Source organism: Erigeron canadensis, chromosome 3 (assembly GCF_010389155.1).
Source record: "Erigeron canadensis isolate Cc75 chromosome 3, C_canadensis_v1, whole genome shotgun sequence".
In the NCBI taxonomy this organism is placed as follows: Eukaryota; Viridiplantae; Streptophyta; class Magnoliopsida; order Asterales; family Asteraceae; genus Erigeron; species Erigeron canadensis.
The window spans coordinates 32,833,804-32,905,358 of record NC_057763.1 but is presented as its reverse complement, the minus strand read 5'-3'; the positions used below and the strand labels follow the sequence as shown (position 1 = coordinate 32,905,358).

The 71,555-nt window shown below is 32.4% G+C and overlaps 6 protein-coding genes across 8 annotated transcripts; 3 read left to right on the top strand and 3 right to left on the bottom strand.

Annotated features, from left to right (window-relative positions):
* Window positions 1–24,904: 24,904 nt before the first annotated feature.
* Window positions 24,905–29,853, top strand: LOC122591019 (transcription factor GTE4-like). 2 transcript variants are annotated; one of them, XM_043763205.1, is made up of 6 exons: window positions 24,905–25,028; window positions 25,390–27,304; window positions 27,397–27,442; window positions 27,530–27,643; window positions 27,741–27,802; window positions 29,241–29,853. In XM_043763205.1, the coding sequence occupies exons 2-5, from the start codon at window positions 25,520–25,522 to the stop codon at window positions 27,785–27,787; spliced, it is 1,992 nt and encodes a 663-aa protein (XP_043619140.1). In that variant the 5' UTR covers window positions 24,905–25,028; window positions 25,390–25,519; the 3' UTR covers window positions 27,788–27,802; window positions 29,241–29,853. The 2 variants fall into 2 exon arrangements, with proteins under 2 accessions (XP_043619140.1, XP_043619141.1); XM_043763206.1 differs by lacking the exon at window positions 24,905–25,028 and having other exon boundaries at window positions 25,121–27,304.
* Window positions 29,854–31,884: 2,031 nt separating this feature from the next.
* LOC122594487 (multiple organellar RNA editing factor 8, chloroplastic/mitochondrial) lies at window positions 31,885–34,667 on the bottom strand. Its single transcript, XM_043766934.1, has 4 exons — window positions 34,267–34,667; window positions 33,559–33,656; window positions 33,412–33,477; window positions 31,885–33,045 (listed from the first exon to the last, which is right to left on the bottom strand). Exons 1-4 carry the CDS (start codon window positions 34,611–34,613, stop codon window positions 32,225–32,227), a joined length of 1,332 nt encoding a protein of 443 aa, XP_043622869.1. The 5' UTR covers window positions 34,614–34,667; the 3' UTR covers window positions 31,885–32,224.
* Window positions 34,668–35,487: 820 nt separating this feature from the next.
* LOC122594489 (cold-responsive protein kinase 1-like) lies at window positions 35,488–39,548 on the bottom strand. Its single transcript, XM_043766935.1, has 8 exons — window positions 39,376–39,548; window positions 38,884–38,983; window positions 38,707–38,742; window positions 38,374–38,489; window positions 38,068–38,278; window positions 37,415–37,652; window positions 36,611–36,761; window positions 35,488–35,947 (listed from the first exon to the last, which is right to left on the bottom strand). The coding sequence occupies exons 2-8, from the start codon at window positions 38,930–38,932 to the stop codon at window positions 35,585–35,587; spliced, it is 1,164 nt and encodes a 387-aa protein (XP_043622870.1). The 5' UTR covers window positions 38,933–38,983; window positions 39,376–39,548; the 3' UTR covers window positions 35,488–35,584.
* A 6,904-nt stretch (window positions 39,549–46,452) lies between these two features.
* LOC122594332 (increased DNA methylation 1-like) lies at window positions 46,453–53,626 on the top strand. Its single transcript, XM_043766808.1, has 9 exons — window positions 46,453–46,688; window positions 47,809–49,509; window positions 51,265–51,385; window positions 51,563–51,645; window positions 51,726–51,970; window positions 52,090–52,176; window positions 52,286–52,385; window positions 52,520–52,724; window positions 53,000–53,626. The coding sequence occupies exons 2-9, from the start codon at window positions 47,947–47,949 to the stop codon at window positions 53,209–53,211; spliced, it is 2,616 nt and encodes an 871-aa protein (XP_043622743.1). The 5' UTR covers window positions 46,453–46,688; window positions 47,809–47,946; the 3' UTR covers window positions 53,212–53,626.
* Window positions 53,627–53,738: 112 nt separating this feature from the next.
* Window positions 53,739–56,569, top strand: LOC122593859 (probable beta-1,3-galactosyltransferase 14). Of its 2 annotated transcripts, XM_043766309.1 has the most exons (7): window positions 53,739–54,236; window positions 54,702–54,854; window positions 54,943–55,025; window positions 55,149–55,239; window positions 55,360–55,473; window positions 55,574–55,717; window positions 56,139–56,569. In XM_043766309.1, exons 1-7 carry the CDS (start codon window positions 53,869–53,871, stop codon window positions 56,146–56,148), a joined length of 963 nt encoding a protein of 320 aa, XP_043622244.1. In that variant the 5' UTR covers window positions 53,739–53,868; the 3' UTR covers window positions 56,149–56,569. The 2 variants fall into 2 exon arrangements, with proteins under 2 accessions (XP_043622244.1, XP_043622243.1); XM_043766308.1 differs by having other exon boundaries at window positions 55,574–56,569.
* Window positions 56,570–57,162: 593 nt separating this feature from the next.
* Window positions 57,163–61,100, bottom strand: LOC122591288 (uncharacterized protein At2g24330-like). Its single transcript, XM_043763529.1, has 6 exons — window positions 60,971–61,100; window positions 60,567–60,821; window positions 58,891–59,035; window positions 58,619–58,728; window positions 58,137–58,539; window positions 57,163–57,875 (listed from the first exon to the last, which is right to left on the bottom strand). Exons 2-6 carry the CDS (start codon window positions 60,819–60,821, stop codon window positions 57,598–57,600), a joined length of 1,191 nt encoding a protein of 396 aa, XP_043619464.1. The 5' UTR covers window positions 60,971–61,100; the 3' UTR covers window positions 57,163–57,597.
* Between the last annotated feature and the right edge of the window lie 10,455 nt (window positions 61,101–71,555).

Genomic DNA, 71,555 nt, shown 5'->3' with positions numbered 1-71,555 from the left:
TTCAAGATGTGGAAAAGGGTAGTTTTGGTTTAGAGTAGAACACTTGAACTTAGAGAATTTGTATACAAATAATATAATATTCAACTTCCACTTCATCAAAGTGGCTTAATTTGAATTGTATTGTTGGTTGTTACATTTAAAAAAGAAAAAATAAACTTAGGTTGGGCTATATAAGCACAAAGATTTTAGTTATCACCACTCATTATCATAAGTCATAGTACATTTAGCTATAGCAAAAGAAATGGCATCTCCCCTTAGGATTTGGTTTTTCCTAGGTCTTGTTCTGCTTTCCGTAAGAGTTTCAGAAACACGCATTCTTATTAGTTTGCCGTCCAAAATGGAAAATAGAGGGACGTTGATCGAGAAGGCACATGAAATACTAAAGGTAAGTACTCAAGAACATGATATGGCAGAACTCAGTAGGCGTTATAACACGGATCGCATGAGCCCTGGTGGCCCTGACCCTAAACATCATTAGCATTCTCATATTCTGGTGACTAGAAGAGAAATTTAAGATATATTTGTCTTAGTAATCGGTACAATGCATAAATTGACTAAGCCAGAAGTTAATATTTTCTTAAATTTTAGTTCCTTCTGCTCTAGTTTGCCAATGATGTTATTTTGACTGCGGTTGAGATTGTAAGTGACCAGGTTATACGAGTATTAATAGTAAAGAAAAATTATGTTTTTTTTTCCTGGGACTCTGCTTGTTTTTAGAAGTATGTTGTAAAGTTGGGTCATTTTTATTAAAAGTATATGCACAAATATTTTAGTATGACTTCAACTTACTTCTGCTTTTGTTTTAGTGGTGGTCCATGACTATGTCTATAAGCCTATAAATGAGGCAATTGGCTTTTTATAATGATATGGACATGATGCATTTGTTATAAACAGCCAGTGCTTAAAATAAGGTATTTGAATTTGGAATCTAAGATCATTAGATCCACGACCTAAAGGTTGGCATGCGTATGTTTAGTCAAATACCACGACTCGATCTTTCTTTAAAGTCTAGAACACAAGGCGTAAGAGTTGTCGAACTATCTAATTATAGACTTTAGAAATGTATGCAGTATGCCTAACACATTTGAAGTATCAGTGACAACTGTCCAAGGCCCATAGCAAATCGTGGAAAGTTTGTTTTGAACATGGTTTGTTTACAATTTAGGGTTTGGATGTGACATAGTTGAGACGATATCCACTTCCAGACCTTGATCAAGTATCTAACTTGTGTGACTCACTTATAGTAGTAAACATTTTCGCAGACAATGGTCTTATCACTTGCCTACTGTCTTGTACCATAATTTACTATTCTAAAAGATAAGATAGTTGTTCTTAAAGCATCTCCATGTTCATTTGATGTGAATCATTAGTGGAATGAAAGAAATATTGGAGGAATATGATTGTGTTACGTTTTTTTATCGCCCTATCTTTGTTTCTTTTTTTGCCCTCAGTTTTCAATCTTTCCTTTAAGTGTGTATCTATCGTTAATTAAGTTACCATTATAAATGACAAATAGGTTCTACTCGTATTATTTAGTATTTATACAACTATAGGCTTACAGCCATGGACTACCTCTAATTTTCGATCCTATGTTGAACGGATTAGTATATTGGAATGTAAACAACTTTATACGAATTGTCATAGTATTTTTCGAACTTCAATCATGTGTATTGTATGTAATGAACTTTCAAATCTTGTGCATTATATGTATTCGCGTATATGTGGCAACTATATAGGTTGCCACTTGTAAGTTTTTTATTGGTCGGATACATAAAATGTACAAAATTTAAAATTTCATTACATTCAATACACATGATTAAAGTTTGATACAAACTATGAATTCGTGTAAAGTTGATTGCATTTTGAAATATTAATCCATTGCCGAAAATACCAACTACCAGAAACCTTGTATATACATAAATAAGTTTAAATATTAATTAGTTTGTGGTGCATAAAGGTTTGATCGATCAATGGAACTTTTGACCTATAAAATCATTTAATACCCCTTCTAATGACCTAAAAGTGTATTAAGTTAATTAATAACAGTATTTGGACGTTACGCTTGTTTTGTCTTTTTATATCCTTAGTTTATTTATATTTAAGCCCTTCAAATAGACATTTAGTTATCACTCTCCTTTATATATACTAGCATGATACCCGCACGTTGCGGAGGAATTTTATAACCACCTTTTTAAATGAATACATTGGTTAAGAGTGTCAAAAAAAAAGATTATAAGATGATATCGATTGTTTGAAAACTATATGGTATTTTAGTGTTGTAGTGTGTAGAAAGATATTTTGGGAACCATAAATATGCTGAAAAGGGCATTTTGAGAACAAAAAATATGTTTAATCTCTTAATCCAATTCTCTTTATAAGGAATTAAATATATATATATATATATATATTATTTTAGGTAAAATGATTTGTATTGCAGACTTTACCTAAGTTTATCTACTGCCACATTAAAAAAAAGTTACAGATTAAACCTTTGAATTTGATACATACATACCCCTGAATTTTACATAATCTCTTACTTTACCTAAGATAGATACGACATGTTTTACCTAATATTTCCCTTTTATTTTATACCAGCTTTGGGGAACTGGCTCTCCACCGACTGGTCCCGTGAAGATCCACATGAGTCACAGTAAATTACGTAATATTATGATCAAAAGTATACAAACCCCAATCCACCCTAATCACACTCATACACCTTCATTTTTATGTTACATATATTCCATCGACACCATTGGGCTACTTTGTATAATGTTTGTCATGCTTAAGCTAAAGAATATACAGTCTTTGAAATTGATGTGATGATGCAAACATGCAGTATTCGTGCTAAAATCTGAATATATAGACAATGATTGTGGCTAGTGTAGCGTTATTAATTTTCGGTTATTCTTATTTATACTTTTGATGTGCAATATTCACTTCAAGCGGTGGATCAACAAGTTTACGAAACGAGTGCTAGAAAAATACTCGTTGAAATACAATAGAACTAAGGGCTTAATGGAACGAGTGCTATGCGGGGCCCGAGGGAGTTTACTTCAAACTCTCGAGTTCGAGTCTTGGTAGGTTCTTCTCGACGGTATTTCCAATAAAGGAGGTGATATGGTGAGAAATGTTATTTAAGATCCGTTTAGTGCGGGACCTTTTCATTGTGCAATCAGCACATATTATACACGTTTGAAGTAAAATCCACTTGGTAAACAAAAATTATATATATTCACTAAAAAATAAGTTGAGTGGTGACTGGTGACTACCCTAATGGGAGGGTGGCTCCGCTGACTTCAAGAAAATGAGTTTTTTGTGTTGATGCATTGGTAGCCAAAGGTAGAATTATCTTTTCCGTGGTATTAAAAAAATACAAAATTAATTTGACTTTCAATGTCAAAAATGTTTTAAGTATCATTTATAGTTTTAAAAAAAAAAAAAAAAATTTCTTTCTTTCTTTTAAGCTTTAAAACTTATCAATACTATATTATACAAAACAAAAAAGTTTTGTTGGAATTTTAAGTTTCAATATTTCATTAAAATCTCGCCATCGTCGCCACCGCCATCAATCTCCGCCGCCGCCGCCACTCGCCACCATCACCCGTCACCGCTGCCATTACATCACAACCACAACCGCCGCAACACACGGGTATCATTTTCGTTTTATTATATTTGTGACTTAAAAGTTAATTAACTATTTGACAATTTTTTACTTTATAAACTTAATAATAATGTGTCTTCTTCGATAAATATAAGAACATATAATGGCATCAAACATCTGAAAAGTACATGTCTCTCCATAAGTTGACAATGACAATATTTTTCATGAAGTCATAGCCTGAAAGTTGAATCCGGATGAAGAAAAGTTGGAACTAAATTTGTCACACGAGCTTAATGCTTTCTTCCTTATCCAACACTTGTCAACCAAACTCGTCTAGTCCCCCACCAATCACTCCAGAGTACCCCAACATCATTCGGCTTTATGTTCATATTATCATATATTTGAGATCCTTTTTTGAAAGGTTTGAGTAATTTGTCACAAAAACAAAAAAAACAAAAAACAAAAAGGTAAAAATATATCCATCTCACATTAGTATGAAGCGATAAAAGGGTAGTAATTAAGGAGTTTATAGCCCATACTAAAAGATGAGAAGTTAAGATTAACCATCAAACCGGTTAAGCGTAATATATGTTTGTGTAGATCGGATGGGTTTTGATTTAGGGTTAAGTTTTTAGACGATTCCTCGAAAGTAGTTAATTTGACGCCATTTAAGGTTGCGTGATTATATATTCGGCAGATTGATCGTGCCATATTGAATGAGGATGACCTCTCCTTATATAGGAGAGGTTTTCTTAAGGTGGAAATTAGGGTTTTAATCTTCTCTTAGGGTTTCGACAAATCTAGAATTATATTTATCCGATTTAGTTATAGTTATCTTTAATTAAGGTCGGCTATATGTTTATTAATTGTAAATATCTTCTTTTTTTTATCTTTGGAAAAGATTTAAGTTTATCTTTTAATCATTTAACCACCTCCCGACTTAAATCCTGCACTCCTACGTGTGTTAAAATCGGGGGATACATTATAGGATCTCATCAAAAACTTTCATCGTAGTAATCTTTTTTTAAGACGATTAAACAAATTAATCCACACATATTAACTAAGTGTTACAAATGGTATCGAGACAATAACTTATAGAGCAGTAGTGAGTTGGAATTCATCTTCCCGTATGAGTGTGTAGAAGCCAAGACGTATGACAACTTATAAATATGCTATTTATAACACAATGACCACCTCCATGGTTCTGTATCGTATCCCAATATCGACCATTATCAGATTTTGTTTGTGAACAAACTTATTTCAATATCCCAAAAGTATAGATTCAATCTCAATTTAATCTATCTCTAAATTCAATCTAAATTAAATCAACAATTAACCTTGAAATCAATTCAAAATCCCCACTGCTATTCAGGTGGATTCACACAACTAAGTTATTGTGTGTTCTATTAAAAAGATTGAAAAATACAAATCTAAATTCGAGAGATATTATACAGAATAGATGATCGAGAGAGAATAACAAAAAAGAGGGGAAACGGGTTATGAAATCCTAAAAGTGTTTGTAATGGTGTTTGTGTGGCTTCCACCTTGGTGTCATCAAGGTGGTCCATTACAAGAGTTGGTGTGGTTGTGATGTGGAAGCCTCAAGGTGGGTGTGTCCACCTTGGGAAGAGTTGAGTGGTGGTGGTGTGGTTAATTTTTTACTGTTTTCTTTTGTTTTTGATTGGTTATTCTAATATTATGGGGTATAATTTTTTGGGTTATTGTTATGAAAGTTGTGTGGTTGTAGTGGAGTGATGATGTGGCACCATCACCTTGGTGTGGTAACACTACCATTACTAATGCTCTAAGCGTTCATAACGTTCTATTTATATAAAGAACTATAGTGGAATTACAAAACTAGTCCCTTTACTTTGCAGTTTCCAGAAATGACATCTTTAGTTCCTTTAAACATCCAGATGCTTATCAAAGGTCCTTTCTTCAATAAGCACAAGCTATAACCTCTTTTAAGTATCAACAAGCTTAATCCATAAGCTAACCTGCACATTTCTAATCATGCAATAAGCAAATGAAAGAAATAAGAAAGAACAAGTTTTAGAGCTTGCTTTTTAACAGTTTGATTGGATAGCCGAATTGAGTGAAGATCGTCTTGCGACCACATAGGACAAGACTCGGACCCTGGGAAACACAAAAGTTAAACTTATATAATTACACCTGTGTATATATTTTCTTTGAAAGAGCACGTCATCGCGCAAACTAGATTACCTATCCTAATGTTATGTCATCTAGATAAATGACCTTTACTTATCATGTACATTTGAATGTGATGTGTGATGATGTTGTTTTTTGTGTCTTCGAACTAGAGTTTGAATTTTGATTTTCTAACAACTTTTAGTAATCTTCAACCGTTCAAGATAAGCTCAACATGGTAAATGGAACTGAAAAAGCTTGTCGAACTGATGCGGGTTGACTGTCTATTTGCATATTATGTTTGGTGTTTAACCACCTTATCTTATATCTCAATAATTTCCTTTCCAACCATCCCATCATGGCCCATTTAATCTAGGATGTTACTATTGGATATTCGGATAAATAATTTATAAAGAAAAAAGAGAGTATCGTGTACACCTAATGCCGCCTTTTACGAATATTTAAGTCTTAATATCTTGAAAGTGTATACGAAGATTAAGATATAGACAGACTTATCCCGCCACAACATTATAAAAAGGAGGTTACTTTCGAGGTTAATGCTATGACATGGAAGATGAAGACCGAAGACCTACATCATATGACACATGAGTTAGTAAAAACGAGTTTGTAAACTGTTAATCATTCTTACATTTTTCTATATAGTGTTAATTAATGCATTAAGTTATAAATTGTTATTAAATTATATAATACTAATTAATTTAAATACGTTATCAATGAACTTCATTTTTGATAAAAATATGGCTAACTATTTACTAGTATAAATATAAATTTGTCATTAATATTAAATATATATTATATGACATAATGCTAATTTGTACGATTAAATAAAAAGATTAATATAATGGCATCTACAGTGCTAGGTTGAAGAAAATATTTTTTTTAAAGAAAAAGTTTTGTAATGGTTGTTGTAATTGGAGTGAATAGAGTTGTTCCAAAAAAGAATGGGAGCGAATAGTTTTTTTTTATGAATATGTAACAATTCTCAACCTTTTCATTAAAAAATTTTTTTTTGTATCTAGTGATAAAAGAAACCTTTAAAAAAACTTTCCATTAGAATAGATGAACTAGTAATTAGATATCAAATTATAAAGCTTTTAATTTTATTTTTTTTCATTATAGATGCTCCAAGTTAGAGCCTTATTAAGCCTTCGACTCCATGTTCTTCTCTTTTAGCCTTTAATGTATTCATTTGTAATTTATGATTTGATTAAATGGTTAACACTTTTGTCTTTAAAGATAAAGGTTAATAGCCTCTGAAAAGTAGCAAATACTGGCCACTGGGCTATTACCCAGTGGTTGGATACGAAATACATAACTAATATTAAAACACTAGAACTCCGGGCTTCTCCTTAGCAACTCCCACTTCGTCATGTGATGAAATGGTCCCACACACATTGCTTTATACTCAGCCAACGCACTTTGGATTCTTGTCTCGTTAGGAAGATTGTTCAAACGGGTGAAAATTACGTTGAATGAGTGAATAAAGGCGCACATACGACACCATTTAGCGACAACGGTGTTTTCATTACGATAAACGGTCAGTTGGTTTTCCATGTTCAAAAACATATTAGTAACTTTTGTCCAAAATGTTATTTGTCTTTGGTAATTATCTACAAATTAATAATGACAAAAAAAATGAATTAGTGGTTAATAAAACATTAGTAAACAATGATACAAGAATTTGTTGTTAACAAAATATACTGCGATTTGGATCTTTCGTTACCTCGATCCAAGCTTTAGTTAAACTAACTTTTTCTGACTTTGTCCAAACCATGTTTTACAAATTTTTGTGTGTGTTTTTAAAATTGTTTTGTAAAAATGAAAGTATGTAGAAGTGTGAATTGTTTATGAAATATAGTGGTATATATAGATGGGAAAGAAAATTTTAAAAAATTATTTTTTTTATAAAAAGATCTGTTATTCAAACGGCCAACATCAAAAGTCATGTTGGGATTTCATTAACCGAATAACATACCCGACCCGGTTTAGTGACCAAATCAAAATTTAATTTACAAAACAAAACAAAGTAAGTAGCGGAAGCGTATTAATGAACCATTAGTATCTTATTAAAAGTGTGGTATCATTTTAGGAAAACTATTTAATAAATCAAACGTCCGTCTCGGAATCTCCATGCAATGCAATATAAGTAACTTAAAGTAAATACAAGAAAAACTAACCACGTTGCGATAGACGAGCTCCTCCATGACGTAGAAGATTCCGGACACAAGATTCCAAAGTAGAAACCCTTCGTAAGTGCGTACACGAACAATGTCTTAACCAAGGATCTTCTAGACACCTTTAAGCTTACGATCGCAACCGAACGAATCCCCGGAAGAAACCTAAGGTCGAATTTGACCTTCTTTAGGACAACGAAGTCGAATTCTAAAACCCTTGTGGGGTTTCTTGAATTTTGACCCAACCAAACACAAAAGGTGAAAAACCTTTTATTGAAACTAATTTAGGGTTTAACTAAAACCCTATATAATTAAATCTAAAACAATTTGGGATTTTGGTTTCTTTGGTTTGTGAATTTCGACACACACACAAAAGAGGAAGAGGATTTTGACTTTTGTATGTGTTTTTGGGATTTTCAAGAATGCATAAATTAATTAGGGATTCAAGGGGTTTATATAGGCATAATTTCCTAATAAGATTAAGAAACTAAAAAGTAAAAACCCTCTTTCCCCTCCCCTAAATCACGTCCAAGACCTCCAAGGAAGGTCCTAGAACCGACCTTGGACTCTTGTGGGACGGGTTGGGCTTTTCTTATTCAAATAATCAACTATTAATTAATTATGGATCATTAACTAATTAATTATCTAATCCGTTAACCCATTTAATTAATTAAACTACTTTTAGTTAATATATTTATTTGTCAACCAATTAAAGTAAACTTCAATTGATTACTATAAATAATATTAGTCGGTTAATCCACTTATCGTTAATTAACTCGCGTTAATTTATAAATGGATAATTTAATTAAATGTTTGTTTAATTAAATGCGTAAATGATCAAATATCATTTCGTAGCTTTATGGTTAAACATTATAGATGTTCTATTGTGCATGACCCTACGGGATCAAAGAATCCGAAGACAGTCGGTTAGTTGGGTCTACGAAAGTTCACACAATTTCAACAAGTCACGCCGGACAAACACAAACGAAGCAAATTAACCGTGGAGGTCGCTTGGAACTTGGATCTCCCCGGGGGATGGGGGGAGGGGGTGTAGGCGGCGAAAAATGGTAGATCGCCCAATCCCCTACCCTACTCCTCTCAGCCTAAGATACTATAAAAAAAAAAAAAAAGAAGCGTATGGTATGTTTTTCTAAGGAGAATTTAATCTTTTCGAAATTCGGTCTTTAACCAAATAAAAAAAATCCGATTATTGCTCACTAAATTCCAATTTATATGTAAGTACATTACATGTTATCTACCAATAAACTAAAACAGGATTGACATGTTCTTGAAACGACACATGGCGTAATCCTTGATCGACATGTGTCATCCTAATTTATTCATTTTGTTAAATTAGCTTTTTTTAGTTGTATATAAATTCAATTTCCTTATGAGACTTAGAATTAAACTCTAACTCTTGGCTTATTAATACAAAAGATATTATAACCTTATTTGATTGATCGTTTTTCCATTAATAAATTATTACTATTTCTTTATCAATTCTTCAACCTCATAATACTTATATTAACTATAATAAGTTATTAACGTGAAGACTTCAAAATTTTGAGTTTACGATCCGAAATCACAAGACTATTGTCATCATCCACTATGCTTACAAGTTCCGATTTTGATGTGGTTCTAAAAACTCATGGTAAAATCAAAACTATAATTGAATATATATTATATTTATCAATATTGTTTATTTTTTACGATGTACGGGTATTAGGACTAGTTATTCATAAAAATTGAATGACTAAATATACAAACATATATCTATGGGAGCACATATTAGTACCACTATTTTTTATTAGTGTACCACATTGTACAACTGTTATAACAGACAGTACAAATATATAATGCGTAAATGATAGATTAATAAAGAGTTGTGGTACTGTTATCAATTCCCTATATCTATACCTCATCATCATCATTAATACCCACTACCGCCCGATTACAATCCAATGATACGACGTCATCTCGGAATCCATTTGTAGATTAGATTAGAAGATGACTAGTAAAAAATAAGTAAATAAATATAAGATGCGTGTTAGAAAACCCTCGCCGCTTTATTTTCCTTATATCATCATCATGTTTCTATTGTCATCGCCACCTTCATTCTACACAATCCAATTTTTTTTTAGTAGGTGTGAGAGTGTTGAATGAAAGGACACGGCATCTACTCTTAATTTGGGGGTTTGCCGAAGGGGGAAAAAGGGACTGAAACTCCGGATTTATAAAAAGCAACGACCAACAAGAATTTTCATATCATCTTATTCATAAATCCACATCATTCTTATCAAATCGTTATGTTAAAATAAGTTTATCTACCATATATAGGGTACAAATGTACCAGCTGTGTACAAATTTTTCAAAAATGACACAAGATTATAGAAAAGTTTATGATAAAACCGTGTAAAAAATGAATATGAAAAAACTACATTATCATTTCAACCCTTTAACTTTAATTTACGATACGTTATAATATACTAGACGAATACCCGTGCAATGCGGCGGCGTGTCGGTGGCGACTTGTAGTGGCAACGACGGCGAGTAAAACAGATCATTTATATAAAATAATTCATGTAATTTAAGGAGTTAATAAAGATTAGTTAGTAAATAAAATATGCTAAATTCCTTGCATGGCCCCACCACTGCTCAAATTCTCACGTTCTATGGAGAATGGCCCACCAGAACGTCGCCAAGAGCGGCTGAGAACGGCTCAGTGACGTTAGAATTCTGAGAACATGATTGAGAACGTGCGAGAATGTAAGGCGAGATTTTGGAGGTGTTAATAAGAATGCAAGAACACAAGAATTTGAGTCAAGAATTCCATTGTTGATACAGGCCTAAATGTTTTAAGAGATTAAAGATTCCAAAAATAGACTACCTCGTTTGTTTTATAAGTAGTTATAGATTATAGATTATAGATTTAAATGGTATCTTAAATTTGAACTTTTAAGTCTACAAATTTTATTTGTGTCACCGTATAATTTTCAAATCTATAAACCATATATGACTTAAATATTTAAGGTTAAACAATCATACATATGATACATTCATCAATATAAAACAAATTAACATTAATTGATTTTTTGTTTATTATTTTTAAAATCGTTAATTGGATTATTAATCTATATTTATACTATCTACCAATATATATATAACAAGGTCCTAAATTCTTTTATGGAGAAACAAGGACCGTTAGATGAGTTCCAACTTTTGATTACAACCCTAAGATCTAAATAATAGTACTATTACCAAATTTAATATTAAGTAAACACAACATTACTCCATCTAATTTAAATAATTTACACTTTTTTATTTTCCATCACTAATTTATACTTTCCACCATTAATATTCAATCACTAATATTAAGAAAACATAATATTAGTCCTTGTATTTTAAATAATTATATATTGTATATTTAATTTAATAAAGTATATATATACGTAGGAAGCCACAGATTGATCGGTCAGTGTAATGTGTAAACATAATAAACTAATATATATATAGAGAGAGAGATGGGGGACAACCTCATACTCATTTTTCCCATATATATATATATATATATATATATATTCATGCATGTATGAGTTCATATTGTAACTGTACTATTAAGTTATCAAATTGTTTACAGTTATATTATATACATTAAAGTCTTTTAGATTATCTGATTATTATTTAACCAATATAGATAACTATTAATTTATTAATTAAAGAAAAAACATGTCATTCACTATATATATTAGATACTAGATTAAACTCGTACGTTGTACGAGATAATTGAAAACATAAATATAAAAACAATAATTGATAGTTACATTATTATTAATAGTTATGGTAATATAAAGAACTGTCAGATTACAACTGATAGAAACAATTAAATTATATTTTATGAATATATGATATACGCCAAGTATATATAAAAGCAAGACTAATGAAACATAAATATTTATAAATCATAAAAATCTTTCTCATGATATATAATTATTAAATATAATATAATAAATACTTTTCAAAAAAATTAATAAACATAATATAATAAATAATCTTATTTGATAAAAGATAACTATCAGTGAATTAATAAAAAAAAGTAGTATCATGTATATAATCTTTGTACCTATATAGAAAATGGTAAATTAAATATTAATGATTAGGATTATAATTAATGATTATGATCAAAATTGATGATAAAAATCATACATGGCAACATAGATATAACATAGGGTAGATCGATGAGAATCCTTTGATCCCGTGTACTGAATTGGTACCTACGAAACCTCAATGTTGAGTTTTTTTTGCATCGATGATTAACTATACTTATCAGTCTTATCAATGGCAAGAATTGAATATGCGTCCCTCAAGATAACAGACTCTCAATGATGTCATGGTGGCCAACCCACCTAAATGAGATGGTTTGAAATTTAATCATTATAGTAAATAAAGTGTTTTGTTTATATTTACTTTTATATCGTCACTATACAAATATATAACAACCATATTATAAAACCAACTACACTAAAGAGCAATTTTGAATATTACTATCTTCACCAGTATTAGATTTATTTAACATTACATTGTCATTATACAAAAATTTATATATCTTACTAGCCATATTTGATGCAAATAAAACTTTAAATAACAATACAATTGTATATTAACATGTTTTATCTATAATTAATAATTATGTTATTCTTAAAATTTATTATGTTTATCTCGTGTATTTACATTGTCTCGCATAATATGCGGGAAAATATAAATTTAACTTTTATATATACAAAAATACAATTTTCTTAAATAATTATTAACCAATTGAGATATTTTATTTCACTTAATCAACATTTGCTTATGTTGTAGATCCTATCAAATTGAAAAACTTATTACTTGACACTTTTTAATAAGTTATTTATTATATGTTTTTCTTAATAAATTTAAATGTTGAAATTTAGGGTCTCTTATAAGATTATATTATGAACTTTCAAATCTTGATTATTGTATTATAATTTGCTTTTACATAAGTGATGTTAATTAAAGTAAATATTAAAAGTTTAAGATTTTAATTTCCTAAATATTTTAGTTTTTTAAATTTCTTACATAAACCCAATATTTGTTTCAAATATTATTAATATTAATAACAAAATTCAACCATGATTTTACAAAAATACTTTGAAAAATTCTAAAAATAACTATAAGTACATAATTCGAAACTCTTAATATATTAATGTAAAATTAATTTTAAAAATTCAAAAGGTTAACTATAAACACAAAAAGTAAACTTTCAAAAGGTGAACAACTGGCAAGATCTTAAACCTTTGGGAAATCCATCAGGGTATAAATTACACTTTCGAAATTTGTAGGAGTGGATAATTAAGAGGGTTTTCGATATTACTGGGTTTCATCCCAAACATACGTAGTTCAAATGCTAACTACTTTTGTTTTGTTAAATTTTATTTATATGTGTATTTATATAAACATTAAACTACGTGAAAATTATAAAAAATGACTAATATAGTTACACTAATTAAAGAGAAGTCAAATCCATATAGAGTTCTTATTTATATTCCGCTAAACAAATCTATTTATATTGAATTTCAAACTATCACTTGATACAATAATTTGAAGTGTTACTAATTGTTTATACAAACATACATTAACTTTGATCGTAAATGCGATAGTTTTCAATGAAAATTTGCTTATATGCATATTAACTCATTACAACAAAATACTAATTAATTTACATCTTTGGCATCATGATACTAATTAATCTATTTTCAACATCTTTTTTTTTTGTAGTTGTCAATGTATGATATTGTGAAACGATAACTTGTTACTAATTAAATACGTTATCTCGCGTATTACGCGAGACAATAATCTAGTTCTATATAAAACAATAATCTAAAATATTAAAGTGTCGAATTTAAAAACTACAATTAATTACTCATTTGACTTAATAATCATGTATATGGTAAGTTCATTAGTATACAACAAATTAATCAACATTAACTGATTTATTTTTTCTAACATGTCCACAAGAAGTATAAAATACAAAAATCTTAATCATAAAATGATAAGTTATAATTCATTAATGTCTATTAAATATATTTATTTTTACTTATAAAAACTTTTAGTTCATATATATAATTCTTCTAAACAAGTGCCTTGGTGGCACATATTAGAAAAACCCATCCATATAACAATTATTATTATTATTATTATATATAAATAAATCTTTAATAAAAAATCAACTTTATAGCATAATACTCATATAATCTATTTTCTTACACACCTATCACGGACATCGGTTCGTCATCCTAATCTAGTAGTCGTGTATATCCTTATTAATTACATAACTTTAAATTAAATGTCCCGGGGCTTTAGTGGTAATCAGGAAATGGGATAAAGCTCTTGGATGTGTATACATTATGGGTTCGAGTCTTGCAAGCAGGGAGTTTTCGAATTATTTGGATTTTCTCCTAAAAGTATTTGGGGATGATCAATTGCGTGACTACCATTGATTACAAAATGTGGTGTTGCGAGTGATTCGAATTTTATATTTCAACAAAATAATACTCCGTAATTATAATAACTTTAAACGCATTAGATTTTCTTATTAATTGCGGACACTATTATATGGCATTCACATAAATTAAAGTAGAGATAAACTTGATATTAAAGTCTCACTCCCCAACTTTTTTGTTTTGGGTCCCTTACGATCGATCCTATATATACACCACGTACTCTTTAAATTAGCTTGTCCAACCATTCTCTCTTCTCTCTATATATATTAGACCAAATGGCTAGTGTTCAAAAATTCATCATTTGTATGCTAGTCATTAAGCTCGTTTGTCTACCAGATTATTCACAAGGCACCCGTTTGTTAAATAATAATAGTGGGGTTAATCCTGTGGATTTTAAAATCAGAAAAGATTTACTCAACATGTTGAACAAACATGGCTTTGACAAGGCGACATTGCAATATTATTGGAGGAGGGGGATGTCGCAAGACATTCCTGCCAGAGTTGCCCCTGGAGGTCCCGATCCTCACCATCATATCTGATCGACGATATATATATGATCGATGACGTATCACACCGGCCTAGCTAGTTTGGTTATCTTAATTACATATATACTATTTATTTACTGAAAAACGTATGTGACATTGTGTTTGTTTTTTTCTTTGCAATATTTATCACCATTAATTTGTTACAATCATTTTTATTCTTGATTATTATCGTCTTTACTTTCTTTTTCTTTTTTTTTCCTTTTTTCACGTGATTGTGATATATATATTTCGTCATATTTTTTCATTAGTATAGACTATTGACTATAGAGTCTTGACTGGACTTCTAGACATCAACTTAGTTAAAATGCAAAAACAATGCCCAAATTAAATGTAGCTTGAATATTAAAACAAGTGACGAAAAATATACAAAGTCGCCAAACAAATTTACATTGGCCACGATCAAGATGATCTGAAACATATAGATGTGTCAAATGTTTTATCACGAACATGCGAGGTTGGGAGCCTTATAATAATTAAATGCACGCCACATGTTGTTTCAGCCACCAAACCTATGACAATGGAGTCTAAGGTAACACATATACGATCACTAACATCGTGATGTTGTCATGGGCGCAAGCGCCCAACTATATCCACTAGAAAGTGTTGGGAAAAAGTGCATTTTTCCACCACTTTGAACATAAATAAATATATGGTCAAGTGATATATATCGAAAACCGTTTAGTGGGTTTTGTAGTCTCTGGCCAAGGCTACACAACGAACTAAGATGCGTCCAAATTGGATTAAAGATGAATGAGATATCGAGTCTCAAAGTAGTGTGTTTGGTGCATAAGTTGGAGTTAGAAAACCTTGTCCCACATTGGTGTGAGATATAAACTTTCACTAGTTTATAAGTGGAAGTTTCTAAGCTATATCAAGATCTTATGTTGTGTTTTACTCTGGCTCCTACCCTGGGCCAAAATTCTCTAAACCAATGCGTGTATGTCCGACCTGCAGACATGAATGCAGCCCCAAAAATTAGGGCCCGCGTGAGGCTCCTTTTTGCTGTGATCCGAGATAAACCCGACCCGGGTTTTGACCCATTTAAGAAAGATTTAGGATAAGCTTTTGGCATACTTCTAACTCTGAAACTTATATCATATTGTAAGATCTAGGATAAGCTTTTGGCATGCTTCTAACATTATAGCTGCTTTATGGTCAGTTTTAATTAGTTTCTTTATGATATCAGTTACCGCTTTGTGTATATAAGGATGTCATGGACTTGTGAAAAATACACAACAACACACAATTTCGTAGCACATACACACTGCTCTAACTTTGCATATTCGTTCTCGTAGCAACATCCATCCCTGTGTTCTGTTCTTCTTTCAGGCAAGTGATTAACGTTCGGCAGTACGCTGCTATAACCGGTGTACCCTGGGAACAGACGACGAATCTGTTTAAGGGAATTGTGTCAAACACAAGCCCGGTTCTTCTTTATTGTTATCACGTTTATTTTGTCTTGCCAGTTTGCTTTTTTATTTAGTTCTTCCATTCTGTTGTTCATTTTATTGTTTCATATTTTCGTTCATGTTGTAATTTTTTAAAGGAATTACTTATATTATTATATTGTATTTCGAACAGAAAGGGTGCAGTTTAATCAACATAATAAAAATAATCTTTTAATTATGATTGTAAAAATGTTAATAACAGCTTTTATTTTTGATATACAATACATAAATTTTTATGTACGTTAATTATAGCTTGATTATATGTAATATTTTTCCTTTTTTTAATATTGTACTTGTGTTTAAAAATTGTATCAATTACGACACATTTGTTTATTAACTGCATATATTTTATTTTTGGTATGTGTTTATCAATAACATATATTTAATGTCATGTCATTCCAAAAAATAAATAGCCATTCATTTTATTTTATTTTTTCATATATTTAATGTTTTAAGGTGAGTTAGCCTGAGGTATCTTCTAAATCCACTATGTGGGCTCCGGAGATGAGTTTTTTCACAAGATTTCGGATTCGAGTCTTGAGTTTCTCATCTCAGGGTATTTTCCATGACGAGGGATTGGAAGTCCAACAAATCGCAAGTTAAAACTGCTTCTAACACGTTTGAATCGAAACTAATTTTTACAAGGAAAACGAAAATCTGCAAAGCAACATATGAAAGCTTGCAAGTAATGTTACTCCAACCACTTCATGTAATCCTGATTTTTAATCCTAAGTTATTTTTTTCTCCAGAAATGTCTATCTATCTTTTGAACCCTATGTGATAGTGGAATTAAATAGTTCCTTACCCTTATACGGTGATGTATTCTTTGATTTCAGTACACGATTGACCATTAGAATATACTTAACGAGTTTCAATTTAAATGTGGTTGATTAATAGGGGAATGGTATTTCTTTTAAAAAATTAATAAAATTAAAACGTATGTTTTGTTTTTTTCATAATTAATTTTTTGTTTTTGTTTTTTATAAGATTGGATTTAACAAAATCATTAATTAAGTAATTATGTTCTATTTTTTTATTTTTTTTACTTTTATTTTTTTAACTATAAATTGAGATAAGTGACATGTCAGTTCAAATACTACCTAACTTTAAATCCAGAAAATAATCATCTGAGAAAACCTCTATTTCCAATCTTCAAATCATGAAGAACTAGATTTAAATTGTGTAATCATGACGCGTGTGGGTCGTGCTATCGCACCCTTAGTCTTCAAGAGTGTATTCAGGTTTTGATCTCTAACATATTATCCGCTTGGATGTCACTGTAAGGGTTTGAACTATTAATCTACTAACATGTAGTTCTTAAAATAAATAAATAAGTAAATAATAATAATAATAATAATAATAATAATAATAATAATAATAATAATAAGATCATAAAGAGCTTTTATAGCGAAATGCACAACTTTCGGAGAGTAAATTTAGCTCTAATTGAAATTAGTATATTATTATGGATTTTGATCCTTTAAAGTTGATCCAATCATCCAACTTTATAAGTAAAGTTGATTCAAGGGTCAAAATTTAAACATCAAATTTCAATCCCGACCATGGATTTAATCCAATGTCTAAAGTTGATTCAAACACTTTAAAGGATCAAAATCCATAATAATATACTAATTTCAATTTGAGCTAAATTCACTCTCCAAAAGTTGTGCATTTCGCTATAAAAGCTCTTTATGATCCTATTATTATTATTATTATTATTATTATTATTATTATTATTATTATTTATTTTAAGATCGACAAGTTGATTCAACTTTACTTACCTATAAGGAGCTTTCGACTAGGGCATTTAACTATTGTGATTTGTCAATTTAATTTTAGAGCAACTACCTTTATTCAATAAAGCTTTTCTAATGTGTGACTAATTGACTATGTCAGGAACAATTAAATAAACCAAAATTGTCTAAACTTGTAAGCATCATTAATTAATTACTCTTCAAAGTTACTGTTTCTAGGATGAAAAACTTTTAATTTTAAGAAATATTGGCTTCAATTTTATTCCACCATTTATCTTGAATGACCAAAAAATTATACTTTGCATATTAAAACTTATTCTTAAAATTTATGCTAATAAAATAACTAATTTATACATATAGAGCTATCATTAGCAGAACTCCTAAAAACTAAATATAGATTTCATGTAAATTTTGTTTACAAGAAAAAAAAATCATTAAACTTTATTGATTCTCTGATTTTATTCTCAACCAATTCTTTTTTATAATAATTAATATTGTGTGTCTTGTAATGCCATGTAGGCACGTCTTGTCAAATGTTGTGACATTTTCTTTTAGATGTGCATCATCCAAATAACATGCAATTTGATTTGATAAATGGATTTTGATGTGTAAACCAAGTTCTTCGTTAACTTTATTATATGGATGATGCTTTCAAATGTCATCGTTTCTTGATGGAACATATAACTTCCTATGTTTTAGTTTTTCACGTTAACTTTCGGACCATTTACTTTCGTCTCATTTAGTTGCTAGCTTTTGTATTATAATTCCACTTTCTAATAAAAATACACTTTACCCTAAAAAAAACCAAGTCAAACCCAAAGCGAAACCATTTACTTTGGACCATAACGTCAAACATCCAACGCATTTTGCGTCCAAAGGCCGACGTTAACACTGATGTTTACCATTCTTTTTGGAAGCCCCCTCAGCTTTTATGCATTGGATTGTCTAACGTTTTTCACTTTGATAGTAACTTGGATCGTCTAAAAGTGTACACAAATTAAACGCATAATTTTATATAATTTTTAGTTTTTGTTTTTTTTTTCTTTTCGAACGGAAATATATAAATTATATATAATTTATTTTTGAATTGTCGGTCGTTTTTCAACACCAGTGACACCTCATCATACAATGGTAAAATTTTGCATGAACTCTGGACCACGAGATGCAAATCATAAGTAATTACATGTAATTCAGGTGAAAACTCATAAACATGTCACTTCAGATAATCGAACCCGTCAAACCCAAAACCCGCAAGAAAAAACCAATGATGCATTCATTAGTTGAGTTGGCTTAAAGTGTTAAAAAATCAACTTTACTTAAAACCATGGCAAAAAGGATAAAGTATAACCATAAACTTAAAAAAAATGAAAGAAGCAGAATTTAGATTGAAAACTATATTAATATAGACGAATTAATAATTTGTTTCATCTCTCTTAAACATACTTTTGAACGTGCGTTATATGCGTAGGGAAGTCGCATGTATTTAAAAAATGTATAACAAGGATACATAATTAAAAGTTTGAGGATAACGACAACAGGATTCGCCGATCGTTGACTCTGTATGTTGATATCCATAATGGTTGTCTAACTAAACTAGCTTATTACCCGCGAATACACGAAATTCATTGTTTTTACATTAAAAAACTTTTAATATGTATGAAAAAAATTAATATCTAAATAAATATTTATAAACTTTTGAACCACAATAATAATATCATGTTTTTTGTCATTGAAAAATGTTAACAAATAATGTTATTAGCCATAAAACAAAAAAAATATACACGGAACACGTATATTCGGAATATTCTAATAAGTGTGTAAAAAAGGGTAAATGCCCAAAAACTTCTTAGTCCCGTAGAAGAATATTTCCTCTCAAACTAACAACCCTGCAACGCTGCCTGACGGTGAGATCCCAGGTTCACCATTATGTTAGTTATGAGATATTAAATACGGAGTACATATCATTATTAATTAACATTAACTTATAACTACATAACTTTTACTTATATATTAGGAGCACCAAAGGTGTTATTTTAATTTATGCAATCACATTTACAAAAAAATCATGTAATATTTCTATCAACTCATTCTAAGTGAAAATTTTATCGAATATTCGTATCATTTACACTTTAGAAATACAAATATATAAAACTTTGTATACATGAAAATATTATATACTATATAAATGATTTTATTTATTTATAAGTTATATACATTAAGACTACGAAGTATCATTATTGTACTAAAATAAATAAATGTAAAAGATTTTATAAGACACATTACTATGAGGACCAAAAGTGTTATTGACTAATTCTTTAGTTAATGATGATGTCATCAAAATGATCTAATGGTAGAGAATAAAAGATGAAATTCAATCAATGATCATTAATTTTCCAATTTAGAATTAAGAGTTTTGTTTTAATATATATTAAAGATACATTATTATGCTACAAAATTGATTTTTTATTTATATGTATTACTAATACTAATACCCATACGATAAACAGTAGCTATATGAATTGTATTATAAGAAATTCGAATACGCCTTATACATGATTCGTGAGTATTAAATAAATTGTGGTTAAAGTAAGCCGATGATCGAAGATAAATTATAATAAAAAGTAATGATAAGTATAATATATCTTTAGTTAGACTTTTAAATTTACCTTATATTTTTTAGAATCATATCAAAATCGAAACTTGTAAGCATAGTGGATGACGACAAATAGCCTTGTGATTTCAGATCGTAAACTAAAATTTTGAAGTTTTCATGTTAATAACTTATTATAAGCAATAAAAGTTATAAGAATAAATAGAGAAAAAGAGACAATTTATTAATAAAAAAAAACAATCAATCTAATAAGGTTATAATGTTTTTTGTATTAATAAGCCAAAAGTTAGAGTTTAATTTTAAGTTTAATAAGAAATTTGAATTATATACAATTAAAAAAGTTAATTAAATAAAATAAATAAATTATAATAATCGTGTCCATCAAAAATTACGCCACGTGTCGTTTCAAATACATCTCAATCTTGTTTTAATTTGTTAGTAGATGTTGAATCTTTAACTTATAAAGTTATAGTAATACGTTAAATAATGTTTAAATTAGTTTGAATTTGCTACAAATTACAATAAACATAATTAATAATTTGAATTCTATTAGAATATTAAATTAAAGGATTTGAATTAATAATAGTTTTTAAAACCTAAAACTTTCGAAATATCTTCCTAACAATCTACCCTAAATCCTAATCTTTATATATAATAAAATAAGATTATTTCTTATAAGTATTTTTAAAAAATTATTGATGTGGCAAATTCATATTTCACCTTAAAATATTTTTTATTTATTTATGATGTCATATCTAAATAAATTAAAAATAGTCATTTACATGTTTAATAAAAGTATGAATCACTTATTTAAAGAAAAAAAATTCTCTCTTATTACTATGTCTTTTTTGTGTTTACTTGATGCAGTAGTCATTTTTATTTTAATAATATTGTAAATAAAATGTCTTTTTTAATTTACTTAATGCGGTAGTTATTTTTATTTTAAAAATTATTATTGTCTTAGTTGATTTATTAACTATATAATTATTGTGTTAGTTGAATTATTAGATTTATATCGATTTTAATAACAAACATAATATATATATATATATATACATATATATATATAGTATTTGATAATTTTAAAATGTTAATTAATATGTCCGAGTTGAACCCGGGTCAATTAACTAGTATAGTGGAAAGTGAGATTTACACAATGAAATATCCTTCCTTAATTCCTTTTTCGACTCTTTTTTTCTTTAATTTGAAAAGGCAAAAAAATTTATGAAAGGGACACCAACCTCATTTTATAGTGTAAATAGCTGATTAACTCAGGTTCAACTTGGACATATTAATAAGACTTTTATAAAAACGTATCTTCGTCACTGAAATTGAGACAGTCCAACGATACTCATGACCATGAAATAGTATACCTTAAAATTAGATTATTAACCCGCATAATACGCAGATAATCTAAAAATCAGTTATGACAAAGTTATATAGATAAAATAAAATTAAGTTATGACAAATTATGGGGATATCATACGTACAACGGCTGTACCTATGATGGGTACAACTTCAAGTGAAAATCAAGGGACATTTATGATACATATACAGGTTTAAGGGTCAAAATATATATTTTTTAATTTTTTTTGTGTGTGTGCAATATGTAAGGCTAGGTAAACCTTGCTCTACCTATCATTTTCTCCAAAATTATATAGATGATAGGAACTTATAAGACCATGTTTTAAAATAATAACATCATAAAAAAATATATAAAAAAATATTTATGACACATAAGTAATTTAAATTAAAAAAAAATTAAGAAAGAATTTAAAGGTGATCGAATTTTTATATAATGTTGACATCATAACAATTCAATTCTATTTAATATAGAGATATAGATATTATTATTTTTCTTTTTATGTTTCAAATAATGTTGCTTTCATAAATTAAAGTTAATTGCATAAAACGTCCATGTGGATTACACAAATTTGTGGTTTACATCCCTCTAAGGTTTTTTTAGTGTTTTCCATCCCTGTCACATGAATTATTAGCGAATTACGTCATTTTCCTTAACGCCATTTGTTTCGATCCGTTAACATATTGCACGTGCCTCACATGTGAGAGCTTTTTTGTCTTTTCCTTCCTCATAGGGATGTTTTATGCAAATAACTTTTTTATCAATTTTTTTTCTTTTCATTTGTATTTTTTTAAAAAAGAATTTTTACTTATAGATGTAACTAACTGTGGCTAAATGTTTATGTTATTTAAAGATATCGTATATGTCAATATCATATAATGAAATTTCATATCTCAGTTATTGAGTCTACTTGCGTATATGTGGCATTGTTTTAAAAACCCGTATTTTAGTCATACCGGTGTGGAAAAATTTTCCAGTATTACCGGAAACACCAACTGGTACAACTATTTTTATTTTATTTTATTTATAAAAATCCTACAAAACTTGTTACAATTTAACAAAAATAGGTAAAGTGCAATTATAATCCATTAAAAAAAAATGTCAAATAGGTATTTCATAACAAAATGTAAGTTTTAAAGTTCACAAATAACAAAAAAATAAAATTAAAGTATCATAAAAATAATTTTAAAAAAAATCAAATTTTTTTTTAAAAAAATACCGGAATGGTAATACCGAAATATACCAGGAATACCAAAAATACCGACCGGTATTGAATAGTGAAAATACCAGGCTTAAAATACGGGAGTACCCTCTGGTACCGGTAATACCGTCTGATATTTACCGGTATTTAAAACATTGATATGTAGCAACATTATAAGCTGTCACTTATAAGTGTTTGATTAGTCAGGTACATCCAATGACCGGGATGTGAAAGTTTATTACATGGCATCGACATTATACGAAACTTTTAATAACATAAATATTTAGTCATTGCTAGTTATATCCACATGTAATAATATCTTTTTTAATAATAAAAACCAAAAACACTTACAAGTGTCAGATTATATGGTTGCCACAAGTACCCAAGTACACTTATTAATTAAGGTTTGAAAGTTCATTATATCTGATATTGACATATACGAGATCTTTAAATAACATAGACATTTAGTCATAGCTAGTTACATGTACAAGTAATAATCTTTTAAAAAAAGGTATAAAAATGAAAAAAAAAAAGATAAAGAAGTAATTTGCATAAAACGTCCTTGTGGTTTGCACACCAAGTTACATAAAACGTCCATGTGAGGAAGAAAAAGACAAAAAAGCCCTAACGTGTGGGGCACGTGCAGCCTGTTAACGGCAATAAAGTAATGGCGTTAAGGAAAAAGACGTAATTCGAATAATCCTTGCGACATGGATGAAAAACACTAAAAAAACATAGAGGGATGTAAACCATGAATTTGTGTAAACCACAGGGACGTTTTATGCAATTAACTATATATATTATTTTAAAAAACAAAAATAATGAGTACATTTAGGAAATTAAATAAACTTTTATTGAGAGCTAGAATTCAAAGTTATAACTAATAATATAAGATTTCAATTCTACTTAAATAAGATTTTATTTTTAATATATTTTTATAGACTTTTAAAAAAATTTCAATGCACAAGTTTTTTTTCACTATACAATTTCAAACAAAGTTATTATTTATTAAAGGAAAATGATTAATCCTCCTAACTAAATAACCTAAAAACCCTCCTAACACCTTTAGAAGATGACATGTGGAATCCACTAATTCTATTTTTTAATCTTACCCCCTGATTTTTCCACATGACATCATCCAATAGTTAAGAGGATTTTTAGGCTATTTAGTTAAGAGGATTAATCACTTTCCTTTATTAAAAATAAATGTCTCTAATATTAAAGTTTATTAAGTGAATGAATGTATAAATAATGTTTATATATTTTTCTTATTTATTAATTAAAGAAAAAAAAACATAAATTTTGCCCGTATATATTCTTTTCATAATATTTATCAAACATACCTAATGTAAATAAATTTCAAAATATCTAAAAGACCATAAATAACAAACATAAAATATTCAAAGGACCAATCATGTAACTATAATCGCAAAATAGGAATACGTGTCATACAACCCCCCTCAAATTCCATTAAAAGGCGCGTCTAGAAACCAAAACAAAAACCACATAAACAAATTTTTTATAACGAATACAACACCGCCTTTGGTCAATCCATAATCCCACGCGCGCGCGTGCGTCATCATACTTACGCTTCATCACCAACAGATCTAAGCCCACTTCAGATCAGATCCCCTTCTGCATCTCGTACGTCTTAATTTTTATTTTTCTTTTTCTTTATAAAACCCTAATTTTCAATTTTAATTAATAATTATACTTTTTAATATTTATCTTTTCAAAGAAAATATACAAGAAATTCAATTTATTTAAAATACATACATATATTTTGAAAACCCTAATATCGTGCCGGATCTACATCCAGATCTGATTCTATGGTTTGAATTCTTTTCAAATTTTAGGGTTTAAAAATTAGGGCTTTTTATCCATCTTTTGAAATTAATAAGTTTTTTATGGGGAATTTCAGGGCTTAAATTTGGGGGTTTTATTAAAAGTTGTGGGTTTTTGGTTTTCTATTATAAAGTTTTGATCTTTTTAAATTTGATTATAGGGTTTGAAAAATCTTGGGATTTTAGGATTTGATAAAGGTTGGAAATTTTAGGGTTTGAATATTTGTGATACATATATAAATATATCTATATCTATAGATATAGATAGATTTGTTGTGGGTATATGTATGTATGGCTTCAGGGATATTACTAGATGCTGATAAGATAATCAAAGAGAAGAGTAAATGGGGTGAGGGTAATAAAGTTTACGTAAGAAAGTTCAAAAGGACTGCTGACCGAGCCCCGACTGTCGGTGTTGTTTCTCCGGCCCCTGATCGAAATACAGACCAAAATTTAGTTGTAGAAAATGGAAATTGTCAGCAGCAAGAAACTTTATCTCTGGCTACAGCTGCCCCCACTGATACGGTCACTGCTGTTTCTCCACCCGCTGAGATGAATGAGGACCGAAATTTTGTTGTAGATGATGGAAATCATGAAAAGCAACAAACTTTATCTCGGGTAGTAGAGTTATCGAATGACTATACGGGACAAAGTGGGATTACTGGAAATGGGGTGGTAAAGCCGGTTTTTGCTTTGGTGGACGGGGTGGTTAAGATTAATATAAAATCTGCAACGTCGAAGAATGAACTTTTAGAGCTTAAGGAGAAGTTGAGGGGTGAGGTTGACCGGATTCGGCGTTTAGGTCGAAAGCTTGAAGATAAAGAAGCTGAGCTAACTGCGTTTTCGACGGTGGTTGGTGGTGGTGGTGATGATGGTGATGGGCAGGCCTATAGTCATGAGCAGTTTTCGGGTAGCAATATTGTTGACAGGAGGGCTTTGCTGAGGGTGAATTCGGAGATGGGGACTGATTATATGGACAGGAGAGCTTTGATGAGAATGAATTCTGAAGTAGGTTCAGTTCCAAATGGTGATTTAAGGCCTTTTAGGCAATTGAGTGTATCGGTTATGAACAATAATCACGGAATAGGTGAGGTTGTGGAGAAGAGGACGCCGAAAGCTAATCAGTTATATCAGAATTCAGAATTTCTTCTTGGGAAAGATAGATTACCTCCTGAGAGCAATAAAAGGCATAAGCCTGGACGCCCTGGAAGAAAGCCCAAGGGTTATTATACGGGGGAAGAAAGTCACAGGAATCAAATGTATAGGAGCTGCAATAGTTTGTTGCAGCGATTGATGAAGCATAAACATGGTTGGGTGTTTAACGAACCCGTGAAGGCAAAGCTGCTCGGGCTTCATGATTATTTTGATATAATTAAACATCCTATGGATTTGGGGACGGTGAAGAGTCGGCTTGCACAAAACTTTTACAAGTCTCCGAATGAGTTTGCAGATGATGTCAGACTCACTTTTCATAATGCCATGACTTATAATCCAAAGGGACAAGATGTTCATGTTATGGCAGAGAATCTTTTGAATATTTTTGAAGAGAGGTGGGCGGTGATTGATTCTGGATCTTATCCGGAGATGAGATATGGAATGATTTATGATGCCAGCACTCCAACTCCGACTTCAAGGAAGGTTCCTCATTTTGCACATGCCCCGTCAAGGATGTTGTATAGGTCGGAATCTGTGAACATGCCTTCCATGACTAAGCCAATAACCCCTAAGCCTGCACCACCCCCTAGGACACCAGTGCCAAAGAAACCTAAAGCCAAGGATCCCAATAAACGGAACATGACCTATGAAGAAAAACAAAAGCTTAGCACGAATCTTCAGAGTTTACCTTCTGATAAGCTTGATAATATTGTCCAGATCATTAAAAAGAAAAACACTTCGCTTTCTCAGCATGACGATGAGATAGAAGTTGATATCGATAGTGTTGATATAGAAACTCTTTGGGAACTCGACAGGTTTGTTCAAAATCACAAGAAGTATGTGAGCAAACACAAAAGGAAAGCTGAACTTGCTCAACAAGCAAGGGCAGAAGCTGGTGATGCTAATCGGGTTGTTCCACAAGTATGTTTATGCGATTCTTTCTGCTTCTATATTGTTCATTAGTTCACATTTTTTAAATGCATGTTTTAACCATATGATATTTTTTGACGCAGAACCCGGCAGCAACGATCCCTGAGGTCCCAAATGGAAATAAAGCAAGTAGGGTTGTCTAATGATCTTATGATTTTATGTTTATAGGTGTTTCTGTGGTCCAGATTATCTAACAGTGTTACGTATTTTAATCAGATGAAAAGACTCTTGCTAATACTCCTCTTGATCAAGGAGAGAGGAGAGGAGAGAATGCTAGTAGGTCTAGTAGTTCGAGCAGTTCTAGCAGTGACTCTGGTACCTCTTCAAGTGGTAATTGAATAGTCATTAAGTCTTTTTCTCCATCTGAAGGTAATTCTAGCTGAGTTGGTCTTTTAGTGTTGTAATTCATTGGATGCTCTTTATGCAGATTCAGATAGTGATAGTTCTTCTGAAGATGGATCGCCTCGAAATTGAATAGTGTAAACTGAGGTAAGCTAACATCTGTCACCTAGTGTATTTTGTATGATCATCATTATCAGATGTTGATGCTAATTGTTATTTTTGTTCTTGCGTAGTGATTAGGGTTCTTGATGGTTGTTTTTGTTGTTACTGTAAAACTATCATTATCGTATTCAATCCCCTAAAGTATGGCCAAGTGTAACAGTTTTTGTGTTATAATATTATATCTTTAAATGGCTCAGAGATTTACTTGTCCAGCAATAATCAGATTTCATATCACATAAATTATGGTCGGTTGGTTTCCCTTTGAGCTTGTATTTTCTTCATACACAATCATTGGAAGCTTCCATGAAGTATCTGTTATGTCTGACAACTATCATGCTATCCTAATCCCCATGTTGTCTTCAACATGTTCAATACCTTATATTAAACTCAGCTTTACGGTTCTCAGGGATAGTTTAAGCAGCCAAGTATTCGTTGTTGCATTCTGCACCCTTGAAATTTTTATGCTAGAATACTAGAGCCCAGGGAACGTTTGGAACTCATTAGTTACACATTTATGGCAGATCTTTTTATTTGAATTTATTACAGGATACAAATTCTGTTTATCACCCAATAGCTCAATATGTATGTATTAACTTCTATTAGCTGAATTTCTATGGTATTTATTATAACCTCTCCTACAAAATGCTTTTTTTTTTCTACCCATCTTTGGGACGAACTGAATTCTGAGAGAGCTGAGTGTAGAGCGTCCTAGTCAATTACAGAATTACTTATTTTTTGACTTCCCTGATTGTTTGTTATACGGAGGTTAAGATAAATTGGCCTGTCTTTTTACATGATAAGTAAGAACATGGCAACTATCTATTACACATGGTAATCATTTGAAGGTGAGCTGACAAACCTTGTGTAGGCTAATTAAGAGGATTCTGATGAATAACCATGATGAAACCGACACAAATCTGTAAGGTCCATCTTTAAACCCGTGCTAGTAATTAGCTTGCATTAAAATTTAACGTTCTATATGTGTGCTTAGGGCTGTTCTTTTAAAATTAGGCGTTCTGTTCTGAGTTCAGACCAGCGAAGTCCATACCAAAATGCTGTGATAGATGTGTGGTTTCTGTCTTGGGTTAGTTAAACAGGCAACAGGTTATATAATCATATCAGGAAACAATGGTATATTTAGAAGTTGAAATACTACATAATAGGCAATAATAGATCTACTGCATGATCGTGGGATTTGGTAAAGAAAGTATTATGCTTGATTTACATTTGGAGCGATAGATGCCTCCAGAAAGCAGGCCAAAACTTGTTTTACATCTGTACTTGCTTACTCACGACAAGTGATTGTTTAAATTCCGAAGTATTCCATGTACTCCATTTATGTTTTACTTCGCAATTCTTTCTTCATTAGAAATATAGTTGACTGTGCTTGATGGAAAATTGTGCTAAACCTGATGTTTTGCAGTTTCAGATTTTTATCAATTGACGCACTCCTGACAGTGAATGTTTCTAGTATGAATATGATGTGTGATGGCCCAACCACATGATCAGAAATGGAAGCTCTTTGCTACCCGTGATAGGTGTTTTGACCAGACCATATTGTTCTGTAATTAACGATGGTGCGTATTCTTAGAAATTAGGGTGTATGATATAAGATTGGTTGTGGCTGCAAGAGGACCCATCAAGTAGCAAAATGTAGTTCCATGAGACATAGGTGCAATTTGAATGGAGGCAACAGAATGCAGATTGTTTTGAGGGTGGCTATACTTGGAACCACGAATGCCATTGATGGGTTGTTTTGGTTGCATTTTTTGTATCGTCATAACTTAAACCAAAACCGTAGGTAGCATGTAGAAATGTATAGTTGCCCGTTAGTTTGGTTGATTTTTGCGTTTGTCAAAACTTAAGATGTGTATTTGTTCTTTTCCTTTTGTTGTTTTATTTAGTGTAAGTACGTAGCTATATTAGTCAACAGGATTTAATACTCTAGATTCCTGCCTCTCCCTTTAACTTGCAACTGTCTTGTTTCATTAAATGAACTGGGAAAGTTAAAATGATATGAGACCTGCGTTAGATTACTTGTAAAGTGTTTTCATTTTCTACAAGTGATTATGGTAGAACAGTTGTCTATCTCTTGGTTCTTGTGTGGCAGTGTAGGCCGACCATTTAGATTAGCTAATCTGGATCCCTTTTCTCTTTGATAGAAGAGTTCGGTGGTTACGTCTTGTGCATAGGTTGATATTCACCAAAGGGTAGCCATCGACACATTAGATCCATCACGGAAATGGACATGATGTGCCAAGCTGTTACCCTTTCATAGTTTCATCTATTCTTGTTGGTATAGCCAAAACTTGTGTCAATGCAAGTCTGAAGTGAAAGTTAGACGAGGCTTGTGATTATATTGGTTTTATTAGCATAATCTTGGACGATTGTTAAAAAGTGAGCCCTTGGTTGCGTTCTTGCATTACACAGTTTAATAAACGGATTAAAGATTGTGAAGCCTAATAACAAGACGTTTATAAATTTATATTGTGACATGCAAGTATCTGGTATCTACATATGTAAGGTTGTACAATGCATTTAAAAAGCATATGGTCAATGGTTAAGAAATTAAATTGTACAATGGAGCGGTCTCAATTGATCACACATACGTTGCACAACTGTAAGTACTGAGGATTCGGTTGCTAATGATAAATTTCTGACCGGGGATGCTTATAAGTTATAACTTTTATCAGTTTTCTTTCATTTCTGGTGATCAGTCCATGTTTTTAAGCGCCGGTGCTTTGGTTAGCCCTAGACAAATAATTAATTTAGCATTGCTGAACGATTTAAGTGAAAGAAGCCACTTAAGTAAAGCCGACATTTATGTGCAATGTATCCAAAACTTTCAGCACTGTAATTAAATTATTATAAACACTAACGTTTACTATAATCTGGTAGTTTTGCACCACATCTGATCAATAATCAAATGAAATACAACCCTTGAGAGAAATCTTCTACTTTCATAACAAATATTTGTTACTATTTTGATGCATAAACGACCACTTCTGATTATTGTTACAGTTTACTATATTTATTCTTCAACAAAACCTGCTTGTATAACCCTAGTGTAAAAAGCTTTTCCCCTTAAACCCTACACAACTAACTTGTAATTTTTTTTATAAAATGAAAATATTATCGAAAGCATCAACAATGTTGAAGAGTTACAGAAAGTAAACATGCGAATTACATGAGAATACTAATGCTTGATGCTTATGTTCGTTGACGGACCCCCATCTCTTGTTAAGTGGATTAAAAGATGAAATGATTTAACAAACATAAAAGATGGATCTAAGAATTAGATGTATAAAATGTGTAGGAAAATTGGTATGAAATGATTTAACAAACATAAAAGATGGATCTAAGAATTAGATGTATAAAATGTGTAGGAAAATTGGTATATTTCATGTGTCAATACACTAGGTCTATTTTCTTTGTCATTAATAATTCCATGTTTGTAATTCCGTACTTGTAGCACTGATGTGAAAATAAATGATTCTATCTCCACAACGCTCCAGTTGGTAACTTACGGCTCATAACTAAAATTTGACAACTCAGGGCAACATCCATTAATGAGATTTCTTTTGTACTTGGGCACACCAAGATGACACGATCAGTTGTTTTTGTCGTGATAAGAATAGCGATCCAAATCTATTGCCACAACTCGCAACAACATAAACAATTGGATATACAAACTTGTTTTTGGTAAACAAAAACTGTAAACTCAGGTCAAATGTTTATACTTTCACAAATTACACAGATACAATCATACTTGCAAAAGCATATTTGTGAACCAATGTGAAATTAACTTCCGTATCATACAACATGCTTGCTAGCGCTCAAGGGTCATAGAGATTTTTCCGAATCCAATAAGCATTTTTCACTTTATGCATGATGAGTTAAAAAATTGAACCAGTTGTAGTCTGAGGTATATTTGTGCACATACATGTGAACTACTGTAAAGTATGGAGCATGAAAATCAGAAGATAGAGCGCATACGCGACTCTGCACTCACCAGGCCGCAACCAAAATATAAGTTTTAGGGGATCTGATGTAAAGGCCATATACAATTTAATGTCAAACAAGAAGATAATTTTATTCTAAAAAAGGAGAAAAACGAGACAGAATGCCAACTCAAACCATGCTAAAAATGCGATAGGGTACTAAAGTCCACATGCAGTCAAGAATGCAGTCTCGGAAACATCAAGGTAACTACTAAATGCAGCACGAACGAACCCATCATGATGTTACTAAACTATACAAAATACAATAAGCCCGATACAGATCTTTTGACAAGTCTGACACAGCAAACATCATTCATATTCTGCACAATACAGGTTGTAACACCGTCTTATCAACTCAAGAAGAACCAGATAAACCAATTATTTTGGCCTTCATGAAGTCATATCCTTATTGATAGTTGGCAGCAGGGGGAATATCTCTTCCCTGTACATCCTGGTTCTGGTAGGGGTTTCCACCACCTGCATTGGGAGGATATCCATTGGGCCCAAGTCCAGATTGATACGGGACTCCTCCATTATTTGGCCCGTAATGCCCCTGGTGCTGATAGTTAGGAGCGTTATTTTGCATCCCTCCACCCATGTTCGGTGGCCTCATTCCTCCCATGTTGTTTGGTGGCGGCATTCCTCCTCCCATGTTTGGAGATCCACTGTTGTATGGTTGAGGTGGACCATTCCAGTTATTGGGGGGCACACCTCCCATGTTGGGAGGCCCACCTTGTGGTCTACCTGCCATGTTGTGGGGTGGTGGACCTCCCATGTTAGAAGGTCTGCCCATGTTGCCGGGTGGGGGACCACCCATGCTAGGAGGGCCGCCCATGTTGCCGTGTGGAGGACCACCCATACTAGGAGGGCCGCCCATGTTGCCGGGCGGTGGACCACCCATGTTGGGAGGTCCACGATAATTGCTAGGCGGTGGGCCACCGATGTTGTTAGACGGTGGACCTCCCATGTTGTTAGGCACTGGACCTCCCATGTTGTTGGATGGTGGAGCTCCCATGTTGGACGATGGAGGCGGTGAACCTCCCATGTTAGGGGATCCACGGTTGGTTTGCATGTTCTCTCTTCTTCTTTCAATATTTCTTGATCTGTCAAAGTTGCGAGGCCTGTCGTTCCTCCTGTTTCTCTCATTAGCTCGAGCATTGTTTCTGATCCACTCCTCATGGTACCTTGGATCATAAGGAACGGCTACCCCATCTATAAACGGTTCACCTGACACATATTCAAACATTGTGAGCATTTATCTGAATTGCATACGACTCTTCATCAAAGTATCATAACCATGAAATTATATCAACACCAATCAACACACGCCCTCACAAACCACATTCTGAAAAAACCTTATGTTAGCTGATTAAGACTGCATTTTGCACAGTGGCATGCCTTTTATACTCTCAATGAACAATCAAACTAAATAAAAATGAAAAGAAAAAGAATTGAAGTAATGATTGACTATTTCTTAACAAATAAAATGAAGACAAGAATTATAGAACATTAGAGTTAATAAAAGAAGTTTTAACATTACGATAGAAAATGACATGTGCAACTGCTAATTGCTAAAAAAGTAGAGCGTAATACCTCCATAATCCTTGTTCTTAACATCCAGGTATGAATCAGGGAGCACCCAACGAACTCCAGGTAACTCTGAAACAAATAACAAAACCATATACCATCAGCGTACATTCAGCAAAAGACATAGTATAAAAACACAAAAGATTCAAATACCCTTAAGCTTGTAAGAATCCTCTTCAGATACAAGGGCTCCAAAAGCATAATAGCATCTTGTTGAAACCGAGTAAATTTTCATCCTCGCAGCATCATAGCTAAAACAGAACAGTCATCATAATCCCCACATAACTCAGCCGTTTACTTATATATTAAACATAACGATGAAGCTAACACCATCATATACAACCGTCAAAATACAAAAAAGAGAACAAAATACATACAAACGATACAATACATATACATATAAAAGAATACCATATATAACATATGCACAATCTAACATTACCGCCTTAATTATTTCTTCTCATAACAGAATATTACATATAAAGCAAGTATTTAATTTATATAATCAACCGGTTTACACATGTTATATAAATAAATGATAACAAAACAGTCTCGAGCTTCACATATTAATTCCACAATTATATTCACAAATGTCTCATTTACAAACAAACTATATATATCTAACTATAGATCCCTTTTTATATTATACATACAAATGTTACAAGGAAAATGATAAGTTTATATAAATAGTACATAATATTTTGTATCCCTATTTGATTATTTTCATAACAACAAAAAACCACTAACATTTATATATACAATTAAAAAATAATGATAAAACAGTAAGATCAGATTAGTAAAAACTATAGATACAGAAAATATATATGTATAGATAGATATATAAAAAAATGAGAGACTTACGATCCAACAATTTGAGCAAGAGTATTGATATAAGAATCAATGATTTCATCTCTAGTAGGTTCACCTTGAGGTTTCTCAACAACAACAAGCCAATGTTCAAAATCACATCCATCTAACAAAATCGTTTCCTTTGGCGGCCTGTTTGACCAATTAGGGTTTGAATCGTTCAAAGACGACGTCGTTTGCCTCGTCGAAAACGCACGGAAGGTGTTCGAGGTAACGGCGGGTTGACGGAGGTTAATGACGGAAGATAGGGTTGTTAGTGGGCGGATACGGAGAACATGTGATGATGATTTTATGGATCGTGTTATTGTTGACAGATTGCGACAGAGATAGCGAGTCGCCATTTTTGTGGTTTTTATTAAACCCTAGTTTGTTGTTTGTTTTGTTGACTGGGGGTTTTGGGGGTGTATTTGTAGTGTAGATTATGTGATGAGAGTCGGCGAAAATGGATTTTGTATGTATAGTCCTTGAAGTTATTTTGTGTTTCATTTCATCTTCAAAATGTTCATTTTTCCATTTTTTTCCAACTAGAACTTTTCCACTTTTATCATCTAATTCCTGTCTTTCACAAGGTGAGATATAGACAGACTAACTCCTTTTCTGACTAACTCCTTTTCGAAGTTAGAAAGGCTACTTCGAGACAACCTTCGGCCATTTTTGCAGAGAGAGTAAAGATCGATCGAAACTTTAAACTTTGTTTTTAAAGATGACGGTTTTTACAACCGCAACTATACATGTTTACAATTATTGTCATAATATTGTTATTGTAAGAGTACTTTTGCAACCTATTATTGTCACTTGCATTTTATTCAAAACAAATTACCTGTTCGCCTCATGAGCATGCATTGGAGAACAACAATTTACCCCATTCACTCATGAACACTAGAAAAAAAAATGAGATCTAAACATTCTTCCTATGACATGTATAGAGAAGGTAGAATGTCAAACAAATGATCACTTTACAAAGTTTTCTGAGTGTAATATTTCTCTGAAATTATATACTAAAAATTAGTCCAAGCCAAAATCCAAAATATCAGTTATTACTGTATTAACACAGATCTTTACCACTATATAACAATTTTGTAAAGCTCAACCTTCAAATCATGCTAACTTAACAAACATAGCTTATAGACATGCACTATATGTGTTGCATCATCAGTTAATCGATCTCACAATCTTCTCCTTGGAACCATATAAAATGTTTGGAATGCAAACACATGAATAAAAACAAAGAATATCATATATAACGATGTTGGCATTCTCAGTATGTATCTACAAAAAATGACATGCCTAACAACACTTTATGTATCGATCATCACCTATCAGTGATTGTTGTGAAGGTCATGTTGGCATATGATGTTGTTGTACTTCCATACAACGGGGAACCCTCTTGCTTTCCTGACTTGCTAGATGATGTACCTGATGTATTGGTTTTTGTGGTTTTATAGTTCATTAGCTCTGATAATAAGCCCGGATCAGACAAATCCTTGTCGTTAACATCCAGTTCACCTGTTAGCATCTTCAAAACATCCGACATGGATGGTCGGCTTTTGGGAAGACTTTGGGTGCAAAGAAGACCAACTTTTAAGTATCTACAAGCGTCAGAAATATCAACATCTTCTCCAATCGATGTATCCACTAATCTTTCTAGCTCCCCTTCCCTATATAGTTCCCATACCTGAGAAGAGACAAACAGTATATATGACATGTCATCTCTTCGCATGTGTATGTAATGGCATTGATCCATGTATTGCATTAGTATTTGGTTATGTAGTCGTGTTTACCATAATATAGAATAAATAATACTTGCTCTCTTTCTGTTTTTCTATCTACAACACAGCTGGATCACAAAGAAGATATTTGCTCCGCAACACATATTCTATTAATCGTATGATCAACTTAATCAAGAATATATTTCCTTATACTCTTTAGCATTTAGTTTAACATCTATATGCTACAATCTTCTTGCCTATATGCAGATACATTTATGCAATTTGTTCAATTAAATCTTACTAAAATATTGTATCCCTCCTATGATAACTATAATGTGTAAAGAAACACGCAGGTCACAAAAAAGTATAGTTATTAGTAAAATGTCCGTATTCTTTCACATGCCAATATTGGAGTAGCTGATCCAGAAATATTCGACTTTAAGTACAGAGTAGGAACATGCACTATTTGAGTTTGAAAACATAAATATAAAATTATCCCTTGTAGTAAAACATATCTCTATGAGGTGGAAGAGGGGTGTGAGAGACTGAAAGTTACTAATAGCAACGAGTCAACGACTATAATTTGAAGTTTCATCTTGTATTAATTATTTAAATGGAGAATTCCATACCCTTTCAAGAAGATATTGTTCTTCAACAGGTAACCGCCTGTTTTGATTTGGCCTTCCAGAAACAATCTCCAAAAGCAGAATACCAAAACTGTAAATGTCTGCTTTCCTCGTTAACTGGCCTCGTATTGCATATTCAGGGGCCAAATAGCCTCTGTCATAATCCATTTACCAAAACTATTATTACTACAATAACAAATCAACAAAACATGAATCAAAGATAACTTGATATACCAGGCAAGACAAACTTCAACTAGGTCTAAAACTACTGGTGACAAACTTAACATGTTTTCAATGGAAATGGCTTAGGTTGTGTTATACCTTCAAAGGGTGAAATAGGAAATCAAAGAATTTAGCTAAAAGGAGGATATATCATATATGTCAAATGAGATGGTTTATTTTTACTGCAGGTGACCTCTTCAATCAGTTATTCTAAGACTTTGATTACTATTCTAATACGGGTAATATTATTTCTATGATCATAAGTAACACATTATTGGCAGATAAGTACTAAAAAGGTAAGAAAAATGACCGCATAATAGGATACGACCAGTTCCAATCCAAATATATTTTGACCCATCACCCAACCCACCCGTCTTGCTACCTCGATTTAATATCTACTGTACCTGAAACAGTAAGAAGAAAGCCACACTCGAACAGTGTATAATGTATAGATGCTAAGATACTACCAATATAATCAAATACACATCAGGAATGAATGACTCTAAAATCCAAGTGAGCCACATTATTCTTATGAGGGCAGATAGCGGTGTCTAACTAATATATAGTGAGAGGTGTTGAGCTTACTGAGTTCCTGCAATACGTGTGCTAACATGAGTTAGATGAGACGGGAAAAGCTTTGCTAGACCAAAATCGGAAATCTTTGGCGTAAAATCTTCATCAAGCAAAATATTGCTTGCCTTGATGTCCCTATGAATAATATGAGGTTGCACTTCCTCATGAAGATACGCAAGCCCCTTCACGACACCTATGCATATCTTCCTTCGAATTTCCCAAGTGAATTTAATGGTAGAGTGTCCACTTCCTATGCATGATAAAGTCATAAAACCAACATCCTTCAAAAAAAACAGCAAATAAATTGTACCGTATAATGGGTAGGTAGGGTCAATATATGCTCGGCTGGAACACACCATTTTTTAGTATAGAGTGAAAGAGGCTGACCAGAAACACTTCTCGGCGCATTTCTTATACCTTTGTATAAACTGACTAATATGCTAAGTATTATTAATGACATTCAAAATAGTAGTATGCATTGAAATAGACTCTGGCCGACCTTGGACCCATTTGACATTATTTGACCACTTCTCTTTTTAGCTAGCAATTTTGTTATTTGACCTGTAAGAGATGGAACACCTATATCAACCCATTCATAAGTAAATGGGTCAAACCTGCCACGTCTAGTATCACACACACATGAAAATTGAAGGGGTTGCAATTACCTAGTAGCGTTTGATCCAGGCTACCGTTTTTAAGGAAGCCATAAACCAAGATTCTGTGGTCTCCTTCCACACAATAACCGTGCAACTTTACAAGGTTTTCATGTTGTATATCTGAAATAACAGTTATCTCAGTCAAGAATTCCCGCAATCCCTGCCTTGACTCATCAGAGAGAACTTTTATAGCAACTAATAATCCATCTTTTAGCATCCCCTAAAGATCATAAAGCATTTGCATACGTTATCAGTCTATAATTTAGTACTATCTAAACACACTAAAAGAGATAATCTGAATTAATAGAAGATTACCTTGTAAACAGAACCAAAACCCCCCTGCCCTATCTTATTCTCTGGTCTAAAATCTTGAGTAGCAATTTGCAAATCTTTGTACATGTAAAATCTCATATTCTCTAAATCCAGAAGTTCTGCATCCAAATAATATCTAATAAGATGTTTTCTCCAAAAGAAGCAGCACAAGTTTATACTAGAACGTCAGAGACCAAGAAAAAGGGCCTTGACGGTTTGGCCTAGGAATATCCAATGTAATCCAACAACTAATAGGTTATAGGTTCCGGTTCCACCGGGAACTAATGTGTAAATATCTCAATAAAAAATGTATGTGATCTTAGTAGGCAGTCTTACCTCTACTAACATCAACGTTGTTTCCCCGACTATTTGCTACAAATTGTCAAGTAAACAGTCAGCATTAAACAAATGAATGCACGTGAGAAATGAAATATTGAAACACCACTTAACACATGACTTAAATAATAACTTATAGCATAAGTGAAAAATTTCAAAGAATATTTAAACAAGTACCTTTAACAGGAGAAGCCAACTTCCCAAAACAACAACTAAATGCAGTCATGACACCGATTTCTTAATGTCGACTAGTAAATTATATCGAATACCTATAATTCTGTAACCACACAAGAAAAAAAGTAAATGAGTAAAAAAAAAAACCCGGAAATATAGACAATATATAAACATACAGTACTAGTTATTATATTAACTACAATGATTCAATATAAATATATAATTATATGTGTGTGTGTGTGTGTGTGTGTGTGTGTGCGCATCAGAATATGTTTAAACATAAGTCTACAGTTACATCCACATGATCAATATATTCTAAGAAAATTGACTATTTATCAAAATTCAAGAAATTGCATACATTAGAAAACTGAAATTTAGCTCAAGTGTTACAAATATACAAGATCAAAACATCATAGTATGTCTGTCTGTTGGTACGAGAAGATGATATGATATCAAATGGAATAAAAAATATAAAGAGAGATATAAGATTCTTACAAGAGTATGGATTAAATGAAAAAACGGTTGAATAACTAACATAGCGCACCATTGACGAATTACTACTACTATTATATAAGGTGGGAGGATTGTGGTTGTGGTTATGCGAAGAGAGAAAGAGTCAATAAAACAGAAATTTGAAGAACAAAGAGAAAATGATTAATTTTGAACATGAAACCGTGGTTTGACTTTTAGGAAACAGCTGAGACGACTAACTCGTTCACATGTTCTAGTGGAGTTGTGGGGGTCTGGGGATGCTCTGGTGGGTCAATTTTTTATTACAGAAGGAAGGGTAAGTTTTGCACATATGGTCCCTTTAACCTTTTGGCTGCTCCAGTGATGAAATCAGTAAATCACTACTTACTTGTAAGTTTTCTACAGTAATATTTTTGTTAATTTTTACACACTAATTGAGATAGTTCTATCAAATTTTTCTCTTTTTAACTCCCCATTACTATATTTATTTTTATTAATTAGATGCTATAATATAAAAGTTTATAAATTTATAAAAGTAACAACATTATACATAAAAATAACAGCAATCAACCATAATAAACGAGGCTGAGATGTATTGCCAACTTACAGATAATCCGGCATAGCTTGTAATTTATCAAAGTTTGGAAAGTGTCTAAATTTTATCATCCTTTGATTTTGTCTCACAAGAATTCGGATCCATCTCTAAAACCTTGTCCCATTTAAAAAGCTTTATCATCAAAGCACATATCACTGACATATAAGGGGGACCTTGGATATAAATAATATCATTGGTCTTACATAACATAACTCGTTTTGGACGCATTGGTTGTGGATGTGAGAAAAACTCCACAGTTAAACAGATAGATGACATTCTGAAAAGCTTATATATCCATCCCGAAGTTGGATCTAACATATTCTCATATCTTTCTAACGATACATTATTTGTATAAAAATAAAGCTATCATTTGTCTGCTATGATTTTTTAAACACAAGGAAGTTTCTCTTCTAAATAGTTATACAAAAATCATTTTATTCCAACTCAAATCAACTCCCTATCACTTCTATTAATTAAGCACAACCTATATGATCTCTTCGAAATTGATCACAAGCAAGATAAACATCAAATGTTATCTTCAGAACTTTTTAGATTCATAAATACATCTTATTAACCAATTTATCAAACACTTGTACACAAATTTAGGATATTCCTTCACCATTTTTAGACCTTTTCATGCCTCCTACAAAATTGTAACTAATAAGATTGGAAGTTTGGAACCTAATAAATCTTATAGACAATTCTATAATGGTAACTACTAGGTCAGTTTAGAAACAATTATGATGTTGCTGCTTTACGTGCATATCTAAATAAGAAGCTAATTGTGTATAATAATAATAAAAACGAAAAGGTATACACTAATACACTATTGTTGTTTTCTTTTAAAGAAAAACTTGAGCATAATTATAAAATAGATTAAACAAATACCCTATGTAGTATTGAATTACATTTCTTTTAAAGAAAAACTTGAGCATAATTATAATGCCTCTTGCTAGATCTTCATGTCAATGAATTTTCCGACTGTTAATATAAGAACTTAAGAAGTTATCAATTTCATTTTTTACTTACGTAACAATCTAACATAAATTAATATTAAAAATAGAAAAGCAGGTTGACAAAATTGAAAAGAAAGGACATCAACGACAAGTTGAAAAGTCTTTGAACAAATTCGAAATCACATCAACAGCATAAGATAAAAGATCCATAGATACAAGATATAAATGTGAAAGTAATGTAAACAAAATGAAAAGTTTTGTCATAGAATACAAAATAAATGTTTGAGGGAAATGATATATCTTTGTAAAAATGAGCCTAAAAATCTTTTTAAAACAATGAAAACGATAAGATGATGACCTGTAGATGTTATTAGTTCTCTTTCTTAATATTATCCTTTGATTTTACAAGTTGTCTTGATCTTTTAAAATGATGTTTAAAATAATTATTCAGAAGGATTAATCATTTTTCAATGTTTAATATCAGCATCAATGAAAGTGAAAATTAAGTTTCGTAAAGCTGCATTGATTCAGTTGTATTGTTTTGAAGGCCTTTTTGGTCAAAAGTTTGTATTAATTTGAAACTTAAAACTTTCTGTAACATCCCAGTATTTTAAGGTAATAGAAAATTAATCTTTTTTGTAGTTTTGACATTAAATTAATTTCCTAGTATTTTGTTTTGAGTTAAGGGATTAATTTAGTTGGAACTTTAGTGGCTAGCGGGTATTTTACCCACAAAATACAATATGGGACGTGGCTAGCAGAGAGAAAAGCCAGCCACTAAGTTGATGATTCATGTTTTCCCACTCAAGCTCTTTTCTTTTCTAACTACTCCATTTTCTCAAAATCCTTCCATGGTTCATGCAATAGAAACTCAAATTGAAGAAGTTTAATCTTAAAAGCTATAACAATAATCATCTCCTATTGTGTTAGAATTGAAATTTGGGGCTTCCTTGGAGGTGGTGGTGACCGATTCTTTAAAGAAGAAAAAGAGGAAGAATTCCAATTTGAAAACCCTAATTCTTTGTTTCCCATTCTTGAGGTATAGATTTCATAACCTTAGTTTGATTTGTCATTTAAAATTAGGGTTCTTAGCCTTGGAGTTGGGGTTTTTGCTATTGGGGTATTCAAGTAAAACCCTAACTAAATTTGAATGATGTATGGATTATTGATTGAAAGAATTTGTTGTTAGTGAGAATCCCCTGTGGTAAAGATCTCATGGTGTTTGGCTAGTGTTTATAAAATAAAGCTTTATTTTGAGAAATTGAAGATTTGTTGGAAAGTGTTTAGTAGCCAAACACCATAATCTTAGAGTTGTTGAATGTAAGTAGTTGAGTCATGGAACTCATAAATGATATGTGATTACTCTTGTATAGGTGTTGAAGATTAAATTGTCGATCTTGTAGCCTTGTTGTGTCAACTAGCCAAGTTTATGGTGAGTGTATATGCATATAATCATGTTCTTGTTACTAGAGGTCATAGGTGGGTAAATTCCTATGACCCATTAGATAGTTGTTTGTTAGAACTAGTAGGTGGGTAAATTCCTACTAGTCAATTTGTTTATAAGAGCTAGTAGGTGGGTAAATTCCTACTAGCCAAATTATCCATGGCCATGTTGAAAATGAATGTATGTTGTTTGAAATGTATGAAAAGGCTAGCTTGCTAGGCTTATATGGTGCTTGATGCACAAAGTTGAAATGACATGATTATGATTATATGTGTATGCATTCACTAAGCGTTGCTTATGTTTTAGTTGTTTAACTCTTTTATAGGAGTTGGTAGTAGCAAAGGTAAAGAAGTGATCGAGTGAAGTTAGAATTTGGAAGCTCTTGCCATTTGGAAGGTTGGCATTTGGATAATTTGGGTAGATGGTCCCTTTTGATACCCATTGGCTTTTGATACATGTTCTTTGGTCAAATTTTTTGGATGAACTCCTGAAAGGTTGTAGTTGCGTTGGAAACTTTAGTAATGGTAGAATTTGTAACTAACTTGACAATTACCCAAGTAGGGTTATTGACCCGCTTGTGAAATTTTGTAGTCAAAAGTCTTGGTAGAAGGAATGATTTCAATGTATGGGTGACTTATGCTCTAAAGGTCATGTTTTGATATTCGGAAATGTTGAAGTTGAAATGGTGTTTTGGTTTAACATTTAAAGTTAAGTGCGGGAAAATCTGATTTTGAACAAGTGGTTTGCTGCAGGTAGCCCCCACTGCGCCGCAGTGGGAGCCTGCTTTAGCTCACTGCGCCGCAGTGGGCTTTTGGTTATTGTTAGCCGAGATATATCACTGCGTCGCAGTGAGTGTGTCCTACCTCACTGCGCCGCAGTGAGCTTTCTTTCACTTTTGGCAGAGAATTTCCACTTCGCCGCAGTGGAGGTGGTCTCGCCTCACTGCGCCGCAGTGGACACCAAAAAAACAAAAAAAAAAAAAAAAATTATTCGATTTTGTTTAAAAAGGTTTGGGTCCTTACACTTTCCTATAAATGTGTGAAGCCAAATGAACAACCCATGAATAAATTCACTTTCTAACTCCATCCAGATTATTCTTTGAATCAAAGAGGTCCCAAAGCTTCAAACAAGATTAGGATGGTTGCTTGGTAACATCTTAGTTAGATAGACATATAGAATGATAATCTATGTTAAAAGGACAAGTTTTGGATACGTGAATGGTGTCGTAAAATACATCATCTTGTAGTTAGAAAGTATAATAAGTAAAACAAAGAAAAGTAAGTAACCCTGAATGTTGTTTTCTTTGAGTTTTAGGTCTTAATATCTCGATGATGTATCAGAAAAGTTGAGATATAGACAGTCGTACTCCTAACATGCCGTCTCTTTTTCCTGTAGATACAATACGGGCGTTGTCTTATCCGTTCTAAAGGGGTTGTCACCAGATGCATATGAGAATGGTATGAATTTGATGAGCGGCGATCAAAGAGATGGTGGTGGTTGGGTACGATATGGGTTCCACCATTGCAGTCGTTGGAGCTAGCGTCGTGGCTAGAAGAGAGAGACATACAGATCGTGATGGTCGTTGTGGTGGTGGTGGTCGTCGTTGCCATCATCGGAGGAGGATGACGACTGGTGGTCGGAGATAAAGATAGCAGTGGTGGTGGTTGGAGATTATAATGGTGGTGGCCGAAGATGATGGCAGTGGTGGTGGTGGTTTGAGAGGAGCAACATCAGCTGCATGAGAGAGAGGGGAAGCTTTAATCTGGGCCATAGGTCAACACTTTTGAATAGTCAGGATCTATTCCAATTTTCATAAAACATTAGTTTTTAAATGAACAATATACAATATACTAGTTAAAAAAGTCATTTCAATTCGTATGTTAGTAAATGTTTCATGTTAAAAGATTATTTGTAAAGAAAATTAATTTACACGTGAGTTAAATACATTTACAAATGAGTGATAACTGCATATAACGTAGGGGTGTTCGTGGTTTGGTTTTTACCCAGTTTAACCGTGAACTGAACTGTTTAAAAAACTGAAAAAAACCAAACCGGATTTGAATTTAGTTTTTGGTTTGGTTTGTAACCGAAACCGAATTGTATAATTGGTTTTTGGTTTGGTTATGGGTATATAATAACAAGTTTGGTTAAACCGAAAAAACCGAATAACTTATCTTATTATTATGTATTTCAATAATTATTTAACATTTGTCTATTTTATATGGATCATTATTAATATACTTTTTACATTAGATGTTTTATTTGTTTATTATATTCATTTTTTGTAAAAATTTGAAAAGATTGGATGGAAAAATAATGAAGAACTTGAATATCAAAGATTAAAATTTTTTAGTGATGAAAATAAAAAAAAATTTATTTGTTCCGGTACTTTCTAAGACTAGTTTTTTTTTGGAATGATTATGTTACTTATTTATCCATTTCGTGTTTGAAATCTAAATTTACTACTTTGGTGAAAAATTGGAATTACGAACCTATTTTGGTTAAATTTAGCTTAGACAAAATGATGGATTAGTGTTTTTCATATTTGGTCTTTTTGGTTTTAAACCGAAACCGAACCGAATTCTAATTTGGTTTTCGGTTTGGTTTTCTATTTTGAATTAGGTTTTGGTTCGGTTTTGGTTTTGAAAAAGAAAAATAAAAAAATCGAAAAACCCGAACCAAATAAACCGAATAACCGAAAACCGAACCGATGAACACCCCTATAACGATACATTTTTATATACCGTCAGAAATACGTATAATTGTCATAATTATAAATAGATAGAAATTATATTGAGGGTATGCCATTGCATTAAAAATACAAAGGGAAGTGATTATTCAACTACACATTTTATTTTCTATACTACAAAAAATTTGTTTTGCCCTTTCTGCTCCTAATAATATTTTTTAATTTTTATATTCATTATATTATATATGATCTTTTTACCTTATGCTTTTCTCTGTTAAACTCTGTTTTATTGCTACGTACACAAAAACATTTCATACAAGATAAGATATTACAGATACTTACAAAACATGAATATAAAATTCCACTGGGAAGTCATACACTATTTATAGGAGCATCTTAATCAATCAAAATATTCGAATACTGAATTTATACGTTCAGCAAAGTTTCATGTTTTACTTTCACCAATAACCTATATCACAAATAATTCAAGGATTAGCAAATTTTGAAGACATAAAATAGTTACATATTTTAGAGTATCGAATGCAAAACTGCAAATATAATCAGTCGAGGACAATATCTAGCAGCCATGGTTATCGTTCTTCTTCGAATGCGATATAATTCATTTTACGTTGTCAATATCCCTTCCCTTTTCTTTATTATTAGATTATCAATAGTCATATGTGAACTCCACTAAATACGGAAAATGCCTTCTAACAGGGGAAAGAGTGTTAAATGTGAAATTGAATTACAAAAGATGAAATGTAAGAGACTAAGAGTTAATTGTTATGAACTGTTTATAGCTTATCATAAAGATACATATTTTTGTGACTATAAATCTACCCGATTACAATCGAGAAAATAAACAAAACAATAGTGCAATACTTACTCTTTTATTAGGGAAAAGCTTGTCGCTTTAATATTTCGGTTCTCTCTCTTTAACCTCTTCTTCTCCCTAACAGTAACAAATTTCTAGATCTAAGATCTGAATTTGTGATCCGAAGATTGGGATTGAGATTGAGATTAAGATTGGGAGTTTGAGATTGAGATTATCCCTATCCGGTTAAGGCTTCCACTCCGGTGTATCTAACCCTATTTTTCACTTTTGGGCGTCCCTTCCACTCCGGTGGATCTGGAAGCAGCCTCTCTACCTTTGAGTAGGGGTAAGGTCTATCTACATCATACCTCCCCTATAGCCCGACTTATGTCAGGATTGGGTACCTTGTTGTTGTTGTTGTTTACTGGGACAAAAAAGTCATTATAATTATTTTGTAGTATAGGAAGTAAAATGTGTAGTAGAAAGAAAAACAACAATAAGTGAATAATTCATCATCAAAACACACACACTTACTAACATCACCACCACCGCCATACTCAAAGAAAAATTAATATAAAATAAAATTAAAAAGCGTTACAGTAAGTATAAACATCAAAACGACGTCACTCCATCACAGTTATCAACTTAACAGTTCTCTGTGTAATCTTACCATCTGCATAACAAACTCAATGTACTCATCACCAGTGTGTGTGTGTGTGTGAAAATGTCTCACAAATGACGTTACTAGCTATCACTGCTTAATACTCTCACTATTTTAAACCTCAACTACATCTGTAAACCCTAATTTCTGATTTCAGACCGCCAAATACACTCCAAAGGTATGATTACTTACTTATAACTGTATCTTTTTATATCTATCATATGTATATATATATGTATGTATCTGTATCTATTTGTATCTATTTTTTTGTTTTTGAGCTGAATTAGATTGAAAATGTCTTTAGATTATTTAATTTGGCGGTGAAGTTATGCTTTTGATTTAGGTATAGTGTGTTTATTATCTGATATTATATATATGTCTATTTATATATGTGTAAATGTAACAAATTTTATAATTTTGATATGGATATATGAATATATGTAGTTACTTATACATGTATCTGTATGTACATATGAATCTATTAGTATCTATGTGCTTATTTTTGAGCTGAATTTGACTGGAAGTGTCTTCAGATTGTTAAGTTTGGCGGTGAAGATGTGATTTTGATTTAGGTAATAGAACAGTAACAACGTATATACATTAGTTTATGCGTGATTGGCAAGGTACTTAAGTTTTTATTACTCAACTAGTCAACTTGTATTTGCTTTTTAGGACAATGATCCAAAAAAAACTTGTATGTAGGACGGTAGCGCAGTGATATGTGATAGTTATGTCCTGGCAAACTTTTAATGGATTTGTTAATGTATGAGGTTTGATTGGTATGTGGCATGATGTTAAAGGTTTTGCTAATGAGAAGAACCTAAACTAGGACAGCCAGTGAGAATATTGTTGTACTTTTTAAAGGGATCCAGCAACTGTGAATCGAAAAAAGTTAGATTTATAGAAATGTTTTTTTGTTTTCAAAAGGTTTACGCCTAGATGGCAAGCCATATTTGATTCTAATGTAGCTGTCTAATCAGTTTAATTACTTCCCGTGGCCGGTTCCAACCATTTTTTTGGCCATCCCTAAATTGTATGCGTAGGGCGGGATTCGAATTTGAGACCTCTTGTGTGGAAACAAGACTCCTTGGGACTAGCCCACTTGGAGGTGATTGATTCATACAAATGTGACTATCATTATAATCATTTCCAGAAGGAAGCATCAAATGTTTCCTTTACCTTTTATTTATAGTATAAAGTGAATAGCGATGTTCTTTCAAAATGTGGTCTTACTGCCTTTAACCTTTAATTGTACGTCGGCCTTCATCTTATTTTACGGATATGTTACGCTATTGCAGATTTATATAACGTGCGATTCGTCTGTTTTGTGGTTTTGCTTTTAATGCATAATCTTGTGGGGATCCTTCTTCTGGCTGAAACAAGGAACCAGTTTGCTTTGAACTTTGTTTAAGTGAGGAAGCAAGAAGATCTTTCAAATGAAGGGACATTCCATCAAGTCCTTAAAAATGTTGTCGAGCTACACTCTTGAAAATTTGGACGATGATAGTTTGGAGGGTTCAGTGGATGAGTGTCACATCTTTAGAGAGGTGTTCTTTGGGCGTGAAAGTGCTCAAATCAGTAAAAGTTGTCTTGTGACTGGTTCAGTAAGTTTTGAATATGACAGAAAGATCCCTAAAGACATCTCGTTTTGTTCAGACAGTGACATTTCAGTTATGACTATTCAGGAAGACTTTCAGAATACAAAGGAAAATTTTGGACAGGGTGGCATCTGTGAGGAGTTTGCTTTGTTGACTGGAAATACCCCTGATGTTGAAGTGAAGATAATGAAGGTGGCACCTGAAGGACATTCCATTACTAAACCTTATCTAGAAAAGGCAGTCGAGTCTTCCAGAAGATGGGATGATGCCTATTTTACTGAAATTGACGTGGATGAGTTGTTTACCCCCCCTGAAGATATCACCTCAAATCCTAGACCTCTTTTACGTTATCATACATTTTGCGTACTCAGAGCAGCAGGATGGATTGTTGGTAAGCGTAAGAGAAAAGATAACTTTAAATGGGGTGTAGAGTATATGTTCAAAACTCCTGAAGGAAAGCTAGTTCGGGAATTTTATAAAGCTTGGAACATGTGCGGGCAAAGATTAATTAGTAATGCAAACTTTATTGGTGTATGTAATGGCAAATGGTGGACTGGTTTGACTCAGTTCTGGTCTGATTTTTCTAATGCATTGATCAAGGTTGAAGAACTGAGAACTTCGGGAGATGTGATTGCCTTAGCTCATTGGTGGTCCTTGCTTGATCCCTTTGCAAAAGTGGTTTTAATAGAAAAAAGTTTGTCCAATCTGAAATTAGGAAAAAAAGTCAAAGTAGAGAGAACGGTGGTCAACCATTCTGCAAGCTCTAAGAAATCAGACAGATGTGAAAAGTCAATTGAATATAAAAAGAGGAATGAAGGGAAGCGTCGTATCAAATATGATGAACTGTTACGGTCAGGTATATATAGTAATCAATCAACTAAAAAAAGTAAGACTCGTGTTCCAAAAGGTGCCAAGACGTACAAGAGCAAAAAAGGCAGTTGCAGGTTGCTTCCACGCTGTTCTGGAAAGTTGTCTGGGCTTGCTGTAAGAACGGTACTGTGTTGGTTGATAGATCTTGGAGTTATTCGGATCAATGAAGCGATCCAGTATAGGGACCCACAGGATGGTTCAGCGGTGAAGAATGGTGTTGTAACCCGAAATGGTATTTTGTGCAAATGTTGTAAGAAGGTGCTCTCTGTCTCTGAGTTCAAGAATCATGCTGGTTATAACATGAAACGTCCTTGTTTGAATCTTTTTATGGAATATGGAAAACCATTTACTTTATGCCAACTGGAAGGCTGGTCAACTGAATACAAACTTAGGAAAAGTGCCACTCGAGCTATACATGTGGAGGGAATTGACGAATATGATGATAGTTGTGGCCTTTGTGGTGATGGAGGTGAGCTGATATGTTGTGATAACTGTCCCTCAACATTTCATCAAGTATGTTTGTCTACGCAGGTTCGTCTTTCTATCTTTTGATGATAGTTTTGCAACATCCCTTAGGCATTCTCTCTCTCTCTCTCTCTCTATATATATATATATATATATATGTATGGAAGATAGTTACGCTATTAATGAACTAACACTACATTGGGGTAAATGGCACCGCTATGCCTGGATGGTGTTCCTATCACCGAATACACATCATAAATGATTGTACAATGTTTATAAGATGTTCATTGACATCCCCAAGAACTTACTGTAAATACTTGATCACCTTATAACTCATTATACCATGTCTATGATTTCTCACATAGACCTCAATTGTCTACACAATATATATATATATATATATGGGTAAAGTTATTTTGAGAACCCTTTTTTTTGCGAGAACCTTTGAGAACTTTTCCAATCAAGCCCAACCGAACCGATGATTGTTTTTTACATGAAAATCATTTTTTGATTGTTTTCTGAATAACTTATGTGTAATTTTGAAGTTTATAATTGTGTGGAGGCATGGATTATCATCCGTTATACAATTATGTGGAGATTTGGATTCTTGATCACATGTGTACGAATATTGCTATGATCACATGTATGCAAGTCGATCACATGTAATCATAGCAATATTCGTGCACATGTGATTAAGAATCCAAATCTCCACATAATTGTATGACGGATGATAATCCATGCCTCCACACAATTATAAACTTCAAAATTACACATAAGTTATTCAAAAAACAATTTTCATGTAAAGAATAATCATCTGTTGGGCTTGATTTGAAAAGTTCTCAAAAGTTCTCGCAAAAAAAAGGGTTCTCAAAATAACTTTTATATATATATATATGGGGGGACAATCAAATAAGAACAGTTTTAAAATAAGAACACGGTGAGAACACTTAAAAACTACATTTTGATGCATTAAAAGTCCATAAAACTAATATAGTGTATAACTAATTATCATTATCTAAGTGTTTAACAACACATTGGTCTGTCAAAATCGAGAAAATCATGTTTTTTGTTTTGTGCATCCATCTTGGATGCATATTCATCAAAATGATGCATCCAACAAAAAACGTGATTTTTTCGATTTTGACGGATCAATGTGTTGTTAAACATTTAAATAATGATAATTAGTTATGCACTATGTTAGTTTTATGGACTTTTAATGCATCAAAATGATGTTTTTAAGTGTTCTCACCGTTCTTATTTTAAGAGTGTTTTTACCGGAGTGTTATATGTATATATTACAACATGTATCTTTCTTAAGAAGTTGAATATCGAAATTGATATGCTCAATCAGTTCAGATTCATGGTCTTATTCAACATGTTGACTTGTCAAATATCAAATCAGTTTGTATTGTTAGAATTCTAAACGTTAAACGTATCAAAAAAAATCACTAGAATCATTAAAGTGTAGAACTAAAGTTTTAAGTAAAGCAACGTAGAAGGTTGTTTTCACTTGATATGATTGGGACTTAGAAGTGCCAATATGTTCTTTCCTGACCAATTCTAGTTCATCAAAATGTGAGTTATAGAATCTTCATTTGTTCTTTTCTGAGACTTGTCACAATTTCACTTGCACTGCAGTTATTCATCAGAGTTTGCTTTGGGCTTTGGCTTTAACTTGTTTTGATTTTTATTTTAACTAAAACATATGCATGTGAATACTAGTAAAATGTGGCCAGCTTCTTAATTAGTCTTTTTGTCAACTTTTTTTAGTGTTCTAGGGGGTAGGGTTCTTGCCCCATATTAATGTTCGAGTTTATACAGGAGCTACCTGAAGGCAGTTGGAATTGTTCAATGTGCTGTTGCAGGAGATGCGGGGATGTAGTCGTTCGTACTGAGGCTTCAGTCTCTAATGCTCTGAAATGTTTGCAGTGCGAGCACAAGTGTAATTTCTATATATACTTTTTTGTCTATACTCATGAACCGGAAGATGAGATTGTTTGTTGTCAGTGTCACAATATTGACAAAAGATTTAGATGTACATGAACCTGGTAATGTATGTAGTAATCAGCATTGTTGATCATTCTTCATTGTGAATGAATTTTGTCTTAAATGTGAACAGATCATAAGGATTGCGCCAAAGAGAACGGGATTAAGAGAGAGTTTGTGGGTCCTACCTGGTTCTGTGGAGAAACCTGTGAGAAGGTAATATGCATTGATGTTAACTAATATATCAGAAGTAATATAGGTACTTTGTAAACAAGCTTCATTTCTATCTTCTGCAGATCCATACAGGTCTTCACTCCCTGATTGGATATGTGAATCCAATCTCTGAGGGTTTTTCGTGGAGCCTTCTGAGGTGTATTCATAGTGACCAAAAGGTTCACCCTGGTGAGAATTTGGCTGCCCTGAAGGCAGAATGCAATCTAAAACTAGCTGTGGCTCTAACAATCATGGAGGAATGCTTTCTTCCTATGGTGGATACGCGGACTGGCATCCATATGATACCCCATGTAGTGTACAATTGGGGGTGAGCACTCCTATATCTGTCCCATCAAACAACGCAACCATGTCTTACAGTTAGTGCTCTATTATTTTCGTACTATATGGCAGTTCTGTAAAATCATTGTTTTGTATAATTATCCACAGATCAGAATTTGCCCGTCTCAACTATGAGGGTTTCTACACGTTGGTCCTGGAGAAAGATGACATTTTACTCTGTGTAGCTTCCTTAAGGTTTACTTGTAGTTTGTATATCTTATGTGATATATTTGGACAGTCATGTAAATTTTGTATTTCATAGGTTCATGCTAATAATCTACATTCAACTTAACTCTTTGTTCAGGATTCATGGTGCAAGAGTTGCAGAGTTGCCCCTCATTGCAACATGCAGCAGATATAGGCGCCAAGGAATGTGTAGGCGTCTCATGAATGCTATTGAAGAGGTAATAGTTCCATGTAAATCATGAGTAATGGTAGTTTGGTATGAAATAGAAGTATAGATAGTCTTGTAAATTCTAAAAGTATTTGTACTTCTGGTGACAAAATAAAGGTAAGTATTGCTTTTGTTGTGTTGTAGATGCTGAAGTATTTCAAAGTGGAGATGCTAGTGGTATCTGCCATTCCTGACTTAGTTGAGACATGGACAGAGGGATTTGGTTTCTCACCCTTGGAAGCTGATGAAAAGAAAAGCCTGGACAGAAACAACTTCATGGTGTTCCCAGGAACGGTATGGCTTAAGAAGCCCATGTATCAGGGGTCAACCTTTATCAATAATTGTCATGGTGAGCGCCACTTTTCTTAAAGGACTTGTTGTGGAGGTGGTGAATAGGTTGGTCTGGTGGGATCCGTGGAAACATGCATTTTATACGGGGTGAAAAACGTCAGGGTGGTTGACCTAAATTCAATAATTCATGTCTTAATTTTGGCTATATTTACAATAGAAAAAACATTAACCCAGAAAACCAAAGAAATTGGTCAATTTTGCCACTGTTGACCTTTTTGCATTCTAATAAGCTCAAGGCAAGGTCTAAACCTATTTTGTTACAAAAATGTGTAGGTGCAGTATTAAAAGCTGATTCTTCAGATCCGAATCGTGATCTTCAAGAAGTTAGGCATTCGGTAGATATGGTGCCAGTTGACAGCAATAAATTTTTGCAAGATCATAGATTTTGTGATGATAAGTTGGTAGAAGTAGATATAAAGCTTGAGGTTGAAGAATCGATCTACAAGATAGTAGGGGAAGCTCAGCTGGATCAGTTTGTGATGTAAAGCCATCAGCAACAGCAAGAAGTTCCGATTAGTTTAGCCGTTGGAAAAGCCAACTTGAAGCACAAACAAACATGGGTGACTAGGTTGTATACTCAAAATGTTGCAAGATACAAGTAATGCAACTTCAAGAGTTGCCATAGGTTGGAATTTTGACCAGGCCTGTCCTACGGCATCTCCTAAAATCATCACCAAACAGTATTTGAGTTGGCTAAAATGTGAACATAAGGTGGTAATTGATGAGTTAAACTTAGAATCTTTAATGCAAACACACTAGAGTGTATGAAGTCTCTAGCAGCATATAGTGTACAAAAAAACTACTAAATCATCTCATGTTAAATACATTAGATCTTAGTTATTTTTAAACACGTGAAAGTATCCAATTACCTGTGTCAATGTATCTTCTATTTTTTTGTTATGCCAGATTTGCTACAATAACGAATCTTTCTCTTTATATTGGAAAACATTATTATAACTGCGATAACTGAAAATAAGCATAAGCTTATTATATTGTTTAGGTAGTGGCATGTCACACTCTCAACACTTACCAAATGTGGCATGTCACATAACTAACCCCTAAACCTAATTCTCGATCACAACCACCATCCAAAAGCTCAAATCAATTCAATCCACGGTATACGGAATTGCAGGTTATTACCAATGCCAATTCCATCATCCAGAGAGTTTTTCAGTGCTCAAAATCAATCAAACCTTGGTCGTAAACCAATCGCATTTACGCTGTATATCTCGGTTGCATTAACTGGGTTGTTGTTTATTGGCATTATTATTTCGAGACAAGATAGAAAAGGTGTATATACATGTAAACATAGTGATCCTATTTCGGTGTCCGTGGTTTGGGATCAAAGTAGTGGTGTAGGTGGTGGTTCAAGTGGTTTGGTTTCTGGGTTAGATCAGAAAAGGCATAAAGTGATGGCATTTGTCGGAATTCAAACGGGTTTTGGTTCGGCTGGTAGACGAAGATCTTTGCGGAAAACCTGGTTTCCTTCTGATCACCAAGCCCTTCAACAGTAAATAAAATGATATAAGTTTTGTTTTCAGTATCTTATATTGTGTATATTGTATGTGACTAGACTAGTAGACTTGCTAAAGGGGTGTTTAGTATTGCATCTTGAATAAAGTGATTATAATGACAAAAATGATTTGTAGAACACAGTGTTTGGACTTGATTTAGTATTGCATTCTGGAAAAAAAGTGATTATAATGACAAAACGATTTGTAGAACACAGTGTTTGGACTTGATACATGTTATTACAGTTAGATACCGCAATAATCAGTTGAGTGTTTGTCAACTTTCGGTTATTTGAAAACCCAATATTCCCATAATTGGTTTACAATTTTACATATGCAATCCCAAACACCGTATTTCTTATTATACGAGTTGTACTATTTTACTAGATGGGATTTACATCATCTGCTTAGTTCAACTTTGTACTATGGAATTATATAGTTTTGACTAGATAAATGTTATGCAGATTAGAAGAGTCAACAGGGCTGGCGTTTAGGTTCGTTATTGGTAAAACTAGTGATAAGTCAAAAATGGCACATCTGAAAAGAGAGGTGGAGGATTATGATGACTTCTTACTTTTGGATATTGAAGAGGAGTATAGTAAGCTCCCGTACAAAACGTTAGTGCTATAATGGCAGTTGTAAACTTGTAATAGAGTTAAATTTTCCCACAATCTGTATTCGTCGTAACTTGGGTCTTCATTACAGGTTAGCTTTCTTCAAAGCTGCTTATGCACTTTGCGATTCTGATTTTTACGTTAAAGCTGATGATGACATATATTTGAGACCAGGTGATCAGCTATTGTTGTAAAGCACATGTTTTGAGTGTAGTTATGATATAATCTGGTATAGGTAACTGTTTATTTCTAGGGAACAATATAATTTCTTCATCTTCCCCTTCCATTCCATGTTAGATCGCCTCTCACTGCTTTTGGCTATAGATCGTCATGACACACAGACATATCTGAAAAAAGGCCCTGTGTTCACTGACCCAAAGCTGAAATGGTATGTGTCACGAAAATTATTTATGATAAAAACATATATATATACACTTTTGTCGCATAACAGTTATTCCTATTTGCAATGTTGTTTTCGTGATGAGGAGTAACATCTTGATATATGCAGGCATGAGCCACTAGGGTATATGCTTGGAAACGAGTACTTTCTCCATGCTTATGGTCCAATATATGCTCTTTCTGCGGATATTGTTGCAAGTTTGGTTGCTTTAAGAAATAACAGGCAAGTTTTTCTTTCCATACCGTATCTTCTATCTTGATTGAGTTCAGGATCTAAAGTGATTCTGTGCCTATGATATGATTATTTGCATTGTACATTCCAGTTTCCGAATGTTCAGTAATGAGGATGTTACAATTGGTGCATGGATGCTTGCAATGAATGTGAATCATGAAAATAACCGTCAACTTTGTCAGCCAGAATGTACTGCTACATCCATTGCTGTGTGGGATATCCCCAAATGTTCAGGGTTGTCCATTTAATACTGAATTACTTGCACATCTCTCTAATTAAGAGTGAAAGTAACATGTTGTGACTTCTCCCATGAGACACTGCGGGGTCCTATTACATCATTGGCGCCACACATATTAGACAGAGTTGGCTGTCCCTCTGACTGTTGAAACAACAGAAAAAAATAGTGGTGAGTTCAATGGAAAATTTAAACATGGGAGCCTCGGGTAAAAATGTCGGTGATGCGTCTTTGGCCATCCTCGTTTTCCCAATTTCTCGTAAGTATAAATATGCTGTGAAAAGCCAAATATGAGTGTATGATAAATCAAAAGGTTGAAGGTTATTATATTTGCCTTCGAATTCTACTCTTTTACTCTACTTACCATGTGACTTCAATCCAATGCTAAATGTGGGATAATTGCCAATATGCAATCTTGCAGGACTCTGTAACCCTGAGAAGAAGCTGTTGGAACTTCATCAAATGAAGATCTGTGCAGGCAGCCCAACTTCGGTATCCAAGGAGTAGAGCACAAAACACAGTTCAGACTACCAGTCTAGATTTTGCCCCTTTTTGAATTCAGCAAGTAATCGTGTCATTCCCCCCACCCCCACCCCCCTTGAAATTTTGCGCTTATATCCACTTCAAAAGTTGTATCAGAAAGTTAATGTGCTTGTAAAGTGTTTTTTTTTTGTCTTAAAGAGTGTATTTGGGACTTAGTTTTCACAGTCTTCTCGTGTTAACTCTTAGATGAGGCAGTTTTGTAGTATTAGAAGTCCTGTTGTACATTTACCCGAACAAGCAGCTAACTGATAAACTTACTAATATGTTAATGAATGATTGCATAATTGTCAAAACCCTCTTTTCACATTATACAAGGACTCTGTTTCGTCCATGTTGCAATGCACCATTAACTATGTAATACAGCACTATGACAATGAAGTTCCAATAAATTATACTTCAATATTAGTTTGCCAAATTTTACGGTATCTTGTGCTCATTCTAGCATGCAAAATTCTAGGAAAACTGCAAAGCTGAACCTGATCCGGTTCTCCAATTTCAGAAAAAGTGTCTTTGGTCTGCTTAAGTGCTTAAGAACTATACTTCTGCATACAAGACGTTTGACATGAATCACTTTACCAAAACTCATCAGTCTTGCTCATGGTCCGGTATAACCATATAGTTCTAAACTAGTTTACGCAATCATCCTTTCGGTCCCAATACACTCGAATACTTGATTTCAGTTTGGTACCAGTGCAGTTCAGTCTAGTACTGCTGCACATACATACTCATGCCAAGCTTATAATTGATAATGTAACTGAATTCTCAGCCTATTTAAATGGAAGAAAAAGAATGACAATTTAAAAAGTAACATATATGAAATATACAATGACAAGAAAAACAAAAATGATGTGTTATACATCTGGTAACAATAGATTATCCAATAGAAGATTAAATGACCAACATTTCCAAAATACTTGGGGTTCCATTTCCAAATTCTTTACAGAAGCAAATCTTACCAGTAAAACACAATCTAACTCCTGAAAAATAGACGGTAAAATATCTGTAAGATGACTCTGTCATTCTCTTGCATCCTTTCATAAGCGGATTTTCATTTCTGGTTTGAGAATGTTGTCTATACAAACCACAAACCAGACTCGAATGAAGTCCCCAAAACAATAGGCTATGACATCAACGATTGACAATAAAAAAGAAAAAGAAAAACGAACTGTGAACGCAAACATTTGTTACATGTGTATATTAACTCAATGTCCCACTATAATGATACATCATCAAAATTCTCTTTTTCTGTTACACAACAAAGGTACCATGAAAGCCCGGTACAAACTTCCCACAACATAACACCACACTTGTCAGCATGCAATCTACGTAGAACTCCCTTAATGACTTGCAAGATCCTCTGCCACTTGCTCGTCACTTGTTTCTTTCTCTTTCACTACAGGTGCTGCTACGGGACTGCTAGCAGCGGCGGATACTTTTTCACCCACCAACTCATTAATTTGTTCAATTTTTTTAGCATCTGTAATTCCTATGTTTGGAGAATCCGAAACAGGGGACATTGTATCTGAAGGTGGTGCTGAGTTCTTTGGTTTATTCAAGGCATGACAATGAGGACAATAGTAAGTGATGAATGGGAACTCCTCCTTTCTTGCAAGTCCTGTAAACAAGTAGATGCAAAAAAAAAAAAATCCACGTCATTACACCGGCTCATCCTTTGCCTCGAGAGTCGAGACTAATACATTCTTCAATATATAATGAAATTAGTGGGTATTTGGGTGTTTGTTTCAAAAGTGATAATCTACCCAGATGATCAGCTATAATAACCAGAAGCATAACCCGAGATTTTAATATAGATCGTAATAATCAGAATCAGTTCTAGAAGCAAATACAAAACACCATGAAATAGAAATCTACTCACCATTATGCATATGGCAATTCCCACATATAAGTGCATAAGATTGTGTCGGGTCCTCACCCACAAGCAAGGCGGCAATTCGAGCAACCCAACCACCATCTTGACCTCCTGAAGCAGTAGGATTGTGATGGTCAACAACGAGTTGACTATGTTGAGAAATCTCAGCAGCCTCATTTTGATCAGTAAGGGGTGCTGCATTGCTTCTAGGTGATCTAGAGGTTGATTGGTTTCGTTTCCGAAGACCACCTGTAGATTGTTGTACCTCAACATCACTGCTCTTTCCTGCAGCATATTGATTTGATTGTGACTCATCTCCAAGATATACTTTCAGACCTGAATCAGCACCCAATTTGGATGCAAGAACAGACGCAGCAGCTGCTTTTGCAGCAGGGTCGGGGTCATATTTCTGCACATTGTGTCGGATATAAGCAAAATACTTGTATCAAATTGTCAAATTGATAATGCTTTGTGACTTCAAATTGTACCTGAATAAGTTGCTGAGTAATGTAGTAATTAGTTCTCTCTTTAAGCTCGTCAATTTTTGCTTGCCTTTCGGCCCGAAGTTTCTCTAATGTTTTCTGATCCCTGTGATCACCTACATGAAAGCACATCAAAAGTCACTATTTACTACAACTATGAGAGTTTTAAAACTACAGCAAAGAGAGCAGGTTGATAATTGACAAATAAACATAAACTTCAAGATGAATAATGCAGACCTGAAAGAGTTGAGAAAGTAAATACATGTATGTAGACTTACAGTATTTTGTGAAGCTTGAAAGTCCATAATACAAAGCGAATGATAAAGCAGGCAAAAGAAACATGGGCAAGACTCGTAATGATCTCATTCTCCAGTCCAAGTCCACTGTTCTTGTTGTCACTATAGCGTAACCCACTGCAACAACCTGTAACAAAACATCAAAACTTATGTTTTAGGATGGCATCATTACAAAACATACATTTCTTTCTGTTCTTTTTGTTAGAACAGCATATCTAGAGTCTTAAACATACTCTATGAAGTGATAACTACATAACTATACATAAACGCTCTTGTAACCCAGATTAACATATAAAAATGCACACACCACAGACACATACATGCTCGCATACAGGCCCAACAGAGCATGTCTCAACAGCTTCATTCCCTCAACTATATATATGCTGAACCTATTACATACCAAACTACAATAATCCAATCGATACCTATTTATTATTTTATTATCTTGCATAAGTAACATATCTACTTGAGAAAGATATATTGACTAAATGAACTTCAATTACAATTACATTTGTAAATACCTCATCCTTAGATCAACGATCATGCTATATGTATTTAATATAATGTGAGCAGAACGAATACCAAATGATTCACAAAACACCAGTAAATGTGACTCAAACAGAAGGTGTATTTGCACAAGGTCCAGCACGAGCATGTCTCAAGAGTAAAGGACTTCATTGCCTCAAGTATACTTTCTACTACCACTAAACAAAACTACCAATGCATAATGGTTAACTGTCTACTCTCTTGCGTAAAGCAACATATCCAGTTGAGAAAATTATAATAGCTACATAACTTCAAGTACGACTAGCCAATTACTTAAAACATAGACACACGAGTAAGTTATCACCAAAAACAATCAATTCTACTTGCAACACAACGGGAATCACGGTCTCACTCATAAACTTCTTATTTTCTGGCAGCACCAACTGACCAATGAAAAACCACCTTAGGCCTTCGTGAAAGAGATAGATAAACCACCCTTGGCAGTCCGCTTAATGGCCACCTAAATAGCTGATCAACCTTGACCAAAACTTTTTTAATCTAATAAATCACGTTCCTCTACTTTCCAAATGCCCCAAATTTCTAAAACCACCTATGCACGAGGTAATCCACCACCACACTTGTACACGTGCACTAATACCACACCCTTAAATACATAATCATCATACAAATATATATATATATATATACATCTACTCGCAAAGAAACAACAAAAAATTCAGCTGTTAAAACTATCTTGCACACATATAGATCAAAGATTCAAGTTCATCAAGGAAATCAAACATTATTAGGTTAGTACAGAAACTAATACTAAAAACTGTCCCAAACTCATTCTGCACTGACTAATAAAATCGATCAAGTCTCCAATATTACCCCTAAATGACATCAATATCAAAAAACGCAAACAAGCACTATGTATGTGATGATTATAAATATATTTCAAGCTGTAATAAATACTCTTTTCCTAAAACTGTAGCTGCTAACTATAATAATACTGATCAATATCTCAAAACTCCAACAAGCATTATGTATATGATAAAAAGGCAACACTCTCATTTCAGTTATAATTGAGCTGTAACAATTACACTTTTCTTACACTGTACTCTGTAACTAAAACAAATATCACACATATATATATATATATATAAAATTACCTCAAGAAGAAAAGAAAAGATGATCAAATTCCTAGCAGTAATTCTCCATCTCAAAGATCTTCTTTTGATTCTAGAAAGAAGAGTAGCTTCTTCTTTAGATATAAATTGCAATCTTTTTTCAAAATCATCTCCACTTCTTAATCTAAACACTGCATTCCATATTCTTGAAAATATCCCTCTTTTCTTCTTGTTTTTCTTGCTTTTATCATCACTCTTTTTCTCTTCAATCACTTGTTTATCATCATCATCAGCCATCTGGGTTTTTCACAAAAATGAAAAAAGGTTCAAACTTTATACAAATATCAGAAAAATAACAAGATCTAGATCAGTTTTACAAAAACCCCACCACAAATATATAGATAGATATATATATAAAGGGGCTAAGTGTGTGTTGGATCATGTACCTTGGAAAGTAAAGGCTTATGGGGGTTTTGATTGCTTTAAAAGTAGAATTTAAATCAAAATATAAATGATTAATTTATTGAAAGAAATGGTAGATAATGGGGGGGACTGGTAGACTTGCCTGTTAATTAGGAAAGTTTTTTCAAGTCAAAAATGTCAAAATTTGAAGTAGGGTTTGGTTTTGGGGGTTGAAGAAGTGGGTCCAATTTTGCTAAGAGTTAACACGTAACGCATGACTTCTTGGAATAATTTGTGTAACGGTTTATAATTTTTATTTTTTAAGACAACGACCTGTAATCCAGCGAGCCTACTTGTGACTAATTAAAAGATCGACTTGTAACAGGATAAGGATTTTTTCAAGTTAGAAGAATTATGGCTTTTGAATTAAAATTAAAGGCTAAGATTCAATGATGATCATTGAATCTTGACTTTTAATTTTGTCACTTCAAAGTTGAAAGATGTAGTTTAAGAATTTGTCTTGCAATAAATATAGTATCAAATAATAGTGTAATTGAATTGAGTCAGATAAAACTTGAAACTCCCCAAAATGTGACACATAAGTAATAATTATTTTGCAGTTCATGTAGTGAATTATTTTGTTTAAAGAAGTTTATTTTTTAAAAATGTTCTAAAAAAACCTCTAAAAAGCCTCCATCAAACACACTTAATGTCTAAGCTTGACCTTATGCTAAATCAATATAAACTTAGTCAAAGGTCAAACTTAAACATTATGTGTGTTTGATGGAGGCTTTTTAGAGGGTTTTTTGGGGCACTTTTAAAAAATAAACTTCTTTAAACAAAATAATTCACTACATGAACTGCATAATGATTATTACTTATATGTCATATTTTGGGAGTTTCAAGTTTTATCTGACTCAATTCAATTACACTATTATTTGATACTATATTTATTGCAAGGCAAATTCTTAAACTACATCTTTCAACTTTGAAGTGACAAAAATAATAAGGATTAGTACATCCATATGTAAACAACTTTACACGAATTGTTAAAGTGTGTATCGAACTTCAATCTCGTGTATTGTATGTAATGAACTTTCAAACTCTATGCATTGTATGTATTTGACCAATCAAAAACTTACAAGTGACAGCTTATATGATTGTCATATATACTCAGATACATACAATGCACAAGATTTGAAAGTTCATTACATACAATGCATGAGATTGAAGTTTGATACACACTATAACAATTCGTGTAAAGCTGTTTACATTCTAAAATACTAATCACATAATATTTTATCAGATTAAAAACTCGTTTTCAAATGAGTTGAGTAAATAAAACCTTTATTTGCTTTCCATCTAATATTTACTTTTTGTGGGTAAAATGATGATTGTTGTGATACACATATAAATTTCATAATCAATAAGTCAGCACGAATAATAAAATATACTCAACATGATTGGTATATATAGGGTTCATTTTCTTAGCTTGGATATGAATTGTTCAAAGGTAGACGTGGCCAAAATCCGGTTTTTGGAGAAACGATTCCAGTCAATGTTGACTGGAACCGGTTATTGGTCAACGTTTGACCGGGTTTTTTTCAGTTTTTTTTATTTATTTTTTTGATCAAGAACCGGTTCCGAATTGCTTAGGAACCGGTCCGGAACCGATTTTTAGATCCAAAAGTGAAACCGGTTGATCGGTTCTTGAGAAACTGGTTTTTTTCAGGTCACGATTTCGGTTTATCAAGACCGGGTTTTTTGGCCATCTCTACTCAAAGGTTGTCGACTATTTAATCAAATCACTTGATATTCGAAGATTGCAATTTACAAATCATACACTTTTTATAACTTGTGAGCTTGTGTAAGTCTACACCTGAAGTATTTACGTAACTAGGTAAACGCATTTGGTGTTTACATGTTGTACGTCCGAACCATGTCTAAAACTAGTTTGAACATGAAACTATGGAGTTGAAAACTTTTTAAGTTACATTAGAAGATACATTTCTTTTTCTTTTTTTGCTTATTTGTTAAAAGAACATATCTATTTTTGGGCTAGGTTTATGAGCTGAGTTTTAGGATGGGTTTTATTTTTGCTAAGTAAAAGTTTTATAGATGAATAGAAAGTAGATTTCTAAATTATTTTGTATGGTTTCAATCTTTTGTTGATATCGATTTTTGAGTGAAAACAACTCAGCTTAACATGTTAAATTTTGTAATGAGGACATAGGAACGTTCGACTAATTTTGTATAATATAGAACAAATAAATTATTTCCGTAGTGAATAATTTTTATCATTTGAATACTTGATAAATGATTACAAAATAAACTCCATTCTTAAATGTTCAGGTCTCATGAAGAATAGATGGATTGGGCACAAAAATGAACAATGGCACACTCTCTTGGTCCAATAAATTCAGACATGGATGTGATTAATCAACTTAATGACCTTTATAAGTGTCTAACTATCTTATATAGTTGAAGGCCCATTTTCAACCAAGCCATAGGAATCATTTAAACTATAGGCCCAATTTAGTTGTACTGGGCAATTATAATATACAAGTATAAAGTATTCAAAGATATATTTAAAGGAAATGATTAATCCTTTCTAATCAAATAGCGTAATAATTTTTTTAAAAAAATTAGGGGCCAAGATTAGGAAAGAGAATTAATGGATATTACATATTACTTTTTAATGTATTAAGATGATTATTAAACTATTTAGTTGAAAGGATTTATCATTTTCCTTTATTTAATCTGGCCACTGCTACATGTACGAAAATATTTGTATCCTCATGTATAACTTTTAAAATAATAACCGATCCCATGTAGCTATTTTCTTGTAAGATTTTCATATGTGTCGGTTTTCCATTGAAATTACTCACTAAGTCACTAGTTTTGACAAAGTCGCCACATACTAATTAAATATCCTTTTTTTTATAAGCACCCAGTATTATTATGATTAAAGTACTTATCCCGACAAAACGTCGTCGAAGATATTGGATAAAATAACAATAAGTGACAAGAAATAATAAACCATAATGGGCTAATGGCCATACAAAATGGACTCTCTTATACATATTTGAAATCCAAAAGAAACGACACAAAGACAATCGATTGATATTTGAACACTTCATTAGACAAACTCTTTGTAGTGTTTTGTGTTGTATCCAGGTACCTCACAGATGACACACCTCATTTGACCTTTTTAACTTTATTAAAAATTGATAATTGTTAGTAATAAAAACTGATAGGCTAAACGAATTTTCAATTATTGATAACTGATTATAATTTGTTACTTTTTCTAACTTTAAAAAAAAAAATTACTATCAATTTATATATAGCTTATTTGAATTCGATTTTTTGATATGCTTCAAATTTTAGAACTAAAAACTATGTCTCTCAATAACAAAACGATATATTGGACGAAAATCATTTACTAATTTACAACCTTTGGTAACTCATGATAGCTTTTGACCTTTTAAAATTTTGACATGCTTTTCTTATATGATACATTCAAATATCACAATTTTATTTATTCAAATTAGCGATAATTGACATCTCCATTATTTTACCATAAAATATGATTATACCGTCACTATCACTTAATGTTTATACTGTATATATTATCGGTTAGTTTCGTGCATCACACGAGGTTATTAACCTAATCACACAATAAACATCAATCAAATTAAATCAATGTGGGTTGGTACCTATGACACATCTACAATTAATCAAGATAAATCAATATGGGTTGGTACATGCGACACATTTACAATTCATCATTGGATGATGTTTAAACTTTCAATACAATGTCTGTTAACTCAAAATGAATAACAAACTATCGAAATGTTTGTAAATGATTGTATATATATATATATAAAGGTATCTCAATGACTCAATCTCAGCAAAATAAGATTAATGACAAGTCACATATATGTATCTAAGTATAACAACTTAACAAGCTAGGTTTATGCGATCCACAAGTGATACAGATACCCATATTAAGGTAATTAAGTTAAAAAGTGAAGTATTTAAATGATATAATAAAATAAGTAAATGTTGTAATTTGTAAAATTATAAGTGTTCTGACAAGACAGATAAGTTCAAAGTTGAAGGAATGTATGTCCAATATTTTTGTATTACAAATGTTGTACTTTTGAAAATGTTGTCCGTCGGTTGTTTTTATCAATTGATCTAGTAACAAAGATTCATACTTATTTACTTTTCAAAAAACCTTTAGGTTTAAATTTTGTCCTAGACTGGTATATATATTAGGATTGTCGCGGAAAAATGGTTGGAACCGACCACGGAGAAAAGAAAAAAAAAACATACTTACACCACTACATCATCTAATTAGTCAAAAAAAAATGATTCATAGTATAACCTGAAAAAAAAAACCTCGATTTCATTTATCGATTCATATTAATTCAATTGATGTCGAATTTTAATTTTTAAAGCAACTTTATTAAAATCAACCTTGCCTATTTGAAAGCGAAAATTTTAGTTCACACAGCTTACATCTTGACCGATCTTTAGGACTAGTCATTTGAGTTGCTATAGTAGTTTGACTTATACGTTAAGACTAGATTCGTGGACTAAATCAAGTAATAAATACTCAATATACCTTTGACCAAAACTTATTACGAGTATAAATACTACCAGAAATTAGTCTCGATAACTAGCAACAAATGAATTGGGTTTGCCCATTACAAAGTTTCTTTTTTGGATGGTTACTTGCCATGAAGTTCTAATGCATGTCTTTAGAGGACCTTTCAAAATTTTTAGCCTTTTACACTTAGACGAAGATTTTGAGAAAGACTTGTATGTATAGAAGGAATGCAATGACAAACAAATGGTGAAGTATAATCCATGGGATTTGCTTGACTACAACAATGAGAATACCAACCAATAATGACATTTTGTGTTTATTTTTTTTAAGGACAAAATTTTGTAATCCTTATTTGATTTGTACTCCTTATTTGAGTTATGCAGCTACTTTTGGCAAATTTTTATTGCCTCTCGCATGTTTCGAACTCACGCCCCACAGAGAAGAAATTCAATGGGAAAACTCCCTTGACCACCAGAACCTGATGGCAATAATAATAATGATATATTTGAGATATATTCTCTTTTAGTTAATTTTTCCAAAAATATTTTTAATTATAAAGTTATAATATATGGCAAAATTAAGAAATGAGATTAGAAAAAGATTTTGTAAATATTCATATGTCATGTTTGATGAATTTTACAAAAGTATTTTAGCAAAAATAATCACTTTTTTGTTTGTATATTTTAATTATCAGACCCAATGATGAGAAAAGGAATAAAAGACATGGAAATGTGTAGCCTTACCATATTAAGCTCATCATCAATAACACATCACTTTGTTTATACCTCTTCGTCGCACATGTGATTTCTGCTAGATTTCTCTTCTTTTGCCAATTTCAAGATAAACTCTGGTATAATTTATACGGAGTAATAAATAAATCTTGATTATCATTTAAATAAAAATTTTCAAATTGTCTCAAGGACCATGCAGCCAGTAGTTTGGTCCAAAACATTAAAAATATTATTATTGTCTTTCAAAAGAAATAAGTCACTATTTAATCAACTGTGTGTTACCTTTAAATGATTAGCTATACATTTACAAGAATATATAATAAATAATAACAGTATTAAAATAATAACACTTAAAAACTACATTTTGATGCATTAAAAATTTATAAAACTAATATAGAGTATATAACTGATTATCATTATTTAAGTGTTTAACAACACATTGATCCGTCAAAATTGAAAAAAATCATGTTTTTCTCGATTTTGACGGATCAATGTGTGGTTAAACACTTAAATAATGATAATTAGTTATAAATTATGTTAGTTTATGAACAAAAAACATGATTTTTTTGATTTTGACGGATCAATGTGTTGTTAAGCACTTAAATAATGATAATTAGTTATGAACTATGTTAGTTTTATAGACTTTTAAGGTCTCTGCCATTCCTGCAGCTCTTCCTGACTATTCCTTACTGCCACATCAGTTTTTCTCTCTCCTTAAAACACTTCTTCCTAATTACTACTAACCTACATCTTCCTCATCTCTTCCTCAACTTTTATTTATTCTTTTTTTTTATATTTATCTTAAAATAACATAAACTTAATTTTATTAAAAAAACATTACATTAATAAAAATAAAACACATTACAAACTAAATATGAAAGAAATTACATAATTCAAAAATTACAATTAAAATTAAAACTATATAAAACTAAAACATTACAATTAAAATTAAAACAACACAACTAAAATGAAAACTACATTATTAAAACTACGTAAAACTACTCGTCGTCTTCCACGTCTTCACCAGCCTCCTCGTCATCCTCGGCATCGGCATAAAACTTGCTCCCCGACTTTTCTTGCAAGTGTCTTCGATATGACATGTGCGCCTTCAAATCTCTCTTTGACAAACCCGTTGGAATCGGTTTGGCTAAAAACTTCATGGCATCCTTAATATGTGCCTCTTCCAAAGCTTCCTGTTGCATTCGAACATATACAATAATACTTTGGGTCGCTTCTGAACCTGACGACCGGTTAGATGTTGCATCAGATGAACTAGACAACCTACGACTCACGTTGCGACCCACTGGTCGCCTAATTAGGTCCTCGCCAATTAACCCTTCAAACGAGGGCCCCGTTTGATTTGGGGTGGCACCACGTGGTGAATCATCGACAGTCAAATCTACTGCCGGAGCCGGTGGCCTACTCGTCGAGGCGTTGTCGTTCCAAAAGTTGACCACCTTTTTATAAGATGGTCCCAACACTTCTGGTAATGCCAATATTTCTATCCCGTTTGTTTCTTGTACAAGTTTATGACCTCTTGGGACACCTTTTTGTCATCCGCCCCGCTTTGTCAGGCGTTCTTGGTAACCTTCTTGTACGCCGCGCCAAATTCCTTAACCGCCTTTTTAATCTTGCTCCATTTGCCATGAATTTGGCTTTTGGTACGAGAGTCGTATCTCGTCTCCTTGTTGAACATTGCTAACACTTTATTCCAAAAAATGGCATACGTTTAACTTGTACCCACGATCGAGTCCTCCGAATAATGCACCCAACATTTCGCCAACAACTCTGCATCATCATCCTCCCAATTTCTTTTCTCGGCCGGTTGTTTGCCCCGCCTTCTCCGGCCCGCTGTTTGAACTTCTTTTATTTCATCACCAGCCGATGCGACGCTACCCGCCTCAAGTGCATTTTGAGGGTTCTGTTATTGTTGTTGTTGATATTCGAAAGCCATTTGAGCTTGAGCTAACACCATCCTTTGAGCCTCGTTCCAATTTTGAGATTTTGACGGATCAGTGTGTTGTTAAACACTTAAATAAAGAAAATTAGTTATGCACTATGTTAATTTTATGGACTTTTAATGCATCAAAATGATGTTTTTAAGTGTTGTCACCGTTCTTATTTTAAAAGTGTTATTACCGGAGTGTTACCCTACTGACAATATCTATATATATATATTATAAGAGTAGTTATCCTAGCATTCTTAAGCCATCTACCTTAATTTAAAGTTATTTTTAAAAATTGACACATAGAATTTATCTTACATGGCATCTCCATATTTTTTTCCAACTTTTATATATTAATGGATCCAAAATTTTGGCAACAAATTCTAAGTCTAATAATTAGTTATCGATCCAAATAACTTTAAATAAAGAGGAAAATTTTAGATTATTAATTAGATAGTTTTTAAGGAAAATATTTTGGTTATTATGTTATTAGGATACATAGTTTCTTTTGTTCCAAGACGTGGGGGTCAAAACAAATCAAAAATAAATAATTGTTTTTTTTAATTCCTACCATGACATCAATAATCAAAAGGAGAGAAACTCTTTCAGTAATTAACGTACGTGTTTTTTTTTAAAATTTTGTTTAACTTTGTTCTTCATTTTTCTTTTAGCACATAAGAAATCGATTTGCGTTTTTAATATTGCGTAAGGAAAATAAGTTGAAGGAAGATTACATCGTTTTCAATTTGATTCAAGGTAACAATTTGATGTCTTATGTTACTGGGTTTGAATGTAAGGTGATTGCATCCTTTATAAAATCACATAGGTTTATGTTCATTAACTGTATTCATTAAATCTTAGATTTATAATATAGTTAATGTTTTTTACAATATTTTCGTATTTTTTAAACCTACCAAGATGAATCCAAGTTAAAACAGGTTTTTTGAGTTGTGTCTATCAATTTATCATTGCAAAATATAAAGTGATGATGATAACATAATTCTTTAATGAGGATAGCTTTTTCTGTTTTTGACATAAAGTACTTCGACATGTATGGAAATACTTGAAGGTATTTCTATTAATATATATTATTTAATTAATTAATAGTTAACTGTTTGTACAACATAAATTAGTAAAATTTATCAAAAAGACATATTTTTTTTAAAATTTATCCCATCAAGAATTATAATATCAAAACTTTTCTTTTATTTAAGTTATTTTAAGCTGTCGCACATCGTGCGGGTAAAAGAACTAGTGTTATATATAAATATACTCATTTTGATCCCAAAAGTTATAAAGAGAAATACTTAATTATCATACATTATTGTCGTTTGCTAAAAGATACGAAATATCTATACAACCCATTTTTTCAGCAGAACTTCGTTGATGACAAATATATATTTATTTTATGAAAAGAAAACAAAAATTAGACTGTTAGCTACAATTATAAATCAAAAGTTTATATGCAAACACTCGATTGTAATCAACTTCTATTCTAAACTTCACAACGGAGGAATGACATTTAAAATAGGCCACGTATGTCCAATTCAATCTCAAAGTTTTACTAATTTTATTTATTTCAACATATAAACTATTTCTATTCACTTTTAGACTCCGACATAAGTTAATTTTAAAATGATTTATATTCTTACGTGGTAAGTAAATTAACTCTAGACCATGACGTACTCTTTTTTGCTAAATTGGTAAAAATTATTAGACTTAATTTATATTTTATCTAAAATAAGAAACTATTTTTCGCCAATGGACTGATAGCATGTGGCATCTCAGACCTCCAATGGAAGTTTGTTCTTTGAAGAATCAGAGTTCGAATTCAAGGGGTGCATGTTTTACCCCAAATGACATTCAATATCGTAGATGTCATGGCATTTGACGATCTATACGGGGTTTTCTCTGTAAATAATCGTAAAGACATCCTGTCCGGTGGATGTAGAGACCACATATGGGATGAATAGGATTTGACCAAAAAATATATGTTAAAAAAAAGAATAGTAAGTTTGTACTAATAAGACATAATTAAAGCTTATGTCGTAGTATATCTAATGGTATATGTCATCTTGCATGACAGAACCCTTACCATCGTGATGAAACAAAACATGTGTGACGAAGTTATTCGTTGTAAGCCTTATTTAAATAAATAAATATGGAACAAATTATTTTAATCTCTTCCTCCTAAATTAATGGAATTTGCTCTAATCTCGTCCTATCACATTAAATATCCAGATCTAATATATCTTGCCTCCATATTATTAGGGATACCCTCCAAACCCTAAACTTATGCTCCAAGATACACAACCATATATATATATATATATATATATGTATGTGGGTTCTAACCCTAAAAGAGCATTCCCATCCTCTCCAGAAAACACACATACATATTGGACATCTTTTTCTTTCTATGAGAGATGCTCCGGCGCCCTACAACAATATACTATACATATCGATAACATACCAATATACTGCGGGACAGTGACTCTCCCGTCCCGAAGCCTCTCACGGTCTACAATAACCAAGCATGAGCATCCCTAAATGTTGGGATATGATATTATCCCTCCATGAGTTTACTACATAAGATAAAGGTCAAAATAGGAAGGGTGCTATTTGGGAAGATCTTAATCTCCCAAGTCATATCTCTCCTATAAAGGGAGAAGGAAAGCTCATTCATTAGCACGATCACAATCGGCTATACCTCACATACTTACGATTGCATCCACTATATGATATCCAATCACCCCACAAACACATTCACATTACATAGCGTTTAGCACCACCATGCTTTATACCTCTGGGAAATTGCCAACACGTCCCTAAATCAATCATCCATCCCCTCGGAATGACAACCTACTCTTTGATGAACAAACAATATCAATATGGTAATCTCACTTTTTAATGACATTTTATTCTAGTGACCTTAACTAAAACTTATATCAAACAACAACAACAACAATATTTAATCCTGATAGATACGGGTTTGAAAGTGGTATGATGTAGATGTGGATATTTCAGCGTAATTGAATTAACTTGTTTAGTCATAATAACATATCATGTAAGTATGGTGGTGCAAAGTGCACGATTTATGTGAATATATTATGATTTTAGTGGTGGAACCCTTAAGGGACGGGGGTCCGGGAGTAACACCCCTAGGAGCTGGGTCTAAGGACTGGTAACCCCTGGTGGGGTCCAAGGGACAGATCCCCTCTCATGGTGAAAATCCCTCCGAAAACTTATGTAATTAACTACCTAAAAGACGGTTTATGGGCCTAAACTTATATTTATCCGTTTATTGTTGGCGGTCGTATACTTCTTCTTCTTTTTT

Coding starts and splice junctions, on each gene's coding strand:
- LOC122591019 (XM_043763205.1), top strand. CDS start 25,520: ATGGCTTCAGGGATATTACTAGATGCTGATAAGATAATCAAAGAGAAG. Junction 27,305..27,396: donor CTAATCGGGTTGTTCCACAA/GTATGTTTATGC, acceptor TTTTTGACGCAG/AACCCGGCAGCAACGATCCC. Junction 27,443..27,529: donor CCCAAATGGAAATAAAGCAA/GTAGGGTTGTCT, acceptor TATTTTAATCAG/ATGAAAAGACTCTTGCTAAT.
- LOC122594487 (XM_043766934.1), bottom strand. CDS start 34,613: ATGGCGACTCGCTATCTCTGTCGCAATCTGTCAACAATAACACGATCC. Junction 33,657..34,266: donor CTTGCTCAAATTGTTGGATC/GTAAGTCTCTCA, acceptor GTTCTGTTTTAG/CTATGATGCTGCGAGGATGA. Junction 33,046..33,411: donor TAAGAACAAGGATTATGGAG/GTATTACGCTCT, acceptor AATATGTGTCAG/GTGAACCGTTTATAGATGGG.
- LOC122594489 (XM_043766935.1), bottom strand. CDS start 38,932: ATGACTGCATTTAGTTGTTGTTTTGGGAAGTTGGCTTCTCCTGTTAAA. Junction 38,279..38,373: donor GTTTTGGTTCTGTTTACAAG/GTAATCTTCTAT, acceptor TATGATCTTTAG/GGGATGCTAAAAGATGGATT. Junction 35,948..36,610: donor AACAATATCTTCTTGAAAGG/GTATGGAATTCT, acceptor GTCTCTTCTCAG/GTATGGGAACTATATAGGGA.
- LOC122594332 (XM_043766808.1), top strand. CDS start 47,947: ATGAAGGGACATTCCATCAAGTCCTTAAAAATGTTGTCGAGCTACACT. Junction 49,510..51,264: donor AAGTATGTTTGTCTACGCAG/GTTCGTCTTTCT, acceptor GAGTTTATACAG/GAGCTACCTGAAGGCAGTTG. Junction 52,177..52,285: donor CTCTGTGTAGCTTCCTTAAG/GTTTACTTGTAG, acceptor CTCTTTGTTCAG/GATTCATGGTGCAAGAGTTG.
- LOC122593859 (XM_043766308.1), top strand. CDS start 53,869: ATGCCAATTCCATCATCCAGAGAGTTTTTCAGTGCTCAAAATCAATCA. Junction 54,855..54,942: donor AGTAAGCTCCCGTACAAAAC/GTTAGTGCTATA, acceptor TCTTCATTACAG/GTTAGCTTTCTTCAAAGCTG. Junction 55,474..55,573: donor GTTGCTTTAAGAAATAACAG/GCAAGTTTTTCT, acceptor TGTACATTCCAG/TTTCCGAATGTTCAGTAATG.
- LOC122591288 (XM_043763529.1), bottom strand. CDS start 60,821: ATGGCTGATGATGATGATAAACAAGTGATTGAAGAGAAAAAGAGTGAT. Junction 59,036..60,566: donor TCTTTTCTTTTCTTCTTGAG/GTAATTTTATAT, acceptor GTTTTGTTACAG/GTTGTTGCAGTGGGTTACGC. Junction 58,540..58,618: donor TTACTCAGCAACTTATTCAG/GTACAATTTGAA, acceptor CACAATGTGCAG/AAATATGACCCCGACCCTGC.